The sequence below is a fragment of the Argiope bruennichi genome, chromosome 11, assembly GCF_947563725.1.
Source record: "Argiope bruennichi chromosome 11, qqArgBrue1.1, whole genome shotgun sequence".
NCBI lineage: Eukaryota > Metazoa > Arthropoda > Arachnida > Araneae > Araneidae > Argiope > Argiope bruennichi.
Genome location: NC_079161.1, coordinates 1,137,568 through 1,209,656, shown reverse-complemented (window position 1 = coordinate 1,209,656; position 72,089 = coordinate 1,137,568).

Here is a 72,089-nt window from a genome sequence, read left to right as displayed (position 1 = left end):
TAATGGAAAAATAAAGATAAAATTTATTTAAAAAAAAGAAAAATTATAAATTGTTTGTCGATCTCGAGATTCGAACAGAAAACAGCAAAATATAATGACACACCCTGCCCATATAGCCACCAAGACTCGTAACTGGAGAGCTTCTCAATGGTCAACGACTCTTATTACGACTCGGCAATAAGTTTTAAGTATTCTGTAAATCTGGTTTTAAAAGAACAATGCTAAGAGAATTAATAGATTCTGCGCATGTGCGCGAACTTGACTCTTAAAATTCCGATAAAATATAGAAATATTTTAAATTTATAATATTGTTTTGAAATATATGATTTGGAATGATTCATAGTAACTCTATGAATAATGGAGAAATAAACATAAAATTTATTTTAAAAAAAAGAAAAAATATAAAATCTTTGTCGTTCTCGAGATTCGAACAGAAGACAAGCAAAATACAATGACACACCCTGCCGATCTAGCCACCAAGACTCGTACCTCGAGAGCTTCTGAAGAGTGAAAGATTCTCATTACGACTCGGCAATAAGTTTTAAGTATTGTGGAAATCTGGTTTTAAAAGCACAATGCTAAGAATATTAGTAGATTCTGCGCATGTGCGGGAACTTGACTCTTAAAATTCCGATAAAATATAGAAATATTTTAAATTTATAATATTGTTTTGAAATATATGATTTGGAATGATTCATAGTAACTCTATGAATAATGGAAAAATAAAGATAAAATTTATTTAAAAAAAAGAAAAATTATAAATTATTTGTCGATTTCGAGATTCGAACAGAAGACCAGCAAAATACAATGACATACCCTGCCGATCTAGCCACGAAGACTCGTACCTCGAGAGCTTCTGAATTGTCAAAGATTCTCATTACGACTCGGCAATAAGTTTTAAGTATTGTGTAAATCTGGGTTTAAAATCACAATGCTAAGAATATTAATAGATTCTGCGCATGTGCGGGAACTTGACTCTTAAAATTCCGATAAAATATAGAAATATTTTAAATTTATAATATTGTTTTGAAATATATGATTTGGAATGATATTTTAAATTTATAATATTGTTTTGAAATATATGATTTGGAATGATTCATAGTAACTCTATGAATAATGGAAAAATAAAGATAAAATTTATTTAAAAAAAAGAAAAATTATAAATTATTTTTCGATCTCGAGATTCGAACAGAAGACGGCAAAATACAATGACTCACCCTGCCCATATAGCCACCAAGACTCGTACCTGGAGAGCTTCTGAAGGGTCAACGACTCTTATTACGACTCGGCAATAAGTTTTAAGTATTGTGTAAATCTGGTTTTAAAAGCACAATGCTAAGAATATTAATAGATTCTGCGCATGTGCGGGAACATGACTCTTAAAATTCCGATAAAATATAGAAATATTTTAAATTTATAATATTGTTTTGAAATATATGATTTGTACTGATTCATAGTAACTCTTTGAATAATGGAGAAATAAAGATAAAATTTATTTTAAAAAAAGAAAAATTATATATTATTTGTCGATCTCGAGATTCGAACAGAAGAAAAGCAAAATACAATAACACACCCTGCCGATCTAGCCACCAAGACTCGTACCTCGAGAGCTTCTGAAGGGTCAAAGATTCTCATTACGACTCGGCAATAAGTTTTAAGTATTGTGTAAATCTGGTTTTAAAAGCACAATTCAAAGAATATTAATAGATTCTGCGCATGTGCGGGAACTTGACTCTTAAAATTCCGATAAAATATAGAAATATTTTAAATTTATAATATTGTTTTGAAATATATGATTTGGAATGATTCATAGTAACTCTATGAATAATGGAGAAATAAAGATAAAATTTATTTTAAAAAAAAGAAAAATTATAAATTATTTGTTGATCTCGAGATTCAAACAGAAGACCAGCAAAATACAATGACATACCCTGCCGATCTAGCCACGAAGACTCGTACCTCGAGAGCTTCTGAATTGTCAAAGATTCTCATTACGACTCGGCAATAAGTTTTAAGTATTGTGTAAATCTGGTTTTAAAATGACAATGCTAAGAATATTAATAGATTCTGCGCATGTGCGGGAACTTGACTCTTAAAATTCCGATAAAATATAGAAATATTTTAAATTTATAATATTGTTTTGAAATATATGATTTGGAATGATATTTTAAATTTATAATATTGTTTTGAAATATATGATTTGGAATGATTCATAGTAACTCTATGAATAATGGAAAAATAAAGATAAAATTTATTTAAAAAAAAGAAAAATTATAAATTATTTTTCGATCTCGAGATTCGAACAGAAGACGGCAAAATACAATGACTCACCCTGCCCATATAGCCACCAAGACTCGTACCTGGAGAGCTTCTGAAGGGTCAACGACTCTTATTACGACTCGGCAATAATTTTTAAGTATTGTGTAAATCTGGTTTTAAAAGCACAATGCTAAGAATATTAATAGATTCTGCGCATGTGCGGGAACATGACTCTTAAAATTCCGATAAAATATAGAAATATTTTAAATTTATAATATTGTTTTGAAATATATGATTTGTACTGATTCATAGTAACTCTTTGAATAATGGAGAAATAAAGATAAAATTTATTTTAAAAAAAGAAAAATTATATATTATTTGTCGATCTCGAGATTCGAACAGAAGAAAAGCAAAATACAATAACACACCCATCCGATCTAGCCACCAAGACTCGTACCTTGAGAGCTTCTGAAGGGTCAAAGATTCTCATTACGACTCGGCAATAAGTTTTAAGTATTGTGTAAATCTGGTTTTAAAAGCACAATTCAAAGAATATTAATAGATTCTGCGCATGTGCGGGAACTTGACTCTTAAAATTCCGATAAAATATAGAAATATTTTAAATTTATAATATTGTTTTGAAATATATGATTTGGAATGATTCATAGTAACTCTATGAATAATGGAAAAATAAAGATAAAATTTATTTTTAAAAAAGAAAAATTATAAATTATTTGTCGATTTCGAGATTCGAACAGAAGACAGCAAAATACAATGACACACCCTGCCCATATAGCCACCAAGACTCGTACCTGGAGAGCTTCTGAATGGTCAACGACTCTTATTACGACTCGGCAATAAGTTTGAAGTATTGTGTAAATCTGGTTTTAAAAGCACAATGCTAAGAATATTAATTGATTCTGCGCATGTGCGGGAACTTGACTCTTAAAATTCCGATAAAATATAGAAATACTTTAAATTTATAATATTGTTTTGAAATATATGATTTGGAATGATTCATAGTAACTCTATGAATAATGGAAAAATAAAGATAAAATTTATTTAAAAAAAAGAAAAATTATAAATTATTTGTCGATCTCGAGATTCGAACAGAAGACAGCAAAATACAATGACACACCCTGCCGATCTAGCCACGAAGACTCGTACCTCGAGAGCTTCTGAAGGGTCAAAGATTCTCATTACGACTCGGCATTAAGTTTTAAGTATTGTGTAAATCTGGTTTTAAAAGCTCAATGCTAAGAATATTAATAGATTCTGCGCATGTGCGGGAACTTGACTCTTAAAATTCCGATAAAAAATAGAAATATTTTAAATTTATAAAATTGTTTTAAAATATATGATTTGGAATGATTCATAGTAACTCTATGAATAATGGAAAAATAAAGATAAAATTTATTTAAAAAAAAGAAAAATTATAAATTGTTTGTCGATCTCGAGATTCGAACAGAAGATAGCAAAATATAATGACACACCCTGCCCATATAGCCATCAAGAGTGGTACCTGGAGAGCTTCTGAATGGTCAACGACTCTTATTACGACTCGGCAATAAGTTTGAAGTATTGTGTAAATCTGGTTTTAAAAGCACAATGCTAAGAATATTAATAGATTCTGCGCATGTGCGGGAACTTGACTCTTAAAATTCCGATAAAATATAGAAATACTTTAAATTTATAATATTGTTTTGAAATATATGATTTGAAATGATTCATAGTAACTCTATGAATAATGGAAAAATAAAGATAAAATTTATTTAAAAAAAAGAAAAATTATAAATTATTTGTCGATCTCGAGATTCGAACAGAAGACAGCAAAATACAATGACACACCCTGCCGATCTAGCCACCAAGACTCGTACCTCGAGATCTTCTGAAGGGTCAAAGATTCTCATTACGACTCGGCAATAAGTTTTAAGTATTGTGTAAATCTGGTTTTAAAAGCACAGTGCTAAGAATATTAATAGATTCTGCGCATATGCGGGAACTTGACTCTTAAAATTCCGATAAAAAATAGAAATATTTTAAATTTATGATATTGTTTTAAAATATATGATTTGGAATGATTCATAGTAACTCTATGAATAATGGAAAAATAAAGATAAAATTTATTTAAAAAAAAGAAAAATTATAAATTGTTTGTCGATCTCGAGATTCGAACAGAAAACAGCAAAATATAATGACACACCCTGCCCATATAGCCACCAAGACTCGTACCTGGAGAGCTTCTCAATGGTCAACGACTCTTATTACGACTCGGCAATAAGTTTTAAGTATTCTGTAAATCTGGTTTTAAAAGAACAATGCTAAGAATATTAATAGATTCTGCGCATGTGCGCGAACTTGACTCTTAAAATTCCGATAAAATATAGAAATATTTTAAATTTATAATATTGTTTTGAAATATATGATTTGGAATGATTCATAGTAACTCTATGAATAATGGAGAAATAAACATAAAATTTATTTTAAAAAAAAGAAAAAATATAAAATCTTTGTCGTTCTCGAGATTCGAACAGAAGACAAGCAAAATACAATGACACACCCTGCCGATCTAGCCACCAAGACTCGTACCTCGAGAGCTTCTGAAGAGTGAAAGATTCTCATTACGACTCGGCAATAAGTTTTAAGTATTGTGGAAATCTGGTTTTAAAAGCACAATGCTAAGAATATTAGTAGATTCTGCGCATGTGCGGGAACTTGACTCTTAAAATTCCGATAAAATATAGAAATATTTTAAATTTATAATATTGTTTTGAAATATATGATTTTGAATGATTCATAGTAACTCTATGAATAATGGAAAAATAAAGATAAAATTTATTTAAAAAAAAGAAAAATTATAAATTATTTGTCGATTTCGAGATTCGAACAGAAGACCAGCAAAATACAATGACATACCCTGCCGATCTAGCCACGAAGACTCGTACCTCGAGAGCTTCTGAATTGTCAAAGATTCTCATTACGACTCGGCAATAAGTTTTAAGTATTGTGTAAATCTGGGTTTAAAATCACAATGCTAAGAATATTAATAGATTCTGCGCATGTGCGGGAACTTGACTCTTAAAATTCCGATAAAATATAGAAATATTTTAAATTTATAATATTGTTTTGAAATATATGATTTGGAATGATATTTTAAATTTATAATATTGTTTTGAAATATATGATTTGGAATGATTCATAGTAACTCTATGAATAATGGAAAAATAAAGATAAAATTTATTTAAAAAAAAGAAAAATTATAAATTATTTTTCGATCTCGAGATTCGAACAGAAGACGGCAAAATACAATGACTCACCCTGCCCATATAGCCACCAAGACTCGTACCTGGAGAGCTTCTGAAGGGTCAACGACTCTTATTACGACTCGGCAATAAGTTTTAAGTATTGTGTAAATCTGGTTTTAAAAGCACAATGCTAAGAATATTAATAGATTCTGCGCATGTGCGGGAACATGACTCTTAAAATTCCGATAAAATATAGAAATATTTTAAATTTATAATATTGTTTTGAAATATATGATTTGTACTGATTCATAGTAACTCTTTGAATAATGGAGAAATAAAGATAAAATTTATTTTAAAAAAAGAAAAATTATATATTATTTGTCGATCTCGAGATTCGAACAGAAGAAAAGCAAAATACAATAACACACCCTGCCGATCTAGCCACCAAGACTCGTACCTCGAGAGCTTCTGAAGGGTCAAAGATTCTCATTACGACTCGGCAATAAGTTTTAAGTATTGTGTAAATCTGGTTTTAAAAGCACAATTCAAAGAATATTAATAGATTCTGCGCATGTGCGGGAACTTGACTCTTAAAATTCCGATAAAATATAGAAATATTTTAAATTTATAATATTGTTTTGAAATATATGATTTGGAATGATTCATAGTAACTCTATGAATAATGGAGAAATAAAGATAAAATTTATTTTAAAAAAAAGAAAAATTATAAATTATTTGTTGATCTCGAGATTCAAACAGAAGACCAGCAAAATACAATGACATACCCTGCCGATCTAGCCACGAAGACTCGTACCTCGAGAGCTTCTGAATTGTCAAAGATTCTCATTACGACTCGGCAATAAGTTTTAAGTATTGTGTAAATCTGGTTTTAAAATGACAATGCTAAGAATATTAATAGATTCTGCGCATGTGCGGGAACTTGACTCTTAAAATTCCGATAAAATATAGAAATATTTTAAATTTATAATATTGTTTTGAAATATATGATTTGGAATGATATTTTAAATTTATAATATTGTTTTGAAATATATGATTTGGAATGATTCATAGTAACTCTATGAATAATGGAAAAATAAAGATAAAATTTATTTAAAAAAAAGAAAAATTATAAATTATTTTTCGATCTCGAGATTCGAATAGAAGACGGCAAAATACAATGACTCACCCTGCCCATATAGCCACCAAGACTCGTACCTGGAGAGCTTCTGAAGGGTCAACGACTCTTATTACGACTCGGCAATAATTTTTAAGTATTGTGTAAATCTGGTTTTAAAAGCACAATGCTAAGAATATTAATAGATTCTGCGCATGTGCGGGAACATGACTCTTAAAATTCCGATAAAATATAGAAATATTTTAAATTTATAATATTGTTTTGAAATATATGATTTGTACTGATTCATAGTAACTCTTTGAATAATGGAGAAATAAAGATAAAATTTATTTTAAAAAAAGAAAAATTATATATTATTTGTCGATCTCGAGATTCGAACAGAAGAAAAGCAAAATACAATAACACACCCTGCCGATCTAGCCACCAAGACTCGTACCTTGAGAGCTTCTGAAGGGTCAAAGATTCTCATTACGACTCGGCAATAAGTTTTAAGTATTGTGTAAATCTGGTTTTAAAAGCACAATTCAAAGAATATTAATAGATTCTGCGCATGTGCGGGAACTTGACTCTTAAAATTCCGATAAAATATAGAAATATTTTAAATTTATAATATTGTTTTGAAATATATGATTTGGAATGATTCATAGTAACTCTATGAATAATGGAGAAATAAAGATAAAATTTATTTTAAAAAAAAGAAAAATTATAAATTATTTGTTGATCTCGAGATTCAAACAGAAGACCAGCAAAATACAACGACACACCCTGCCAATCTAGCCACCAAGACTCGTACCTCGAGAGCTTCTGAAGGGTCAAAGATTCTCATTACGACTCGGCAATTAAGTTTTAAATATTGTGTAAATCTGGTTTTAAAAGCACAATGCTAAGAATATTAATAGATTCTGCGCATGTGCGGGAACTTGACTCTTAAAATTCCGATAAAATATAGAAATATTTTAAATTTATAATATTGTTTTGAAATATATGATTTGGAATGATTCATAGTAACTCTTTGAATAATGGAGAAATAAAGATAAAATTTATTTAAAAAAAAGAAAAATTATAAATTATTTGCCGGTCTCGAGATTCGAACAGAAGACCAGCAAAATACAATGACACACCCTGCCCATACAGCCACCAAGACGCGTACCTCGAGAGCTTCTGAAGGGTCAAAGATTCTCATTACGACTCGGCAATAAGTTTTAAGTATTGTGTAAATCTGGTTTTAAAAGCACAGTGCTAAGAATATTAATAGATTCTGCGCATGTGCGGGAACTTGATTCTTAAAATTCCGATAAAATATAGAAATACTTTAAATTTATAATATTGTTTTGAAATATATGATTTGGAATGATTCATAGTAACTCTATGAATAATGGAAAAATAAAGATAAAATTTATTTAAAAAAAAGAAAAATTATAAATTATTTGTCGATCTCGAGATTCGAACAGAAAACAGCAAAATACAATGACACACTCTGCCCATATAGCCACCAAGACGCGTACCTGGAGAGCTTCTGAATGGTCAACGACTCTTATTACGACTCGGCAATAAGTTTTAAGTATTGTGTAAATCTGGTTTTAAAAGCACAATGCTAAGAATATTAATAGATTCTGCGCATGTGCGGGAACTTGACTCTTAAAATTCCGATAAAATATAGAAATACTTTAAATTTATAATATTGTTTTGAAATATATGATTTGGAATGATTCATAGTAACTCTATGAATAATGGAAAAATAAAGATAAAATTTATTTAAAAAAAAGTAAAATTATAAATTATTTTTCGATCTCGAGATTCGAACAGAAGACGGCAAAATACAATGACTCACCCTGCCCATATAGCCACCAAGACTCGTACCTGGAGAGCTTCTGAAGGGTCAACGACTCTTATTACGACTCGGCAATAAGTTTTAAGTATTGTGTAAATCTGGTTTTAAAAGCACAATGCTAAGAATATTAATAGATTCTGCGCATGTGCGGGAACATGACTCTTAAAATTCCGATAAAATATAGAAATATTTTAAATTTATAATATTGTTTTGAAATATATGATTTGTACTGATTCATAGTAACTCTTTGAATAATGGAGAAATAAAGATAAAATTTATTTTAAAAAAAGAAAAATTATATATTATTTGTCGATCTCGAGATTCGAACAGAAGAAAAGCAAAATACAATGACACACCCTGCCGATCTAGCCACCAAGACTCGTACCTCGAGAGCTTCTGAAGGGTCAAAGATTCTCATTACGACTCGGCAATAAGTTTTAAGTATTGTGTAAATCTGGTTTTAAAAGCACAATTCAAAGAATATTAATAGATTCTGCGCATGTGCGGGAACTTTACTCTTAAAATTCCGATAAAATATAGAAATATTTTAAATTTATAATATTGTTTTGAAATATATGATTTGGAATGATATTTTAAATTTATAATATTGTTTTGAAATATATGATTTGGAATGATTCATAGTAACTCTATGAATAATGGAAAAATAAAGATAAAATTTATTTTAAAAAAAGAAAAATTATAAATTATTTGTCGATCTCGAGATTCGAACAGAAAACAGCAAAATACAATGACACACTCTGCCCATATAGCCACCAAGACGCGTACCTGGAGAGCTTCTGAATGGTCAACGACTCTTATTACGACTCGGCAATAAGTTTTAAGTATTGTGTAAATCTGGTTTTAAAAGCACAATGCTAAGAATATTAATAGATTCTGCGCATGTGTGGGAACTTGACTCTTAAAATTCCGATAAAATATAGAAATACTTTAAATTTATAATATTGTTTTGAAATATATGATTTGGAATGATTCATAGTAACTCTATGAATAATGGAAAAATAAAGATAAAATTTATTTAAAAAAAAGTAAAATTATAAATTATTTTTCGATCTCGAGATTCGAACAGAAGACGGCAAAATACAATGACTCACCCTGCCCATATAGCCACCAAGACTCGTACCTGGAGAGCTTCTGAAGGGTCAACGACTCTTATTACGACTCGGCAATAAGTTTTAAGTATTGTGTAAATCTGGTTTTAAAAGCACAATGCTAAGAATATTAATAGATTCTGCGCATGTGCGGGAACATGACTCTTAAAATTCCGATAAAATATAGAAATATTTTAAATTTATAATATTGTTTTGAAATATATGATTTGTACTGATTCATAGTAACTCTTTGAATAATGGAGAAATAAAGATAAAATTTATTTTAAAAAAAGAAAAATTATATATTATTTGTCGATCTCGAGATTCGAACAGAAGAAAAGCAAAATACAATAACACACCCTGCCGATCTAGCCACCAAGACTCGTACCTCGAGAGCTTCTGAAGGGTCAACGACTCTTATTACGACTCGGCAATAAGTTTTAAGTATTGTGTAAATCTGGTTTTAAAAGCACAATGCTAAGAATATTAATAGATTCTGCGCATGTGCGGGAACATGACTCTTAAAATTCCGATAAAATATAGAAATATTTTAAATTTATAATATTGTTTTGAAATATATGATTTGTACTGATTCATAGTAACTCTTTGAATAATGGAGAAATAAAGATAAAATTTATTTTAAAAAAAGAAAAATTATATATTATTTGTCAATCTCGAGATTCGAACAGAAGAAAAGCAAAATACAATAACACACCATGCCGATCTAGCCACCAAGACTCGTACCTCGAGAGCTTCTGAAGGGTCAAAGATTCTCATTACGACTCGGCAATAAGTTTTAAATATTGTGTAAATCTGGTTTTAAAAGCACAATGCTAAGAATATTAATAGATTCTGCGCATGTGCGGGAACTTGACTCTTAAAATTCCGATAAAATATAGAAATATTTTAAATTTATAATATTGTTTTGAAATATATGATTTGGAATGATTCATAGTAACTCTTTGAATAATGGAGAAAAAAAGATAAAATTTATTTAAAAAAAAGAAAAATTATAAATTATTTTTCGATCTCGAGATTCGAACAGAAGACCAGCAAAATACAATGACACACCCAGCCCATATAGCCACCAAGACTCGTACCTGGAGAGCTTCTGAATGGTCAACGACTCTTATTACGACTCGGCAATAAGTTTTAAATATTGTGTAAATCTGGTTTTAAAAGCACAATGCTAAGAATATTAATAGATTCTGCGCATGTGCGCGAACTTGACTCTTAAAATTCCGATAAAATATAGAAATATTTTAAATTTATAATATTGTTTTGAAATATATGATTTGGAATGATTCATAGTAACTCTATGAATAATGGAGAAATAAACATAAAATTTATTTAAAAAAAAGAAAAATTATAAATTATTTGTCGATCTCGAGATTCGAACATAAGACCAGCAAAATACAATGACACACCCTGCCGATCTAGCCACCAAGACTCGTACCTCGAGAGCTTCTGAAGGGTCAAAGATTCTTATTACGACTCGGCAATAACTTTTAAGTATTGTGTAAATCTGGTTTTAAAAGCACAATGCTAACAATATTAATAGATTCTGCGCATGTGCGTTAACTTGACTCTTAAAATTCCGATAAAATATAGAAATATTTTAAATTTATAATATTGTTTTGAAATATATGATTTGTACTGATTCATAGTAACTCTTTGAATAATGGAGAAATAAAGATAAAATTTATTTTAAAAAAAGAAAAATTATATATTATTTGTCGATCTCGAGATTCGAACAGAAGAAAAGCAAAATACAATAACACACCCTGCCGATCTAGCCACCAAGACTCGTACCTCGAGAGCTTCTGAAGGGTCAAAGATTCTCATTACGACTCGGCAATAAGTTTTAAGTATTGTGTAAATCTGGTTTTAAAAGCACAATTCAAAGAATATTAATAGATTCTGCGCATGTGCGGGAACTTGACTCTTAAAATTCCGATAAAATATAGAAATATTTTAAATTTATAATATTGTTTTGAAATATATGATTTGGAATGATTCATAGTAACTCTATGAATAATGGAGAAATAAAGATAAAATTTATTTTAAAAAAAAGAAAAATTATAAATTATTTGTTGATCTCGAGATTCAAACAGAAGACCAGCAAAATACAACGACACACCCTGCCGATCTAGCCACCAAGACTCGTACCTCGAGAGCTTCTGAAGGGTCAAAGATTCTCATTACGACTCGGCAATAAGTTTTAAATATTGTGTAAATCTGGTTTTAAAAGCACAATGCTAAGAATATTAATAGATTCTGCGCATGTGCGGGAACTTGACTCTTAAAATTCCGATAAAATATAGAAATATTTTAAATTTATAATATTGTTTTGAAATATATGATTTGGAATGATTCATAGTAACTCTTTGAATAATGGAGAAATAAAGATAAAATTTATTTAAAAAAAAGAAAAATTATAAATTATTTGCCGGTCTCGAGATTCGAACAGAAGACCAGCAAAATACAATGACACACCCTGCCCATACAGCCACCAAGACGCGTACCTCGAGAGCTTCTGAAGGGTCAAAGATTCTCATTACGACTCGGCAATAAGTTTTAAGTATTGTGTAAATCTGGTTTTAAAAGCACAGTGCTAAGAATATTAATAGATTCTGCGCATGTGCGGGAACTTGATTCTTAAAATTCCGATAAAATATAGAAATACTTTAAATTTATAATATTGTTTTGAAATATATGATTTGGAATGATTCATAGTAACTCTATGAATAGTGGAAAAATAAAGATAAAATTTATTTAAAAAAAAGAAAAATTATAAATTATTTGTCGATCTCGAGATTCGAACAGAAGACGGCAAAATACAATGACTCACCCTGCCCATATAGCCACCAAGACTCGTACCTAGAGAGCTTCTGAATGGTCAACGACTCTTATTACGACTCGGCAATAAGTTTTAAGTATTGTGTAAATCTGGTTTTAAAAGCACAATGCTAAGAATATTAATTGATTCTGCGCATGTGCGCGAACTTGACTCTTAAAATTCCAATAAAATATAGCAATATTTTAAATTTATAATATTGTTTTGAAATATATGATTTGGAATGATTCATAGTAACTCTATGAATAATGGAGAAATAAAGATAAAATTTATTTTAAAAAAAAGAAAAATTATAAATTATTTGTTGATCTCGAGATTCAAACAGAAGACCAGCAAAATACAACGACACACCCTGCCGATCTAGCCACCAAGACTCGTACCTCGAGAGCTTCTGAAGGGTCAAAGATTCTCATTACGACTCGGCAATAAGTTTTAAGTGTTGTGTAAATCTGGTTTTAAAAGCACAATGCTAAGAATATTAATAGATTCTGTGCATAAGCGGGAACTTGACTCTTAAAATTCCGATAAAATATAGAAATATTTTAAATTTTTAATATTGTTTTGAAATATATGATTTGGAATGATTCATAGTAACTCTTTGAATAATGGAGAAATAAAGATAAAATTTATTTAAAAAAAAGAAAAATTATAAATTATTTTTCGATCTCGAGATTCGAACAGAAGACTAGCAAAATACAATGACACACCCTGCGCATATAGCCACCAAAACGCGTACCTCGAGAGCTTCTGAAGGGTCAAAGATTCTTATTACGACTCGGCAATAGGTTTTAAGTATTGTGTAAATCTGGTTTTAGAAGCACAATGCTAAGAATATTAATAGATTCTGCGCATGTGCGGGAACTTGACTCTTAAAATTCCGATAAAAAATAGAAATATTTTAAATTTATAATATTGTTTTGAAATATATGATTTGGAATGATTCATAGTAACTCTATGAATAATGGAGAAATAAAGATAAAATTTATTTAAAAAAAAAGAAAAATTATAAATTATTTGTTGATCTCGAGATTCAAACAGAAGACCAGCAAAATACAACGACACACCCTGCCGATCTAGCCACCAAGACTCGTACCTCGAGAGCTTCTGAAGGGTCAAAGATTCTCATTACGACTCGGCAATAAGTTTTAAGTATTGTGTAAATCTGGTTTTAAAAGCACAATGCTAAGAATATTAATAGATTCTGCGCATGTGCGGGAACTTGACTCTTAAAATTCCGATAAAATATAGAAATATTTTAAATTTATAATATTGTTTTGAAATATATGATTTGGAATGATTCATAGTAACTCTATGAATAATGGAGAAATAAAGATAAAATTTATTTTAAAAAAAAGAAAAATTATAAATTATTTGTTGATCTCGAGATTCAAACAGAAGACCAGCAAAATACAACGACACACCCTGCCGATCTAGCCACCAAGACTCGTACCTCGAGAGCTTCTGAAGGGTCAAAGATTCTCATTACGACTCGGCAATAAGTTTTAAGTATTGTGTAAATCTGGTTTTAAAAGCACAATGCTAAGAATATTAATAGATTCTGCGCATGTGCGGGAACTTGACTCTTAAAATTCCGATAAAATATAGAAATATTTTAAATTTATAATATTGTTTTGAAATATATGATTTGGAATGATTCATAGTAACTCTTTGAATAATGGAGAAATAAAGATAAAATTTATTTTAAAAAAAAGAAAAATTATAAATTATTTGTTGATCTCGAGATTCAAACAGAAGACCAGCAAAATACAACGACACACCCTGCCGATCTAGCCACCAAGACTCGTACCTCGAGAGCTTCTGAAGGGTCAAAGATTCTCATTACGACTCGGCAATAAGTTTTAAGTGTTGTGTAAATCTGGTTTTAAAAGCACAATGCTAAGAATATTAATAGATTCTGTGCATAAGCGGGAACTTGACTCTTAAAATTCCGATAAAATATAGAAATATTTTAAATTTTTAATATTGTTTTGAAATATATGATTTGGAATGATTCATAGTAACTCTTTGAATAATGGAGAAATAAAGATAAAATTTATTTAAAAAAAAGAAAAATTATAAATTATTTTTCGATCTCGAGATTCGAACAGAAGACTAGCAAAATACAATGACACACCCTGCGCATATAGCCACCAAAACGCGTACCTCGAGAGCTTCTGAAGGGTCAAAGATTCTTATTACGACTCGGCAATAGGTTTTAAGTATTGTGTAAATCTGGTTTTAGAAGCACAATGCTAAGAATATTAATAGATTCTGCGCATGTGCGGGAACTTGACTCTTAAAATTCCGATAAAAAATAGAAATATTTTAAATTTATAATATTGTTTTGAAATATATGATTTGGAATGATTCATAGTAACTCTATGAATAATGGAGAAATAAAGATAAAATTTATTTAAAAAAAAAGAAAAATTATAAATTATTTGTTGATCTCGAGATTCAAACAGAAGACCAGCAAAATACAACGACACACCCTGCCGATCTAGCCACCAAGACTCGTACCTCGAGAGCTTCTGAAGGGTCAAAGATTCTCATTACGACTCGGCAATAAGTTTTAAGTATTGTGTAAATCTGGTTTTAAAAGCACAATGCTAAGAATATTAATAGATTCTGCGCATGTGCGGGAACTTGACTCTTAAAATTCCGATAAAATATAGAAATATTTTAAATTTATAATATTGTTTTGAAATATATGATTTGGAATGATTCATAGTAACTCTATGAATAATGGAGAAATAAAGATAAAATTTATTTTAAAAAAAAGAAAAATTATAAATTATTTGTTGATCTCGAGATTCAAACAGAAGACCAGCAAAATACAACGACACACCCTGCCGATCTAGCCACCAAGACTCGTACCTCGAGAGCTTCTGAAGGGTCAAAGATTCTCATTACGACTCGGCAATAAGTTTTAAGTATTGTGTAAATCTGGTTTTAAAAGCACAATGCTAAGAATATTAATAGATTCTGCGCATGTGCGGGAACTTGACTCTTAAAATTCCGATAAAATATAGAAATATTTTAAATTTATAATATTGTTTTGAAATATATGATTTGGAATGATTCATAGTAACTCTTTGAATAATGGAGAAATAAAAATAAAATTTATTTAAAAAAAAGAAAAATTATAAATTATTTGCCGGTCTCGAGATTCGAACAGAAGACCAGCAAAATACAATGACACACCCTGCCCATACAGCCACCAAGACGCGTACCTCGAGAGCTTCTGAAGGGTCAAAGATTCTCATTACGACTCGGCAATAAGTTTTAAGTGTTGTGTAAATCTGGTTTTAAAAGCACAATGCTAAGAATATTAATAGATTCTGCGCATGTGCGGGAACATGACTCTTAAAATTCCGATAAAAAATAGAAATATTTTAAATTTATAATATTGTTTTAAAATATATGATTTGGAATGATTCATAGTAACTCTATGAATAATGGAAAAATAAAGATAAAATTTATTTAAAAAAAGAAAAATTATAAATTGTTTGTCGATCTCGAGATTCGAACAGAAGACAGCAAAATATAATGACACACCCTGCCCATATAGCCACCAAGACTCGTACCTGGAGAGCTTCTGAATGGTCAACGACTCTTATTACGACTCGGCAATAACTTTGAAGTATTGTGTAAATCTGGTTTTAAAAGCACAATGCTAAGAATATTAATAGATTCTGAGCATGTGCGGGAAATTGACTCTTATAATTCCGATAAAATATAGAAATACTTTAAATTTATAATATTGTTTTGAAATATATGATTTGGAATGATTCATAGTAACTCTATGAATAATGGAAAAATAAAGATAAAATTTATTTAAAAAAAAGAAAAATTATAAATTATTTGTCGATCTCGAGATTCGAACAGAAGACAGCAAAATACAATGACACACCCTGCCGATCTAGCTACCAAGACTCTTACCTCGAGAGCTTCTGAAGGGTCAAAGATTCTCATTACGACTCGGCAATAAGTTTTAAGTGTTGTGTAAATCTGGTTTTAAAAGCACAATGCTAAGAATATTAATAGATTCTGTGCATAAGCGGGAACTTGACTCTTAAAATTCCGATAAAATATAGAAATATTTTAAATTTTTAATATTGTTTTGAAATATATGATTTGGAATGATTCATAGTAACTCTTTGAATAATGGAGAAATAAAGATAAAATTTATTTAAAAAAAAGAAAAATTATAAATTATTTTTCGATCTCGAGATTCGAACAGAAGACTAGCAAAATACAATGACACACCCTGCGCATATAGCCACCAAAACGCGTACCTCGAGAGCTTCTGAAGGGTCAAAGATTCTTATTACGACTCGGCAATAGGTTTTAAGTATTGTGTAAATCTGGTTTTAGAAGCACAATGCTAAGAATATTAATAGATTCTGCGCATGTGCGGGAACTTGACTCTTAAAATTCCGATAAAAAATAGAAATATTTTAAATTTATAATATTGTTTTGAAATATATGATTTGGAATGATTCATAGTAACTCTATGAATAGTGGAAAAATAAAGATAAAATTTATTTAAAAAAAAGAAAAATTATAAATTATTTGTCGATCTCGAGATTCGAACAGAAGACGGCAAAATACAATGACTCACCCTGCCCATATAGCCACCAAGACTCGTACCTGGAGAGCTTCTGAATGGTCAACGACTCTTATTACGACTCGGCAATAAGTTTTAAGTATTGTGTAAATCTGGCTTTAAAAGCACAATGCTAAGAATATTAATTGATTCTGCGCATGTGCGCGAACTTAACTCTTAAAATTCCGATAAAAAATAGAAAAATTTTAAATTTATAATATTGTTTTAAAATATATGATTTGGAATGATTCATAGTAACTCTATGAATAATGGAAAAATAAAGATAAAATTTATTTAAAAAAAAGAAAAATTATAAATTGTTTGTCGATCTCGAGATTCGAACAGAAGACAGCAAAATATAATGACACACCCTGCCCATATAGCCACCAAGACTCGTACGTGGAGAGCTTCTGAATGGTCGACGACTCTTATTACGACTCGGCAATAAGTTTGAAGTATTGTGTAAATCTGGTTTTAAAAGCACAATGCTAAGAATATTAATAGATTCTGCGCATGTGCGGGAACTTAACTCTTAAAAATTAGATAAAATATAGAAATATTTTAAATTTATAATATTGTTTTGAAATATATGATTTGGAATGATTCATAGTAACTCTTTGAATAATGGAGAAATAAAGATAAAATTTATTTAAAAAAAAGAAAAATTATAAATTATTTTTCGGTCTCGAGATTCGAACAGAAGACCAGCAAAATACAATGACACACCCTGCCCATATAGCTACCAAGCCTCGTACCTGGAGAGCTTCTGAATGGTCAACGACTCTTATTACGACTCGGCAATAAGTTTTAAATATTGTGTAAATCTGGTTTTAAAAGCACAATGCTAAGAATATTAATAGATTCTGCGCATGTGCGCGAACTTGACTCTTAAAATTCCGATAAAATATAGAAATATTTTAAATTTATAGTATTGTTTTGAAATATATGATTTGGAATGATTCATAGTAACTCTATGAATAATGGAGAAATAAACATAAAATTTATTTAAAAAAAAGAAAAATTATAAAATCTTTGTCGATCTCGAGATTCGAACAGAAGACCAGCAAAATACAATGACACACCCTGCCCATATAGCCACCAAGACGCGTACCTCGAGAGCTTCTGAAGGGTCAAAGATTCTCATTACGACTCGGCAATAAGTTTTAAGTGTTGTGTAAATCTGGTTTTAAAAGCACAATGCTATGACTATTAATAGATTCTGCGCATGTGCGGGAACTTGACTCTTAAAATTCCGATAAAATATAGAAATATTTTAAATTTATAATATTGTTTTGAAATATATGATTTGGAATGATTCATAGTAACTCTATGAATAATGGAGAAATAAACATAAAATTTATTAAAAAAAAAGAAAAATTATAAATTATTTGTCGATCTCGAGATTCGAACATAAGACCAGCAAAATACAATGACACACCCTGCCGATCTAGCCACCAAGACTCGTACCTCGAGAGCTTCTGAAGGGTCAAAGATTCTCATTACGACTCTGCAATAATTTTTAAGTATTGTGTAATTCTGGTTTTAAAAGCACAATACTAAGAATATTAATAGATTCTGCGCATGTGCGGGAACTTGACTCTTAAAATTCCGATAAAATATAGAAATATTTTAAATTTATAATATTGTTTTGAAATATATGATTTGGAATGATTCATAGTAACTCTTTGAATAATGGAGAAAAAAAGATAAAATTTATTTAAAAAAAAGAAAAATTATAAATTATTTTTCGATCTCGAGATTCGAACAGAAGACCAGCAAAATACAATGACACACCCAGCCCATATAGCCACCAAGACTCGTACCTGGAGAGCTTCTGAATGGTCAACGACTCTTATTACGACTCGGCAATAAGTTTTAAATATTGTGTAAATCTGGTTTTAAAAGCACAATGCTAAGAATATTAATAGATTCTGCGCATGTGCGCGAACTTGACTCTTAAAATTCCGATAAAATATAGAAATATTTTAAATTTATAATATTGTTTTGAAATATATGATTTGGAATGATTCATAGTAACTCTATGAATAATGGAGAAATAAACATAAAATTTATTTAAAAAAAAGAAAAATTATAAATTATTTGTCGATCTCGAGATTCGAACATAAGACCAGCAAAATACAATGACACACCCTGCCGATCTAGCCACCAAGACTCGTACCTCGAGAGCTTCTGAAGGGTCAAAGATTCTTATTACGACTCGGCAATAACTTTTAAGTATTGTGTAAATCTGGTTTTAAAAGCACAATGCTAACAATATTAATAGATTCTGCGCATGTGCGTTAACTTGACTCTTAAAATTCCGATAAAATATAGAAATATTTTAAATTTATAATATTGTTTTGAAATATATGATTTGTACTGATTCATAGTAACTCTTTGAATAATGGAGAAATAAAGATAAAATTTATTTTAAAAAAAGAAAAATTATATATTATTTGTCGATCTCGAGATTCGAACAGAAGACCAGCAAAATACATTAACACACCCTGCCGATCTAGCCACCAAGACTCGTACCTCGAGAGCTTCTGAAGGGTCAAAGATTCTCATTACGACTCGGCAATAAGTTTTAAGTATTGTGTAAATCTGGTTTTAAAAGCACAATGCTAAGAATATTAATAGATTCTGCGCATGTGCGCGAACTTGACTCTTAAAAATTAGATAAAATATAGAAATATTTTAAATTTATAACATTATTTTGAAATATATGATTTGGAATGATTCATAGTAACTCTTTGAATAATGGAGAAATAAAGATAAAATTTATTTAAAAAAAAGAAAAATTATAAATTATTTTTCGGTCTCGAGATTCGAACAGAAGACCAGCAAAATACAATGACACACCCTGCCCATATAGCTACCAAGACTCGTACCTGGAGAGCTTCTGAATGGTCAACGACTCTTATTACGACTCGGCAATAAGTTTTAAATATTGTGTAAATCTGGTTTTAAAAGCACAATGCTAAGAATATTAATAGATTCTGCGCATGTGCGCGAACTTGACTCTTAAAATTCCGATAAAATATAGAAATATTTTAAATTTATAGTATTGTTTTGAAATATATGATTTGGAATGATTCATAGTAACTCTATGAATAATGGAGAAATAAACATAAAATTTATTTAAAAAAAAGAAAAATTATAAATTATTTGTCGATCTCGAGATTCGAACATAAGACCAGCAAAATACAATGACACACCCTGCCGATCTAGCCACCAAGACTCGTACCTCGAGAGCTTCTGAAGGGTCAAAGATTCTCATTACGACTCTGCAATAAGTTTTAAGTATTGTGTAAATCTGGTTTTAAAAGCACAATGCTAAGAATATTAATAGATTCTGCGCATGTGCGGGAACTTGACTCTTAAAATTCCGATAAAATATAGAAATATTTTAAATTTATAATATTGTTTTGAAATATATGATTTGAAATGATTCATAATAAGTCTTTGAATAATGGAGAAATAAAGATAAAATTTATTTAAAAAAAAGAAAAATTGTAAATTATTTTTCGATCTCGAGATTCGAACAGAAGACCAGCAAAATACAATGACACACCCTGCACATATAGATACCAAAACGCGTAGATCGAGAGCTTCTGAAGGGTCAAAGATTCTTATTACGACTCGGCAATAACTTTTAAGTATTGTGTAAATCTGGTTTTAGAAGCACAATGCTAAGAATATTAATAGATTCTGCGCATGTGCGGGAACTTGACTCTTAAAATTCCGATAAAATATAGTAGAAATATTTTAAATTTATAATATTGTTTTGAAATATATGATTTGGAATGATTCATAGTAACTCTATGAATGATGGAAAAATAAAGATAAAATTTATTTAAAAAAAAGAAAAATTATAATCATTTGTCGATCTGGATATTCGAACAGAAGACCAGCAAAATACAATGACACAGCCTGCCCATATAGCCACCAAGACTCGTACGTGGAGAGCTTCTGAATGGTCAACGACTCTTATTACGACTCGGCAATAAGTTTGAAGTATTGTGTAAATCTGGTTTTAAAAGCACAATGCTAAGAATATTAATAGATTCTGCGCATGTGCGGGAACTTGACTCTTAAAATTCCGATAAAATATAGAAATATTTTAAATTTATAATATTGTTTTGAAATATATGATTTGGAATGATTCATAATAACTCTTTGAATAATGGAGAAATAAAGATAAAATTTATTTAAAAAAAAGAAAAATTGTAAATTATTTTTCGATCTCGAGATTCGAACATAAGACCAGCAAAATACAATGACACACCCTGCGCATATAGCCACCAAAACGCGTACCTCGAGAGCTTCTGAAGGGTCAAAGATTCTTATTACGACTCGGCAATAACTTTTAAGTATTGTGTAAATCTGGTTTTAGAAGCACAATGCTAAGAATATTAATAGATTCTGCGCATGTGCGGGAACTTGACTCTTAAAATTCCGATAAAAAATAGAAATATTTTAAATTTATAATATTGTTTTAAAATATATGATTTGGAATGATTCATAGTAACTCTATGAATAATGGAAAAATAAAGATAAAATTTATTTAAAAAAAAAAAAAATTATAAATTGTTTGTCGATCTCGAGATTCGAACAGAAGACAGCAAAATATAATGACACACCCTGCCCATATAGCCACCAAGACTCGTACGTGGAGAGCTTCTGAATGGTCAACGACTCTTATTACGACTCGGCAATAAGTTTGAAGTATTGTGTAAATCTGGTTTTAGAAGCACAATGCTAAGAATATTAATAGATTCTGCGCATGTGGGGGAACTTGACTCTTAAAATTCCGATAAAATATAGAAATATTTTAAATTTATAATATTGTTTTGAAATATATGATTTGTACTGATTCATAGTAACTCTTTGAATAATGGAGAAATAAAGATAAAATTTATTTTAAAAAAAGAAAAATTATATATTATTTGTCGATCTCGAGATTCGAACAGAAGACCAGCAAAATACAATAACACACCCTGCCGATCTAGCCACCAAGACTCGTACCTCGAGAGCTTCTGAAGGGTCAAAGATTCTCATTACGACTCGGCAATAAGTTTTAAGTATTGTTTAAATCTGGTTTTAAAAGCACAATGCTAAGAATATTAATAGATTATGCGCATGTGCGGGAACTTGACTCTTAAAATTTCGATAAAATATAGAAATATTTTAAATTTATAATATTGTTTTGAAATATATGATTTGGAATGATTCATAGTAACTCTATGAATAATGGAGAAATAAAGATAAAATTTATTTTAAAAAAAAGAAAAATTATAAATTATTTGTCGATCTCGAGATTCGAACATAAGACCAGCAAAATACAATGACACACCCTGCCGATCTAGCCACCAAGACTCGTACCTCGAGAGCTTCTGAAGGGTCAAAGATTCTCATTACGACTCGGCAATAAGTTTTAAGTATTGTGTAAATCTGGTTTTAAAAGCACAATGCTAAGTATATTAATAGATTCTGCTCATGTGCGGGAACTTGACTCTTAAAATTCCGATAAAATATAGAAATATTTTAAATTTATAATATTGTTTTGAAATATATGATTTGGAATGATTCATAGTAACTCTTTGAATAATGGAGAAATAAAGATAAAATTTATTTAAAAAAAAGAAAAATTATAAATTATTTTTCGATCTCGAGATTCGAACAGAAGATCAGCAAAATACAATGACACACCCTGCCCATATAGCCACCAAAACGCGCACCTCGAGATCTTCTGAAGGGTCACAGATTCTCATTACGACTCGGCAATAAGTTTTAAGTATTGTGTAAATCTGGTTTTAGAAGCACAATGCTAAGAATATTAATAGATTCTGCGCATGTGCGGGAACTTGACTCTTAAAATTCCGATAAAAAATAGAAATATTTTAAATTTATAATATTGTTTTAAAATATATGATTTGGAATGATTCATAGTAACTCTATGAATAATGGAAAAATAAAGATAAAATTTATTTAAAAAAAAAGAAAAATTATAAATTATTTGTCGATCTCGAGATTCGAACAGAAGACAGCAAAATACAATGACACACCCTGCCGATCTAGCCACCAAGACTCGTACCTCGAGAGCTTCTGAAGGGTCAAAGATTCTCATTACGACTCGGCAATAAGTTTTAAGTATTGTGTAAATCTGGTTTTAAAAGCACAATGCTAAGAATATTAATAGATTCTGCGCATGTGCGGGAACTTGACTCTTAAAATTCCGATAAAATATAGAAATATTTTAAATTTATAATATTGTTTTGAAATATATGATTTGGAATGATTCATAGTAACTCTTTGAATAATGGAGAAATAAAGATAAAATTTATTTAAAAAAAAGAAAAATTGTAAATTATTTTTCGATCTCGAGATTCGAACAGAAGACCAGCAAAATACAATGACACACCCTGCGCATATAGCCACCAAAACGCGTACCTCGAGAGCTTCTGAAGGGTCAAAGATTCTTATTACGACTCGGCAATAACTTTTAAGTATTGTGTAAATCTGGTTTTAGAAGCACAATGCTAAGAATATTAATAGATTCTGCGCTTGTGCGGGAACTTGACTCTTAAAATTCCGATAAAAAATAGAAATATTTTAAATTTATAATATTTTTTTTAAATATATGATTTGGAATGATTCACAGTAACTCTATGAATAATGGAAAAATAAAGATAAAATTTATTTAAAAAAAAAATTATAAATTGTTTGTCGATCTCGAGATTCGAACAGAAGACAGCAAAATATAATGACACACCCTGCCCATATAGCCACCAAGACTCGTACGTGGAGAGCTTCTGAATGGTCAACGACTCTTATTACGACTCGGCAATAAGTTTGAAGTATTGTGTAAATCTGGTTTTAAAAGCTCAGTGCTAAGAATATTAATAGATTCTGCGCATGTGCGGGAACTTGACTCTTAAAATTCCGATAAAATATAGAAATATTTTAAATTTATAATATTGTTTTGAAATATATGATTTGTACTGATTCATAGTAACTCTTTGAATAATGGAGAAATAAAGATAAAATTTATTTTAAAAAAAGAAAAATTATATATTATTTGTCGATCTCGAGATTCGAACAGAAGACCAGCAAAATACAATAACACACCCTGCCGATCTAGCCACCAAGACTAGTACCTCGAGAGCTTCTGAAGGGTCAAAGATTCTCATTACGACTCGGCAATTAGTTTTAAGTATTGTGTAAATCTGGTTTTAAAAGCACAATGCTAAGAATATTAATAGATTCTGCGCATGTGCGGGAACTTGACTCTTAAAATTCCGATAAAATATAGAAATATTTTAAATTTATAATATTGTTTTGAAATATATATGATTTGGAATGATTCATAGTAACTCTATGAATAATGGAGAAATAAAGATAAAATTTATTTTAAAAAAAAAAGAAAAATTATAAATTATTTGTTGATCTCGAGATTCAAACAGAAGACCAGCAAAATACAACGACACACCCTGCCGATCTAGCCACCAAGACTCGTACCTCGAGAGCTTCTGAAGAATCAAAGATTCTCATTACGACTCGGCAATAAGTTTTAAGTATTGTGTAAATCTGGTTTTAAAAGCACAATGCTAAGAATATTAATAGATTCTGCGCATGTGCGGGAACTTGACTCTTAAAATTCCGATAAAATATAGTAGAAATATTTTAAATTTATAATATTGTTTTGAAATATATGATTTGGAATGATTCATAGTAACTCTATGAATAATGGAAAAATAAAGATAAAATTTATTTAAAAAAAAGAAAAATTATAATCATTTGTCGATCTGGAGATTCGAACAGAAGACCAGCAAAATACAATGACACACCCTGCCCATATAGCCACCAAGACGCGTACCTCGAGAGCTTCTGAAGGGTCAAAGATTCTCATTACGACTCGGCAATAAGTTTTAAGTATTGTGTAAAGCTGGTTTTAAAAGCACAATGCTAAGAATATTAATAGATTCTGCGCATGTGCGGGAACTTGACTCTTAAAATTCCGATAAAATATAGAAATATTTTAAATTTATAATATTGTTTTGAAATATATGATTTGGAATGATTCATAGTAACTCTATGAATAATGGAGAAATAAAGATAAAATTTATTTTTAAAGAAAGAAAAATTATAAATTATTTGTCGATCTCGAGATTCGAACATAAGACCAGCAAAATACAATGACACACCCTGCCGATCTAGCCACCAAGACTCGTACCTCGAGAGCTTCTGAAGGGTCAAAGATTCTCATTACGACTCGGCAATTAGTTTTAAGTATTGTGTAAATCTGGTTTTAAAAGCACAATGCTAAGAATATTAATAGATTCTGCGCATGTGCGCGAACTTGACTCTTAAAATTCCGATAAAATATAGAAATATTTTAAATTTATAATATTGTTTTGAAATATATGATTTGGAATGATTCATAGTAACTCTATGAATAATGGAGAAATAAAGATAAAATTTATTTTTAAAGAAAGAAAAATTATAAATTATTTGTCGATCTCGAGATTCGAACATAAGACCAGCAAAATACAATGACACACCCTGCCGATCTAGCCACCAAGACTCGTACCTCGAGAGCTTCTGAAGGGTCAAAGATTCTCATTACGACTCTGCAATTAGTTTTAAGTATTGTGTAAATCTGGTTTTAAAAGCACAATGCTAAGAATATTAATAGATTCTGCGCATGTGCGCGAACTTGACTCTTAAAATTCCGATAAAATATAGAAATATTTTAAATTTATAATATTGTTTTGAAATATATGATTTGGAATGATTCATAGTAACTCTATGAATAATGGAGAAATAAAGATAAAATTTATTTTAAAAAAAGAAAAATTATATATTATTTGTCGATCTCGAGATTCGAACAGAAGACCAGCAAAATACAATAACACACCCTGCCGATCTAGCCACCAAGACTAGTACCTCGAGAGCTTCTGAAGGGTCAAAGATTCTCATTACGACTCGGCAATTAGTTTTAAGTATTGTGTAAATCTGGTTTTAAAAGCACAATGCTAAGAATATTAATAGATTCTGCGCATGTGCGGGAACTTGACTCTTAAAATTCCGATAAAATATAGAAATATTTTAAATTTATAATATTGTTTTGAAATATATATGATTTGGAATGATTCATAGTAACTCTATGAATAATGGAGAAATAAAGATAAAATTTATTTTAAAAAAAAAAGAAAAATTATAAATTATTTGTTGATCTCGAGATTCAAACAGAAGACCAGCAAAATACAACGACACACCCTGCCGATCTAGCCACCAAGACTCGTACCTCGAGAGCTTCTGAAGGGTCAAAGATTCTCATTACGACTCGGCAATAAGTTTTAAGTGTTGTGTAAATCTGGTTTTAAAAGCACATTGCTAAGAATATTAATAGATTCTGCGCATGTGCGGGAACTTGACTCTTAAAATTCCGATAAAAAATAGAAATATTTTAAATTTATAATATTGTTTTAAAATATATGATTTCGAATGATTCATAGTAACTCTATGAATAATGGAAAAATAAAGATAAAATTTATTTAAAAAAAAGAAAAATTATAAATTATTTGTCGATCTCGAGATTCGAACAGAAGACAGCAAAATACAATGACACACCCTGCCGATCTAGCCACCAAGACTCGTACCTCGAGAGCTTCTGAAGAATCAAAGATTCTCATTACGACTCGGCAATAAGTTTTAAGTATTGTGTAAATCTGGTTTTAAAAGCACAATGCTAAGAATATTAATAGATTCTGCGCATGTGCGGGAACTTGACTCTTAAAATTCCGATAAAATATAGTAGAAATATTTTAAATTTATAATATTGTTTTGAAATATATGATTTGGAATGATTCATAGTAACTCTATGAATAATGGAAAAATAAAGATAAAATTTATTTAAAAAAAAGAAAAATTATAATCATTTGTCGATCTGGAGATTCGAACAGAAGACCAGCAAAATACAATGACACACCCTGCCCATATAGCCACCAAGACGCGTACCTCGAGAGCTTCTGAAGGGTCAAAGATTCTCATTACGACTCGGCAATAAGTTTTAAGTATTGTGTAAAGCTGGTTTTAAAAGCACAATGCTAAGAATATTAATAGATTCTGCGCATGTGCGGGAACTTGACTCTTAAAATTCCGATAAAATATAGAAATATTTTAAATTTATAATATTGTTTTGAAATATATGATTTGGAATGATTCATAGTAACTCTATGAATAATGGAGAAATAAAGATAAAATTTATTTTTAAAGAAAGAAAAATTATAAATTATTTGTCGATCTCGAGATTCGAACATAAGACCAGCAAAATACAATGACACACCCTGCCGATCTAGCCACCAAGACTCGTACCTCGAGAGCTTCTGAAGGGTCAAAGATTCTCATTACGACTCGGCAATTAGTTTTAAGTATTGTGTAAATCTGGTTTTAAAAGCACAATGCTAAGAATATTAATAGATTCTGCGCATGTGCGCGAACTTGACTCTTAAAATTCCGATAAAATATAGAAATATTTTAAATTTATAATATTGTTTTGAAATATATGATTTGGAATGATTCATAGTAACTCTATGAATAATGGAGAAATAAAGATAAAATTTATTTTTAAAGAAAGAAAAATTATAAATTATTTGTCGAATTCGAGATTCGAACATAAGACCAGCAAAATACAATGACACACCCTGCCGATCTAGCCACCAAGACTCGTACCTCGAGAGCTTCTGAAGGGTCAAAGATTCTCATTACGACTCTGCAATAAGTTTTAAGTATTGTGTAAATCTGGTTTTAAAAGCACAATGCTAAGAATATTAATAGATTCTGCGCATGTGCGCGAACTTGACTCTTAAAATTCCGATAAAATATAGAAATATTTTAAATTTATAATATTGTTTTGAAATATATGATTTGGAATGATTCATAGTAACTCTTTGAATAATGGAGAAATAAAGATAAAATTTATTTAAAAAAAGAAAAATTATAAATTATTTTTCGATCTCGGGATTCGAACAGAAGATCAGCAAAATACAATGACACACCCTGCCGATCTAGCCACCAAGACTCGTACCTCGAGAGCTTCTGAAGAATCAAAGATTCTCATTACGACTCGGCAATAAGTTTTAAGTATTGTGTAAATCTGGTTTTAAAAGCACAATGCTAAGAATATTAATAGATTCTGCGCATGTGCGGGAACTTGACTCTTAAAATTCCGATAAAATATAGTAGAAATATTTTAAATTTATAATATTGTTTTGAAATATATGATTTGGAATGATTCATAGTAACTCTATGAATAATGGAAAAATAAAGATAAAATTTATTTAAAAAAAAGAAAAATTATAATCATTTGTCGATCTGGAGATTCGAACAGAAGACCAGCAAAATACAATGACACACCCTGCCCATATAGCCACCAAGACGCGTACCTCGAGAGCTTCTGAAGGGTCAAAGATTCTCATTACGACTCGGCAATAAGTTTTAAGTATTGTGTAAAGCTGGTTTTAAAAGCACAATGCTAAGAATATTAATAGATTCTGCGCATGTGCGGGAACTTGACTCTTAAAATTCCGATAAAATATAGAAATATTTTAAATTTATAATATTGTTTTGAAATATATGATTTGGAATGATTCATAGTAACTCTATGAATAATGGAGAAATAAAGATAAAATTTATTTTTAAAGAAAGAAAAATTATAAATTATTTGTCGATCTCGAGATTCGAACATAAGACCAGCAAAATACAATGACACACCCTGCCGATCTAGCCACCAAGACTCGTACCTCGAGAGCTTCTGAAGGGTCAAAGATTCTCATTACGACTCTGCAATAAGTTTTAAGTATTGTGTAAATCTGGTTTTAAAAGCACAATGCTAAGAATATTAATAGATTCTGCGCATGTGCGCGAACTTGACTCTTAAAATTCCGATAAAATATAGAAATATTTTAAATTTATAATATTGTTTTGAAATATATGATTTGGAATGATTCATAGTAACTCTTTGAATAATGGAGAAATAAAGATAAAATTTATTTAAAAAAAGAAAAATTATAAATTATTTTTCGATCTCGAGATTCGAACAGAAGATCAGCAAAATACAATGACACACCCAGCCGATCTAGCCACCAAGACTCGTACCTCGAGACCTTCTGAAGGGTCAAAGATTCTCATTACGACTCGGCAATAAGTTTTAAGTATTGTGTAAATCTGGTTTTAAAAGCACAATGCTAAGAATATTAATAGATTCTGCGCATGTGCGGGAACTTGACTCTTAAAATTCCGATAAAATATAGAAATATTTTAAATTTATAATATTGTTTTGAAATATATGATTTGGAATGATTCATAGTAACTCTATGAATAATGGAGAAATAAAGATAAAATTTATTTTAAAAAAAAGAAAAATTATAAATTATTTGTCGATCTCGAGATTCGAACATAAGACCAGCAAAATACAATGACACACCCTGCCGATCTAGCCACCAAGACTCGTACCTCGAGAGCTTCTGAAGGGTCAAAGATTCTCATTACGACTCTGCAATAAGTTTTAAGTATTGTGTAAATCTGGTTTTAAAAGCACAATGCTAAGAATATTAATAGATTCTGCGCATGTGCGGGAACTTGACTCTTAAAATTCCGATAAAATATAGAAATATTTTAAATTTATAATATTGTTTTGAAATATATGATTTGGAATGATTCATAGTAACTCTTTGAATAATGGAGAAATAAAGATAAAATTTATTTAAAAAAAAAGAAAAATTGTAAATTATTTTTCGATCTCGAGATTCGAACAGAAGACCAGCAAAATACAATGACACACCCTGCGCATATAGCCACCAAAACGCGTACCTCGAGAGCTTCTGAAGGGTCAAAGATTCTTATTACGACTCGGCAATAAGTTTTAAGTATTGTGTAAATCTGGTTTTAGAAGCACAATGCTAAGAATATTAATAGATTCTGCGCATGTGCGGGAACTTGACTCTTAAAATTCCGATAAAAAATAGAAATATTTTAAATTTATAATATTGTTTTAAAATATATGATTTGGAATGATTCATAGTAACTCTATGAATAATGGAAAAATAAAGATAAAATTTATTTAAAAAAAAGAAAAATTATAATCATTTGTCGATCTCGAGATTCGAACAGAAGACCAGCAAAATACAATGACACACCCTGCCCATATAGCCACCAAGACGCGTACCTCGAGAGCTTCTGAAGGGTCAAAGATTCTCATTACGACTCTGCAATAAGTTTTAAGTATTGTGTAAATCTGGTTTTAAAAGCACAATGCTAAGAATATTAATAGATTCTGCGCATGTGCGGGAACTTGACTCTTAAAATTCCGATAAAATATAGAAATATTTTAAATTTATAATATTGTTTTGAAATATATGATTTGGAATGATTCATAATAACTCTGTGAATAATGGAGAAATAAAGATAAAATTTATTTTAAAAAAAAGAAAAATTATAAATTATTTGTCGATCTCGAGATTCGAACATAAGACCAGCAAAATACAATGACATACCCTGCCGATCTAGCCACCAAGACTCGTACCTCGAGAGCTTCTGAAGGGTCAAAGATTCTCATTACGACTCGGCAATAAGTTTTAAGTATTGTGTAAATCTGGTTTTAAAAGCACAATGCTAAGTATATTAATAGATTCTGCGCATGTGCGGGAACTTGACTCTAAAAATTCCGATAAAATATAGAAATATTTTAAATTTATAATATTGTTTTGAAATATATGATTTGTACTGATTCATAGTAACTCTTTGAATAATGGAGAAATAAAGATAAAATTTATTTAAAAAAAAGAAAAATTATATATTATTTGTCGATCTCGAGATTCGAACAGAAGACCAGCAAAATACAATAACACACCCTGCCGATCTAGCCACCAAGACTCGTACCTCGAGAGCTTCTGAAGGGTCAAAGATTCTCATTACGACTCGGCAATAAGTTTTAAGTATTGTGTAAATCTGGTTTTAAAAGCACAATGCTAAGAATATTAATAGATTCTGCGCATGTGCGGGAACTTGACTCTTAAAATTCCGATAAAATATAGTAGAAATATTTTAAATTTATAATATTGTTTTGAAATATATGATTTGGAATGATTCATAGTAACTCTATGAATAATGGAAAAATAAAGATAAAATTTATTTAAAAAAAAGAAAAATTATAATCATTTGTCGATCTGGAGATTCGAACAGAAGACCAGCAAAATACGATGACACACCCTGCCCATATAGCCACCAAGACGCGTACCTCGAGAGCTTCTGAAGGGTCAAAGATTCTCATTACGACTCTGCAATAAGTTTTAAGTATTGTGTAAATCTGGTTTTAAAAGCACAATGCTAAGAATATTAATAGATTCTGCGCGTGTGCGGGAACTTGACTCTTAAAATTCCGATAAAATATAGAAATATTTTAAATTTATAATATTGTTTTGAAATATATGATTTGTACTGATTCATAGTAACTCTTTGAATAATGGAGAAATAAAGATAAAATTTATTTAAAAAAAAGAAAAATTGTAAATTATTTTTCGATCTCGAGATTCGAACAGAAGACCAGCAAAATACAATGACACACCCTGCGCATATAGCCACCAAAACGCGTACCTCGAGAGCTTCTGAAGGGTCAAAGATTCTTATTACGACTCGGCAATAAGTTTTAAGTATTGTGTAAATCTGGTTTTAAAAGCACAATGCTAAGAATATTAATAGATTCTGCGCATGTGCGGGAACTTGACTCTTAAAATTCCGACAAAATATAGAAATATTTTAAATTTATAATATTGTTTTGAAATATATGATTTGTACTGATTCATAGTAACTCTTTGAATAATGGAGAAATAAAGATAAAATTTATTTAAAAAAAAGAAAAATTGTAAATTATTTTTCGATCTCGAGATTCGAACAGAAGACCAGCAAAATACAATGACACACCCTGCGCATATAGCCACCAAAACGCGTACCTCGAGAGCTTCTGAAGGGTCAAAGATTCTTATTACGACTCGGCAATAAGTTTTAAGTATTGTGTAAATCTGGTTTTAGAAGCACAATGCTAAGAATATTAATAGATTCTGCGCATGTGCGGGAACTTGACTCTTAAAATTCCGATAAAATATAGAAATATTTTAAATTTATAATATTGTTTTGAAATATATGATTTGGAATGATTCATAGTAACTCTTTGAATAATGGAGAAATAAAGATAAAATTTATTTTAAAAAAAAGAAAAATTATAAATTATTTTCGATCTCGAGATTCGAACAGAAGATCAGCAAAATACAATGACACACCCTGCCCATATAGCCACCAAAACGCGCACCTCGAGAGCTTCTGAAGGGTCAAAGATTCTCATTACGACTCGGCAATAAGTTTTAAGTATTGTGTAAATCTGGTTTTAGAAGCACAATGCTAAGAATATTAATAGATTCTGCGCATGTGCGGGAACTTGACTCTTAAAAACCGATAAAAAATAGATATATTTTAAATTTATAATATTGTTTTAAAATATATGATTTGGAATGATTCATAGTAACTCTATGAATAATGGAAAAATAAAGATAAAATTTATTTAAAAAAAAGAAAAATTATAAATTATTTGTCGATCTCGAGATTCGAACAGAAGACAGCAAAATACAATGACACACCCTGCCGATCTAGCCACCAAGACTCGTACCTCGAGAGCTTCTGAAGGGTCAAAGATTCTCATTACGACTCGGCAATAAGTTTTAAGTATTGTGTAAATCTGGTTTTAAAAGCACAATGCTAAGAATATTAATAGATTCTGCGCATGTGCGGGAACTTGACTCTAAAAATTCCGATAAAATATAGTAGAAATATTTTAAATTTATAATATTGTTTTGAAATATATGATTTGGAATGATTCATAGTAACTCTATGAATAATGGAAAAATAAAGATGAAATTTAAATAAAAAAAGAAAAATTATAATCATTTGTCGATCTGGAGATTTGAACAGAAGACCAGCAAAATACAATGACACACCCTGCCCATATAGCCACCAAGACGCGTACCTCGAGAGCTTCTGAAGGGTCAAAGATTCTCATTACGACTCGGCAATAAGTTTTAAGTATTGTGTAAATCTGGTTTTAAAAGCACAATGCTAAGAATATTAATAGATTCTGCGCATGTGCGGGAACTTGACTCTTAAAATTCCGATAAAATATAGAAATATTTTAAATTTATAATATTGTTTTGAAATATATGATTTGTACTGATTCATAGTAACTCTTTGAATAATGGAGAAATAAAGATAAAATTTATTTAAAAAAAAGAAAAATTATAAATTATTTGTCGATCTCGAGATTCGAACATAAAACCAGCAAAATACAATGACACACCCTGCCGATCTAGCCACCAAGACTCGTACCTCGAGAGCTTCTGAAGGGTCAAAGATTCTCATTACGACTCTGCAATAAGTTTTAAGTATTGTGTAAATCTGGTTTTAAAAGCACAATGCTAAGAATATTAATAGATTCTGCGCATGTGCGGGAACTTGACTCTTAAAATTCCGATAAAATATAGAAATATTTTAAATTTATAATATTGTTTTGAAATATATGATTTGGAATGATTCATAGTAACTCTTTGAATAATGGAGAAATAAAGATAAAATTTATTTAAAAAAAAGAAAAATTGTAAATTATTTTTCGATCTCGAGATTCGAACAGAAGACCAGCAAAATACAATGACACACCCTGCGCATATAGCCACCAAAACGCGTACCTCGAGAGCTTCTGAAGGGTCAAAGATTCTTATTACGACTCGGCAATAAGTTTTAAGTATTGTGTAAATCTGGTTTTAGAAGCACAATGCTAAGAATATTAATAGATTCTGCGCATGTGCGGGAACTTGACTCTTAAAATTCCGATAAAAAATAGAAATATTTTAAATTTATAATATTGTTTTAAAATATATGATTTGGAATGATTCATAGTAACTCTATGAATAATGGAAAAATAAAGATAAAATTTATTTAAAAAAAAGAAAAATTATAAATTGTTTGTCGATCTCGAGATTCGAACAGAAGACAGCAAAATATAATGACACACCCTGCCCATATAGCCACCAAGACTCGTACGTGGAGAGCTTCTGAATGGTCAACGACTCTTATTACGACTCGGCAATAAGTTTTAAGTATTGTGTAAATCTGGTTTTAGAAGCACAATGCTAAGAATATTAATAGATTCTGCGCATGTGCGGGAACTTGACTCTTAAAAACCGATAAAAAATAGATATATTTTAAATTTATAATATTGTTTTAAAATATATGATTTGGAATGATTCATAGTAACTCTATGAATAATGGAAAAATAAAGATAAAATTTATTTAAAAAAAAGAAAAATTATAAATTATTTGTCGATCTCGAGATTCGAACAGAAGACAGCAAAATACAATGACACACCCTGCCGATCTAGCCACCAAGACTCGTACCTCGAGAGCTTCTGAAGGGTCAAAGATTCTCATTACGACTCGGCAATAAGTTTTAAGTATTGTGTAAATCTGGTTTTAAAAGCACAATGCTAAGAATATTAATAGATTCTGCGCATGTGCGGGAACTTGACTCTTAAAATTCCGATAAAATATAGTAGAAATATTTTAAATTTATAATATTGTTTTGAAATATATGATTTGGAATGATTCATAGTAACTCTATGAATAATGGAAAAATAAAGATGAAATTTAAATAAAAAAAGAAAAATTATAATCATTTGTCGATCTGGAGATTTGAACAGAAGACCAGCAAAATACAATGACACACCCTGCCCATATAGCCACCAAGACGCGTACCTCGAGAGCTTCTGAAGGGTCAAAGATTCTCATTACGACTCGGCAATAAGTTTTAAGTATTGTGTAAATCTGGTTTTAAAAGCACAATGCTAAGAATATTAATAGATTCTGCGCATGTGCGGGAACTTGACTCTTAAAATTCCGATAAAATATAGAAATATTTTAAATTTATAATATTGTTTTGAAATATATGATTTGTACTGATTCATAGTAACTCTTTGAATAATGGAGAAATAAAGATAAAATTTATTTAAAAAAAAGAAAAATTATATATTATTTGTCGATCTCGAGATTCGAACAGAAGACCAGCAAAATACAATAACACACCCTGCCGATCTAGCCACCAAGACGCGTACCTCGAGAGCTTCTGAAGGGTCAAAGATTCTCATTACGACTCGGCAATAAGTTTTAAGTATTGTGTAAATCTGGTTTTAAAAGCACAATGCTAAGAATATTAATAGATTCTGCGCATGTGCGGGAACTTGACTCTTAAAATTCCGATAAAATATAGAAATATTTTAAATTTATAATATTGTTTTGAAATATATGATTTGGAATGATTCATAGTAACTCTATGAATAATGGAGAAATAAAGATAAAATTTATTTAAAAAAAAAGAAAAATTATAAATTATTTGTTGATCTCGAGATTCAAACAGAAGACCAGCAAAATACAACGACACACCTCGCCGATCTAGCCACCAAGACTCGTACCTCGAGAGCTTCTGAAGGGTCAAAGATTCTCATTACGACTCGGCAATAAGTTTTAGGTATTGTGTAAATCTGGTTTTAAAAGCACAATGCTAAGAATATTAATAGATTCTGCGCATGTGCGGGAACTTGACTCTTAAAATTCCGATAAAATATAGAAATATTTTAAATTTATAATATTGTTTTGAAATATATGATTTGGAATGATTCATAGTAACTCTTTGAATAATGGAGAAATAAAGATAAAATTTATTTAAAAAAAAGAAAAATTATAAATTGTTTGTCGATCTCGAGATTCGAACAGAAGACAGCAAAATATAATGACACACCCTGCCCATATAGCCACCAAGACTCGTACCTCGAGAGCTTCTGAATGGTCAAAAACTCTTATTACGACTCGGCAATAAGTTTTAAGTATTGTGTAAATCTGGTTTTAAAAGCACAATGCTAAGAATATTAATTGATTCTGCGCATTTGCGCGAACTTGACTCTTAAAATTTCGATAAAATATAGAAATATTTTAAATTTATAATATAGTTTTGAAATATATGATTTGGAATGATTCATAGTAACTCTTTGAATAATGGAGAAATGAAGATAAAATTTATTTAAAGAAAAGAAAAATTATAAATTATTTGTCGATCTCGAGATTCGAACAGAAGACCAGCAAAATACAATGACACACCCTGCCGATCTAGCCACCAAGACTCGTACCTCGAGAGCTTCTGAAGGGTCAAAGATTTCATTACGACTCGGCAATAAGTTTTAAGTATTGTGTAAATCTGGTTTTAGAAGCACAATGCTAAGAATATTAATAGATTCTGCGCATGTGCGGGAACTTGACTCTTAAAATTCCGATAAAATATAGAAATATTTTAAATTTATAATATTGTTTTGAAATATATGATTTGGAATGATTCATAGTAACTCTTTGAATAATGGAGAAATAAAGATAAAATTTATTTTAAAAAAAAGAAAAATTATAAATTATTTTCGATCTCGAGATTCGAACAGAAGATCAGCAAAATACAATGACACACCCTGCCCATATAGCCACCAAAACGCGCACCTCGAGAGCTTCTGAAGGGTCAAAGATTCTCATTACGACTCGGCAATAAGTTTTAAGTATTGTGTAAATCTGGTTTTAGAAGCACAATGCTAAGAATATTAATAGATTCTGCGCATGTGCGGGAACTTGACTCTTAAAATTCCGATAAAAAATAGATATATTTTAAATTTATAATATTGTTTTAAAATATATGATTTGGAATGATTCATAGTAAACTCTATGAATAATGGAAAAATAAAGATAAAATTTATTTTAAAAAAAGAAAAATTATAAATTATTTGTCGATCTCGAGATTCGAACAGAAGACAGCAAAATACAATGACACACCCTGCCGATCTAGCCACCAAGACTCGTACCTCGAGAGCTTCTGAAGGGTCAAAGATTCTCATTACGACTCGGCAATAAGTTTTAAGTATTGTGTAAATCTGGTTTTAAAAGCACAATGCTAAGAATATTAATAGATTCTGCGCATGTGCGGGAACTTGACTCTTAAAATTCCGATAAAATATAGTAGAAATATTTTAAATTTATAATATTGTTTTGAAATATATGATTTGGAATGATTCATAGTAACTCTATGAATAATGGAAAAATAAAGATGAAATTTAAATAAAAAAAGAAAAATTATAATCATTTGTCGATCTGGAGATTTGAACAGAAGACCAGCAAAATACAATGACACACCCTGCCCATATAGCCACCAAGACGCGTACCTCGAGAGCTTCTGAAGGGTCAAAGATTCTCATTACGACTCGGCAATAAGTTTTAAGTATTGTGTAAATCTGGTTTTAAAAGCACAATGCTAAGAATATTAATAGATTCTGCGCATGTGCGGGAACTTGACTCTTAAAATTCCGATAAAATATAGAAATATTTTAAATTTATAATATTGTTTTGAAATATATGATTTGTACTGATTCATAGTAACTCTTTGAATAATGGAGAAATAAAGATAAAATTTATTTAAAAAAAAAGAAAAATTATAAATTATTTGTTGATCTCGAGATTCAAACAGAAGACCAGCAAAATACAACGACACACCTCACCGATCTAGCCACCAAGACTCGTACCTCGAGAGCTTCTGAAGGGTCAAAGATTCTCATTACGACTCGGCAATAAGTTTTAGGTATTGTGTAAATCTGGTTTTAAAAGCACAATGCTAAGAATATTAATAGATTCTGCGCATGTGCGGGAACTTGACTCTTAAAATTCCGATAAAATATAGAAATATTTTAAATTTATAATATTGTTTTGAAATATATGATTTGGAATGATTCATAGTAACTCTTTGAATAATGGAGAAATAAAGATAAAATTTATTTAAAAAAAAGAAAAATTATAAATTGTTTGTCGATCTCGAGATTCGAACAGAAGACAGCAAAATATAATGACACACCCTGCCCATATAGCCACCAAGACTCGTACCTCGAGAGCTTCTGAATGGTCAAAAACTCTTATTACGACTCGGCAATAAGTTTTAAGTATTGTGTAAATCTGGTTTTAAAAGCACAATGCTAAGAATATTAATTGATTCTGCGCATTTGCGCGAACTTGACTCTTAAAATTTCGATAAAATATAGAAATATTTTAAATGTATAATATAGTTTTGAAATATATGATTTGGAATGATTCATAGTAACTCTTTGAATAATGGAGAAATGAAGATAAAATTTATTTAAAGAAAAGAAAAATTATAAATTATTTGTCGATCTCGAGATTCGAACAGAAGACCAGCAAAATACAATGACACACCCTGCCGATCTAGCCACCAAGACTCGTACCTCGAGAGCTTCTGAAGGGTCAAAGATTCTCATTACGACTCGGCAATAAGTTTTAACACCGTATTTAAAATTTTAATGGACAGTCGTAATGAGAACCTTAGACACTTCAGAAGCTCTTGGGTTACGACGCTAGGTGGCTATATTGGCAGAGTGTGGAACTTAGTTTTCAAGGTCTTCCGTTCGATGCTCGAAACCGACGAATATTTTTATATATTTTTCGTCTTTTTTTTATATTTATTTTAGTCAGTTTCATCTTTCATTACTAGAGTTAAAATGAATAATTCCAAATCATATACGCAAAAAAGAATTTAATTTCAAAATATTTCTATATTGATTCAAAATTTTACGAGTGAAGTTCGCGCACATGCGCAGAACTCAATCGTATTCTTAGCCTTGTGCTTTTAGTCCAGATTGACAATGTATTTAAAATTTTAATGGAGGGTTGTAATGAGAATCTTAGACCCTTCAGAAGCTCTCATTTTACGAAACTATTTGGTTGGATAGGCAGAGTGTGGAACTTAGTTTTGCAGGTCTTCAGTTCGAGGCTTGGAGCCGTCAAATGTTCTGATATATTTTTCTTTTTTTTTAAATTTACTTTAGTCAGTTTCATCTTTCATTACTAGAGTTGAAATGAATTATTCTAAATCATATACGTCGAAAATAGAATTGAATTTCAAAATAATTCTATATTTATTCGAAATTTTACGAGTCAAATTCACGGATATGCGCAGAATTCATTCGTATTCTTAGCATTGTGCATTTAGACCAGATTGACACAGTATTTAAAATTTTACTGGACAGTCGTAATGAGAATCTTAGACCCTTCAGAAGCTCTCGGATTACGAAGCTTGTGGCTGGATCGGCGGAGTGTGGAACTTAGTTTTCAAGGTCTTCAGTTCGAAGTCGTCAAATGTTTTTATATATTCTTCTTTTTTAAAGAAATTATTTTTCAGTTTCATCTTTCCTTACTAGAGTTAAAATGAATTATTCCAAATCATATACGTCAAAAAAAGAATTTAATTTCAAAATATTTCTATATTTATTCGACATTTTAAGAGTCAAGTTCAAGCACATCCGCAGAATTCATTCGTATTCTTAGCATTGTGCATTTAGACCAGATTGACACAGTATTTAAAATTTTACTGGACAGTCGTAAAGAGAATCTTAGACCCTTCAGAAGCTCTCGGATTACGAAGCTTGTGGCTGGATCGGAAGAGTGTGGAACTTAGTTTTGCAGGTCTTCAGTTGGAGGCTCGGAGAAGTCAAATGTTTTAATATATTTTTATTTTTTTTTAAATTTATTTTAGTCAGTTTCATCTTTCATTACTAGAGTTAAAATGAATTATTCCAAATCATATACGTCAAAAAAAAAAAGAGTTGAATTTCAAAATATTTCTTTATTTATTCGAAATTTTAAGAGTCAAGTTCACGCACATGCGCAGAATTCATTCGTATTCTTAGCATTGTGCTTTTAGATCAGATTGACACCGTATTTAAAATTTTACTGGACAGTTGTAATGAGAATATTAGACCCTTCAGAAGCTCTCGGGTTGCGGAGCTTGGTGGCTGCATCGGAAGTGTTTGGAACTTAGTTTTGCAGATCGTCAGTTCGAGGCTCGGAGCCGTCAAATTTTTTTATATATTTTTCTTTTTTAAAAAATTTATTTTAGTCAGTTTCATCTTTCATTACGAGAGTTAAAATGAATTATTCCAAATGATATACGTCGAAAATAGAATTTAATTTCAAAATATTTCTATTTTTATTCGAAATTTTACGAGTCAAGTTCACGCACATGCGCAGAATACATTGTTATTCTTAGCATTGTGCATTTAGACAAGATTGACACCGTATTTCAAATTTTACTGGACAGTCGTAATGAGAATCTTAGACACTTCAGAAGCTCTCGGGTTAAGACGCTAGGTGGCTGTATTGTCAGAGTGTGGAACTTAGTTTTGCACATCTTCAGTTCGAATCTCGTAGCCGTCAAATGTTTTTATATGTTTTTCTTTTTTTTTTTAAATTTAGTTTAATCAGTTTCATCTTTCATTACTAGAGTTAAAATGAATAATTCCAAATCATATACGTCAAAAATGAATTAAATTTCAAAATATTTCTATATTGATTCAAAATTTTATGAGTGAAGTTCACGCACATGCGCAGAATTCATTCGTATTCTTAGCATTGTGCTTTTAGACCAGATTGACACCGTATTTAAAATTTTACTGGACAGTCGTAATGAGAATGTTAGACACTTCAGAAGCTCTCGGGCTACGTCACTAGGTGGCTGTATCGGCAGAGTGTGGAACTTAGTTTTGCAGGTCTTCAGTTCGAGGCTAGTAGCCGTCAAATGTTTTTATATATTTTTCTTTTTTTTTAAATTTAGTTTAGTTAGTTTCATCTTTCATTACTAGAGTTAAAATGAATTATTCCAAATCATATACGTCGAAAATAGAATTTCAATTCAAAATATTTCTATGTTTATTCGAAATTTTACGAGTCACGTTCAAGCACATGCGCAGAATTCATTCGTATTCTTAGCATTGTGCTTTTAGATCAGATTGAGACCGTATTTAAAATTTTACTGGACAGTTGTAATGAGAATCTTAGACCCTTCAGAAGCTCTCGGGTTACGAAGCTTGGTGGCTGGATCGGAAGAGTGTGGAACTTAGTTTTGCAGGTCTTCAGTTGGAGGCTCGGAGAAGTCAAATGTTTTAATATATTTTTCTTTTTTTTTTTAATTTAGTTTAGTCAGATTCATCTTTCATTACTAGAGTTAAAATGAATTATTCCAAAGCATATACGTCGAAAATAGAATTGAATTTCAAAATAATTCTATATTTATTCTAAATTTTACGAGTGAAGTTCACGCACATGCGCAGAATTTATTCGTATTCTAGAACATTGTGCTTTTAGGTCAGATTGACACCGTATTTAAAATTTTACTGGACAATTGTAATGAGAATCTGAGACCCTTCAGAAGCTCTCGGGTTACGAAGCTTTTTTGGCTGGATCGGAAGAGTGTGGAACTTAGTTTTGCATGTCTTCAGTTGGAGGCTCGGAGCCGTCAAATGTTTTAATATATTTTTCTTTTTTTTTTTAAATTTAGTTTAGTTAGTTTCATCTTTCATTACTAGAGTTAAAATGAATAATTCCAAATCATATACGTCAAAAAAAAAAAGAGTTCAAGCACATGTGCAGAATTCATTCGTATTTTTAGCATTGTGCTTTTAGACCAGATTGACACCGTATTTAAAATTTTACTGGACAGTCGTAATGAGAATCTTAGACACTTCAGAAGCTCTCGGGTTACGTCACTAGGTGGCTGTATCGGCAGAGTGTGGAACTTAGTTTTGCAGGTCTTCAGTTGGAGGCTCGGAGAAGTCATATGTTTTAATATATTTATATTTTTTTAAAAATTTATTTTAGTCAGTTTCATCTTTTATTACTAGAGTTAAAATGAATTATTCCAAATCATATACGTCAAAAAAAAAGAATTGAATTTCAAAATATTTCTTTATTTATTCGAAATTTTAAGAGTCAAGTTCACGCACATGCGCAGAATTCATTCGTATTCTCAGCATTGTGCTTTTAGATCAGATTGACACCGCATTTAAAATTTTACTGGACAGTTGTAATGAGAATATTAGACCCTTCAGAAGCTCTCGGGTTACGAAGCTTGGTGGCTGGATAAGAAGAGTGTGGAACTTAGTTTTGCAGGTCCTCAGTTCGAGGCTCGTAGCCGTCAAATGTTTTTATATATTTTTCTTTTTTTTTAAATTTAGTATAGTCAGTTTCATCTTTCATTACAGTGTTAAAATGAATAATTCCAAATCATATACGTCAAAAAAAAGAATTCAATTTCAAAATATTTCTATATTTATTTGAAATTTTACGAGTAAAGTTCACGCACATGCGCAGAATTCATTCGTATTCTTGGCATTGTGTTTTTAGACCAGATTGACACCGTATTTAAAATTTTACTGGACAGTCGTAATGAGAATCTTAGACACTTCAGAAGCTCTCGGGTTAAGACGCTAGGTGGCTGTATTGTCAGAGTGTGGAACTTAGTTTTGCACATCTTCAGTTCGAATCTCGTAGCCGTCAAATGTTTTTATATGTTTTTCTTTTTTTTTAAATTTAGTTTAGTCAGTTTCATCTTTCATTACTAGAGTTAAAATGAATAATTCTAAATCATATACGTCAAAAATGAATTAAATTTCAAAATATTTCTATATTGATTCAAAATTTTATGAGTGTAGTTCACGCACATGCGCAGAATTCATTCGTATTCTTGGCATTGTGTTTTTAGACCAGATTGACACCGTATTTAAAATTTTACTGGACAGTCGTAATGAGAATCTTAGACACTTCAGAAGCTCTCGGGTTAAGACGCTAGGTGGCTGTATTGTCAGAGTGTGGAACTTAGTTTTGCACATCTTCAGTTCGAATCTCGTAGCCGTCAAATGTTTTTATATGTTTTTCTTTTTTTTTAAATTTAGTTTAGTCAGTTTCATCTTTCATTACTAGAGTTAAAATGAATAATTCTAAATCATATACGTCAAAAATGAATTAAATTTCAAAATATTTCTATATTGATTCAAAATTTTATGAGTGTAGTTCACGCACATGCGCAGAATTCATTCGTATTCTTAGCATTGTGCTTTTAGATTAGATTGACACCGTATTTGAAATTTTACTGGACAGTCGTAATGAGAATCTTAGACACTTCAGAAGATCTCGGGTTAAGTCACTAGGTGTCTGTATCTGCAGAGTGTGGAACTTAGTTTTGCAGGACTTCAGTTCGAGGCTAGTAGCCGTCAAATGTTTTTATATATTTTTCTTTTTTTTTAAATTTAGTTTAGTTAGTTTCATTTTTCATTACTAGAGTTAAAATGAATTATTCCAAATCATATACGTCAAAAAAAAAAAAAGAGTTCAAGCACATGCGCAGAATTCATTCGTATTCTTAGCATTGTGCTTTTAGATCAGATTGACACCGTGTTTAAAATTTTACTGGACAGTTGTAATGAGAATCTTAGACCCTTCAGAAGCTCTCGGGTTACGAAGCTTGGTGGCTGGATCGGAAGAGTGTGGAACTTAGTTTTGCAGGTCTTCAGTTGGAGGCTCGGAGAAGTCAAATGTTTTAATATATTTTTATTTTTTTAAAAATTTATTTTAGTCAGTTTCATCTTTCATTTCTAGAGTTAAAATGAATAATTCCAAATCATATACGTCAAAAAAAAAAGAATTGAATTTCAAAATATTTCTATATTTATTCGCAATTTTAAGAGTGAAGTTCACGCACATGCGCTGAATTCATTCGTATTCTTAGCATTGTGCATTTAGACCAGATTCACAACGTATTTAAAATTTTACTGGACAGTGGTAATGAGAATCTTAGACCCTTCAGAAGCTCTCGGTTTACGAAGCTTGGTGGCTGGATCGGCCGTGTGTGGCATATAGTTTCGCTGGTCTTCGGTTCGAGGCTCGAAGCCGTCAAATGTTTTTATATATTTTTCTCCTTTTAAAAATTTAGTTTTGTCAGTTTAATCTTTCATTTCTAGAGTTAAAATAAATAATTCCAAATCAAATACGTCAAAAAAAAATAGAATTGAATTTCAAAATATTTCTATATTTATTCGAAATTTTACGAGTCAAGTTCACGCACATGCGCAGAATTCATTCGTATTCTTAGCATTGTGCTTTTAGACCAGATTGACACCGTATTTAAAATTTTACTCTACAGTCGTAATGAGAATCTTAGACCCTTCAGAAGCTCTCGGTTTACGAAGCTTGGTGGCTGGATCGGCCGAGTGTGGCATATAGTTTCGCTAGTCTTCAGTTCGAGGCTCGGAGCCGACAAATATTTTTATATATTTTGCTTCTTTTTTTTTAAATTTATTTTAGTCAGTTTCATCTTTCATTTCTAGAGTTAAAATGAATTATTCCAAATCATATACGTCGAAAATAGAATTGAATTTAAAACTATTTCTATGTTTATTCGAAATTTTACGAGTCACGTTCACGCACATGCGCTGGAGTCATTCGTATTCTTAGCATTGTGCATTTAGACCAGATTGACAACGTATTTAAAATTTTACTGGACAGTGGTAATGAGAATCTTAAACCCTTCAGAAGCTCTCGCGTGACGAAGCTTGGTGGCTGGATCGGCGGAGTGTGGAACTTAGTTTTTGAGATCTTCAGTTCGAGGCTCAGAGCCGTCAAATGTTTTTATATATTTTTCTTTTTTAAAAAAATTATTTTAGTCAGTTTCATCTTTCATTACTAGAGTTAAAATTAATTATTCCAAATCATTTGCGTCAAAAAAAAGAATTGAATTTCAAAATATTTCTATATTTTTTCGGAATTTTAAGAGTCAAGTTCACGCACATGCGCAAAATTCATTCGTATTCTTAGCATTGTGCATTTAGACCACATTGACACCGTATTTAAAATTTTACTGGACAGTCGTAATGAGAATCTTAGACCCTTCAGAAGCTCTCGGGTTACGAAGCTAGATGGCTGGATCGGCAGAGTGTGGAATTTAGTTTTCAAGGTTTTGAGTTCGAGTCTCGAAGCCGACAAATATTTTTATATATTTTTCGTCTTCTTTTTTTTAAATTTATTTTAGTCAGTTTCATCTTTCATTCCTAGAGTTAAAATGAATAATTCCAAATCATATACGTCAAAAAAAAAGAATTGAATTTCAAAATATTTCTATATTTATTCGAAATTTTAAGAGTCAAGTTCACGCACATGCGCTGAATTCATTCGTTTTCTTAGCATTGTGCATTTAGACCAGATTGACACCGAATTTAAAATTTTACTGGACAGTCGTAATGAGAATCTTAGACCCTTCAGAAGCTCTCGGTTTACGAAGCTTTGTGGCTGGATCGGCAGAGTGTGGAACTTAGTTTTGCAGGTCTTCAGTTCGATGCTCGGAGCCGTCAAATATTCTTATATATTTTTCTTTTTTTTTAAATTTAGTTTATTCAGTTTCATCTTTCATTTCTAGAGTTAAAATGAATAATTCCAAATCATATACGTCAAAAAAAAAGAATTGAATTTAAAATATTTCTATATTTATTCGGAATTTTAAGAGTCAAGTTCACGCACATGCGCAGAATACATTGTTATTCTTAGCATTGTGCATTTAGACCAGATTGACACAGTATTTCAAATTTTACTGGACAGTCGTAATGAGAATCTTAGACCCTTCAGAAGCTCTCGTGTTACGAAGCTTGGTGGCTGGATCGGCGGAGTGTGGAACTTAGTTTTGTAGATCTTCATTTCGAGGCTCGGAGCCGACAAATATTTTTTTATATATTTTTCTTTTTTTTAAAATTTAGTTTTGTCAGTTTAATCTTTCATTACTAGAGTTAAAATGAATAATTCCAAATCATATACGTCGAAAATAGAATTGAATTTCAAAATATTTCTATATTTATTCGAAGTTTTACGAGTCAAGTTCACGCACATGCGCAGAATTCATTCGTATTCTTAGCATTGTGCATTTAGACCAGATTGACACTGTATTTAAAATTTTACTGGACAGTCGTAATGAGAATCTTAGACCCTTCAGAATTTCTCGGGTTGCGAAGCTAGGTGGCTGGATCGGCAGAGTGTGGAACTTAGTTTTGCAGGTCTTCAGTTCGAGGCTCGGAGCCGTCAAATGTTTTTATATATTTTTCTTTTTTTTAAAATTTAGTTTATTCAGGTTCATCTTTCATTTCTAGAGTTAAAATGAATAATTCCAAATCATATACGTCAAAAAAAAGAATTGAATTTCAAAATATTTCTATATTTATTCGCAATTTTAAGAGTGAAGTTCACGCACATGCGCTGAATTCATTCGTATTCTTAGCATTGTGCATTTAGACCAGATTCACAACGTATTTAAAATTTTACTGGACAGTCGTAATGAGAATCTTAGACACTTCAGAAGCTCTCGGGTTAAGACGCTAGGTGGCTGTATTGTCAGAGTGTGGAACTTAGTTTTGCACATCTTCAGTTCGAATCTCGTAGCCGTCAAATGTTTTTATATGTTTTTCTTTTTTTTTAAATTTAGTTTAGTCAGTTTCATCTTTCATTACTAGAGTTAAAATGAATAATTCTAAATCATATACGTCAAAAATGAATTAAATTTCAAAATATTTCTATATTGATTCAAACTTTTATGAGTGTAGTTCACGCACATGCGCAGAATTCATTCGTATTCTTAGCATTGTGCTTTTAGATCAGATTGACACCGTATTTGAAATTTTACTGGACAGTCGTAATGAGAATCTTAGACACTTCAGAAGATCTCGGGTTAAGTCACTAGGTGTCTGTATCTGCAGAGTGTGGAACTTAGTTTTGCAGGACTTCAGTTCGAGGCTAGTAGCCGTCAAATGTTTTTATATATTTTTCTTTTTTTTTAAATTTAGTTTAGTTAGTTTCATTTTTCATTACTAGAGTTAAAATGAATTATTCCAAATCATATACGTCAAAAAAAAAAAAAGAGTTCAAGCACATGCGCAGAATTCATTCGTATTCTTAGCATTGTGCTTTTAGATCAGATTGACACCGTGTTTAAAATTTTACTGGACAGTTGTAATGAGAATCTTAGACCCTTCAGAAGCTCTCGGGTTACGAAGCTTGGTGGCTGGATCGGAAGAGTGTGGAACTTAGTTTTGCAGGTCTTCAGTTGGAGGCTCGGAGAAGTCAAATGTTTTAATATATTTTTATTTTTTTAAAAATTTATTTTAGTCAGTTTCATCTTTCATTTCTAGAGTTAAAATGAATAATTCCAAATCATATACGTCAAAAAAAAAAGAATTGAATTTCAAAATATTTCTATATTTATTCGCAATTTTAAGAGTGAAGTTCACGCACATGCGCTGAATTCATTCGTATTCTTAGCATTGTGCATTTAGACCAGATTCACAACGTATTTAAAATTTTACTGGACAGTGGTAATGAGAATCTTAGACCCTTCAGAAGCTCTCGGTTTACGAAGCTTGGTGGCTGGATCGGCCGTGTGTGGCATATAGTTTCGCTGGTCTTCGGTTCGAGGCTCGAAGCCGTCAAATGTTTTTATATATTTTTCTCCTTTTAAAAATTTAGTTTTGTCAGTTTAATCTTTCATTTCTAGAGTTAAAATAAATAATTCCAAATCAAATACGTCAAAAAAAAATAGAATTGAATTTCAAAATATTTCTATATTTATTCGAAATTTTACGAGTCAAGTTCACGCACATGCGCAGAATTCATTCGTATTCTTAGCATTGTGCTTTTAGACCAGATTGACACCGTATTTAAAATTTTACTCTACAGTCGTAATGAGAATCTTAGACCCTTCAGAAGCTCTCGGTTTACGAAGCTTGGTGGCTGGATCGGCCGAGTGTGGCATATAGTTTCGCTAGTCTTCAGTTCGAGGCTCGGAGCCGACAAATATTTTTATATATTTTGCTTCTTTTTTTTTAAATTTATTTTAGTCAGTTTCATCTTTCATTTCTAGAGTTAAAATGAATTATTCCAAATCATATACGTCGAAAATAGAATTGAATTTAAAACTATTTCTATGTTTATTCGAAATTTTACGAGTCACGTTCACGCACATGCGCTGGAGTCATTCGTATTCTTAGCATTGTGCATTTAGACCAGATTGACAACGTATTTAAAATTTTACTGGACAGTGGTAATGAGAATCTTAAACACTTCAGAAGCTCTCGCGTGACGAAGCTTGGTGGCTGGATCGGCGGAGTGTGGAACTTAGTTTTTGAGATCTTCAGTTCGAGGCTCAGAGCCGTCAAATGTTTTTATATATTTTTCTTTTTTAAAAAAATTATTTTAGTCAGTTTCATCTTTCATTACTAGAGTTAAAATTAATTATTCCAAATCATTTGCGTCAAAAAAAAGAATTGAATTTCAAAATATTTCTATATTTTTTCGGAATTTTAAGAGTCAAGTTCACGCACATGCGCAAAATTCATTCGTATTCTTAGCATTGTGCATTTAGACCACATTGACACCGTATTTAAAATTTTACTGGACAGTCGTAATGAGAATCTTAGACCCTTCAGAAGCTCTCGGGTTACGAAGCTAGATGGCTGGATCGGCAGAGTGTGGAATTTAGTTTTCAAGGTTTTGAGTTCGAGTCTCGAAGCCGACAAATATTTTTATATATTTTTCGTCTTCTTTTTTTTAAATTTATTTTAGTCAGTTTCATCTTTCATTCCTAGAGTTAAAATGAATAATTCCAAATCATATACGTCAAAAAAAAAGAATTGAATTTCAAAATATTTCTATATTTATTCGAAATTTTAAGAGTCAAGTTCACGCACATGCGCTGAATTCATTCGTTTTCTTAGCATTGTGCATTTAGACCAGATTGACACCGAATTTAAAATTTTACTGGACAGTCGTAATGAGAATCTTAGACCCTTCAGAAGCTCTCGGTTTACGAAGCTTTGTGGCTGGATCGGCAGAGTGTGGAACTTAGTTTTGCAGGTCTTCAGTTCGATGCTCGGAGCCGTCAAATATTCTTATATATTTTTCTTTTTTTTTAAATTTAGTTTATTCAGTTTCATCTTTCATTTCTAGAGTTAAAATGAATAATTCCAAATCATATACGTCAAAAAAAAAGAATTGAATTTAAAATATTTCTATATTTATTCGGAATTTTAAGAGTCAAGTTCACGCACATGCGCAGAATACATTGTTATTCTTAGCATTGTGCATTTAGACCAGATTGACACAGTATTTCAAATTTTACTGGACAGTCGTAATGAGAATCTTAGACCCTTCAGAAGCTCTCGTGTTACGAAGCTTGGTGGCTGGATCGGCGGAGTGTGGAACTTAGTTTTGTAGATCTTCATTTCGAGGCTCGGAGCCGACAAATATTTTTTTATATATTTTTCTTTTTTTTAAAATTTAGTTTTGTCAGTTTAATCTTTCATTACTAGAGTTAAAATGAATAATTCCAAATCATATACGTCGAAAATAGAATTGAATTTCAAAATATTTCTATATTTATTCGAAGTTTTACGAGTCAAGTTCACGCACATGCGCAGAATTCATTCGTATTCTTAGCATTGTGCATTTAGACCAGATTGACACTGTATTTAAAATTTTACTGGACAGTCGTAATGAGAATCTTAGACCCTTCAGAATTTCTCGGGTTGCGAAGCTAGGTGGCTGGATCGGCAGAGTGTGGAACTTAGTTTTGCAGGTCTTCAGTTCGAGGCTCGGAGCCGTCAAATGTTTTTATATATTTTTCTTTTTTTTAAAATTTAGTTTATTCAGGTTCATCTTTCATTTCTAGAGTTAAAATGAATAATTCCAAATCATATACGTCAAAAAAAAGAATTGAATTTCAAAATATTTCTATATTTATTCGCAATTTTAAGAGTGAAGTTCACGCACATGCGCTGAATTCATTCGTATTCTTAGCATTGTGCATTTAGACCAGATTCACAACGTATTTAAAATTTTACTGGACAGTGGTAATGAGAATCTTAGACCCTTCAGAAGCTCTCGGTTTACGAAGCTTGGTGGCTGGATCGGCCGTGTGTGGCATATAGTTTCGCTGGTCTTCGGTTCGAGGCTCGAAGCCGTCAAATGTTTTTATATATTTTTCTCCTTTTAAAAATTTAGTTTTGTCAGTTTAATCTTTCATTTCTAGAGTTAAAATAAATAATTCCAAATCAAATACGTCAAAAAAAAATAGAATTGAATTTCAAAATATTTCTATATTTATTCGAAATTTTACGAGTCAAGTTCACGCACATGCGCAGAATTCATTCGTATTCTTAGCATTGTGCTTTTAGACCAGATTGACACCGTATTTAAAATTTTACTCTACAGTCGTAATGAGAATCTTAGACCCTTCAGAAGCTCTCGGTTTACGAAGCTTGGTGGCTGGATCGGCCGAGTGTGGCATATAGTTTCGCTAGTCTTCAGTTCGAGGCTCGGAGCCGACAAATATTTTTATATATTTTGCTTCTTCTTTTTTAAATTTATTTTAGTCAGTTTCATCTTTCATTTCTAGAGTTAAAATGAATTATTCCAAATCATATACGTCGAAAATAGAATTGAATTTAAAACTATTTCTATGTTTATTCGAAATTTTACGAGTCACGTTCACGCACATGCGCTGGAGTCATTCGTATTCTTAGCATTGTGCATTTAGACCAGATTGACAACGTATTTAAAATTTTACTGGACAGTGGTAATGAGAATCTTAAACCCTTCAGAAGCTCTCGCGTGACGAAGCTTGATGGCTGGATCGGCGGAGTGTGGAACTTAGTTTTTGAGATCTTCAGTTCGAGGCTCAGAGCCGTCAAATGTTTTTATATATTTTTCTTTTTTAAAAAAATTATTTTAGTCAGTTTCATCTTTCATTACTAGAGTTAAAATTAATTATTCCAAATCATTTGCGTCAAAAAAAAGAATTGAATTTCAAAATATTTCTATATTTTTTCGGAATTTTAAGAGTCAAGTTCACGCACATGCGCAAAATTCATTCGTATTCTTAGCATTGTGCATTTAGACCACATTGACACCGTATTTAAAATTTTACTGGACAGTCGTAATGAGAATCTTAGACCCTTCAGAAGCTCTCGGGTTACGAAGCTAGATGGCTGGATCGGCAGAGTGTGGAATTTAGTTTTCAAGGTTTTGAGTTCGAGTCTCGAAGCCGACAAATATTTTTATATATTTTTCGTCTTCTTTTTTTTAAATTTATTTTAGTCAGTTTCATCTTTCATTCCTAGAGTTAAAATGAATAATTCCAAATCATATACGTCAAAAAAAAAGAATTGAATTTCAAAATATTTCTATATTTATTCGAAATTTTAAGAGTCAAGTTCACGCACATGCGCTGAATTCATTCGTTTTCTTAGCATTGTGCATTTAGACCAGATTGACACCGAATTTAAAATTTTACTGGACAGTCGTAATGAGAATCTTAGACCCTTCAGAAGCTCTCGGTTTACGAAGCTTTGTGGCTGGATCGGCAGAGTGTGGAACTTAGTTTTGCAGGTCTTCAGTTCGATGCTCGGAGCCGTCAAATATTCTTATATATTTTTCTTTTTTTTTAAATTTAGTTTATTCAGTTTCATCTTTCATTTCTAGAGTTAAAATGAATAATTCCAAATCATATACGTCAAAAAAAAAGAATTGAATTTAAAATATTTCTATATTTATTCGGAATTTTAAGAGTCAAGTTCACGCACATGCGCAGAATACATTGTTATTCTTAGCATTGTGCATTTAGACCAGATTGACACCGTATTTCAAATTTTACTGGACAGTCGTAATGAGAATCTTAGACCCTTCAGAAGCTCTCGTGTTACGAAGCTTGGTGGCTGGATCGGCGGAGTGTGGAACTTAGTTTTGTAGATCTTCATTTCGAGGCTCGGAGCCGACAAATATTTTTTTATATATTTTTCTTTTTTTTAAAATTTAGTTTTGTCAGTTTAATCTTTCATTACTAGAGTTAAAATGAATAATTCCAAATCATATACGTCGAAAATAGAATTGAATTTCAAAATATTTCTATATTTATTCGAAGTTTTACGAGTCAAGTTCACGCACATGCGCAGAATTCATTCGTATTCTTAGCATTGTGCATTTAGACCAGATTGACACTGTATTTAAAATTTTACTGGACAGTCGTAATGAGAATCTTAGACCCTTCAGAATTTCTCGGGTTGCGAAGCTAGGTGGCTGGATCGGCAGAGTGTGGAACTTAGTTTTGCAGGTCTTCAGTTCGAGGCTCGGAGCCGTCAAATGTTTTTATATATTTTTCTTTTTTTTAAAATTTAGTTTATTCAGGTTCATCTTTCATTTCTAGAGTTAAAATGAATAATTCCAAATCATATACGTCAAAAAAAAGAATTGAATTTAAAATATTTCTATATTTATTCGGAATTTTAAGAGTCAAGTTCACGCACATGCGCAGAATACATTGTTATTCTTAGCATTGTGCATTTAGACAAGATTGACACCGTATTTCATATTTTACTGGACAGTCGTAATGAGAATCTTAGACCCTTCAGAAGCTCTCGTGTTACGAAGCTTGGTGGCTGGATCGGCGGAGTGTGGAACTTAGTTTTGTAGATCTTCATTTCGAGGCTCGGAGCCGACAAATATTTTTTTATATATTTTTCTTTTTTTTAAAATTTAGTTTTGTCAGTTTAATCTTTCATTACTAGAGTTAAAATGAATAATTCCAAATCATATACGTCGAAAATAGAATTGAATTTCAAAATATTTCTATATTTATCCGAAGTTTTACGAGTCAAGTTCACGCACATGCGCAGAATTCATTCGTATTCTTAGCATTGTGCATTTAGACCAGATTGACACTGTATTTAAAATTTTACTGGACAGTCGTAATGAGAATCTTAGACCCTTCAGAATTTCTCGGGTTGCGAAGCTAGGTGGCTGGATCGGCAGAGTGTGGAACTTAGTTTTGCAGGTCTTCAGTTCGAGGCTCGGAGCCGTCAAATGTTTTTATATATTTTTCTTTTTTTTAAAATTTAGTTTATTCAGTTTCATCTTTCATTTCTAGAGCTAAATTAATAATTCCAAATCATATAAGTCAAAAAAAAGAATTGATTTTTAAATATTTCTATATTTATTCGGAATTTTAAGAGTCAAGTTCACGCACATGCGCAGAATTCATTCGTATTCTTAGCATTGTGCATTTAGACCAGATTGACACTGTATTTAAAATTTTACTGGACAGTCGTAATGAGAATCTTAGACCCTTCAGAATTTCTCGGGTTACGAAGCTAGGTGGCTGGATCGGCAGAGTGTGGAACTTAGTTTTGCAGGTCTTCAGTTCGAGGCTCGGAGCCGTCAAATGTTTTTATATATTTTTCTTTTTTTTTAAATTTAGTTTATTCAGTTTCATCTTTCATTTCTAGAGCTAAATTAATAATTCCAAATCATATAAGTCAAAAAAAAAAGAATTGAATTTTAAATATTTCTATATTTATTCGGAATTTTAAGAGTCAAGTTCACGCAAATGCGCAGAATTCATTCGTATTCTTAGCATTGTGCATTTAGACCAGATTGACACCCAATTTAAAATTTTACTGGACAGTCGTAATGAGAATCTTAGACCCTTCAGAAGCTCTCGGTTTACGAAGCTTGGTGGCTGGATCGGCCGAGTGTGGCATATAGTTTCGCTTATCTTCAGTTCGAGGCTCGAAGCCGTCAAAGGTTTTTATATATATTTCTTTTTTTAAAAATTTAGTTTTGTCAGTTTCATCTTTCATTACTAGAGTTAAAATGAATTATTCCAAAACATATACGTCAAAAATAGAATTTAATTTCAAAATATTTCTATATTTATTCGAAATTTTACGAGTCAAAATCACGCACATGCGCAGAATTCATTCGTATTCTTAGCGTTGTGCTTTTAGACCAGATTGACACCGTATTTAAAATTTGATTGGACAGTCTTAATGAGAGTCTTAGACCCTTCAGAAGCTCTCGGGTTACGAAGCTTGGTGGCTGGATTAGCAGAATGTGAACCTTAGTTTTGGAGGTCTTCAGTTCGAGGCTCGGATCCGACAAATATTTTTATATATTTTTCTTTTTTTTAAAATTTATTTTAGCCAGATTTCTTCTTCTTTCCTAGAGTTGAAATGAATTATTCCAAATCATATACGTCAAAAAAAGAATTTAATTTCAAAATATTTCTATATTTATTCGAAATTTTACTACTCAGGTTCACGCACATGCGCTGAATTCATTCGTATTCTTAGCGTTGTGCTTCACACCGTATTTAAAATTTTACTGGACAGTCGTAATGAGAACTTTGAACCTTCAGAAGCTCTCTGGATACGAAGCTTGGTGGCTGGATCGGCATAGTGTGGCACTTAGTTTTGCAGGTCTTCAGTTCGAGGATCGGAGCCGTCAAATGTTTTTATATATTTTTCTTCTTTTTTAACTCTTTAACATCCAAGCACTTTTCAAGTGGCACTCCCTTTAACATCCAGACTTTTTCAGCGTGTCTCTGAAAGACATGGACTCTTCCTAGCTGAGGGACAGTTACCCCCCGCAGTCTGAAGTACTAAAACTGTCGACGCTCTACCTTGAATTATTGCCTTGCGGTTTTCGACAACGAGATTCATTTTCCATCAGCTTAAGAGTTTTAAGAGTCTAATGTATTTATATTTTTTAGTGTGAAGTGTTTCGCTCATCATCTTTGTAGGGTATTTTTTTTTACAAAAAATTTCAAATTTATTCTATAATTTAGAAAATAGGTTTTTTTTTTTTTTTTTGTAAGTTTTATTTTAGGTTTCCAAACCATTTAAATAAAAACTGGCTTTACTTTACTAGCAATTTCAAAAACATCTTTATGTTTCATTTAATTCTCAATAGGCTTTTACATTTTTTTGTTGCCAAAATTAAATAATATGTCATATATTACGATTTAAAAAATTTTTACATAGTAATTTAAAACATACATTATACATATATCAATGCAATTGGTACATTTTTTTACATAGTATAGATGTCAATGCTTTTCAGTGATAAACAAGATAACGTTTTAAATCTTCATTTAATACCGAAATAATAACAATAGTTGGATAAAAAAAAAAAGGTTATTGCTTTTTTGACAGTTTTTTCGAAAATAATCTGTTCTTTCAACACTCAGCCTAGATTTTTTTTTATTGTCTTTAGCAATTTTTTTTTGAGTATAAACGATTATCTTTATTGAATTTTTAAATATAAAATATTATTTTGTATTTTCGATAGTGATACTAAGAGAAAAATTTTAGAACTTTAATTAAATTTTTAAAGAAGTTTTCACATTTTTTCCCCAAAAACCTTACGCATTCTTGCTTTTACATTAAATAATTGAAAAAGAATGTAGGGTAAATATAAATTCCAAAAATATCTTTATTTTGCCACTCATTTTTACTAATCTTTTAAAATATAACTATTAAAAAATTTTTCTTACCAAGGGAATATATTACGTCAAACGTTATATATCTCATCTATTGAATTGTTTCGATATATGAGATAACATATTTTTAAAACTTCATTTAATAATGAAATACAAAAATTTATGAAATAAAATTCGGGGGAAAAATTATTCAGCGAAATATATTTCGAAAATACATTCCTTCAGTTTTCAGCCTGAACATTTTTCTAAAACATTACATTCTTCATAAACTAAATATGAAGATTTAACACATTTAAAATTACATTAATCATAAATATTACTTTTTTAGTATGAACTGTCATGTTGTATTTTTCAAGCTGAATTTCTGATTTTAAAATGTTATGTGAAGTTTTCTATAGTATTGCTAAGACAAGATAAATTTTTGAACGAAAGCTTCATATTAAATTTCCACAAATTTCCACACGAGGGAATCATTTGCAAATTTTTGATAATATGTACATTATATAACATTTTTTGACTCCTCATCTCTATCTCTCTCGTTCATCTCCTGCTTCTTTGCTTAGAATAAATGAGAGATCAGCTAAAGTATCATTTTTTGGCCAACCATCATCTTCGCTGATAGATCACTGTCACTTTCATCAGAATCAAGTGAAATTGCTTTAATTTCTTCTTCAGTGTGTTCACGATTTCTTTTACTCATAATGAAGAAATAATAAGCGTTTCAATAGAAAAATTACTATGATAATCCAAACACCCGATTCACAGTACATAAAATAAAGAGTAGAAATTCTCAACTGAAGAGAAATTTTCAGAATGGCATTCTATAAAGGAACTCAGTATTTATATAACTTATCTCACTCTTTGAAGAGAGCGATAAAGAATACTCCCAATCTTTATTTTTTTTTTTTTTTTTTGTCTTTTAATTCTATTTTAAAAGCGGTAGTTTGTACACGGCCTCAGAATTTCCAACAGTCCTTTGATGAAAGAATAAGATGCTTGGAGTGTAAAACGACTTCCTTCCATAGTAACAAGTGTCGCTACCCATTTTGTGAGAAAACTGCGATGTGAATAAGCCGCATTCACAATGCAATGGTTTGTCTTTATATCATTACAATAATCTTACTACTGAAAAGGGCTTCTGATGTTTGTCCGAAAAATAAACAACATGTCGGTATTCTTATCGTTACCAGAGAACTTCAGTGGAAAATTTCTTTTATAAATGGCCATAAAATCTTTCCAATTTTGATCTAACAACACGTGAAAATAGAAACTAAAACCCTTTCAAAAAACTAAATGTACGCCAACAACATATTTAGTGAATTCCTCCTCAACCCCTACCGCCCTAAGGCACAGGGGAAACTACTGTGAAAAAGCCGCGATTGTCGAAGAAAACGAGGACCTCCTGGAGTTTTCAGTAGAATAGCCTCTTTTAATACCCATCTCCAATAAGTGGTGGGTATGGTGGCTTTATCGGCAGAGTGTGGAACTTAGTTTTGCAGGTCTTCAGTTCGAGGCTCGAAGACAACAAATATTTTTATATATTTTTCTTTTTTTTTTAAATTTATTTTAGTCAGTTTCATCTTTCATTACTAGAGTTAAAATGAATTACTCCAAATCCTATACGTAAAAAATAGAATTGAATTTCAAAATATTTTTATATTTATTCGAAATTTTACGAGTCAAGTTCACGCACATGCGCAGAATTCATTCGTATTCTTAGCATTGTGCTTTTAGACCAGACTGACACCGTATTTAAAATTTTACTGGACAGTCGTAATAAGAATCTTAGACCCTTCAGAAGCTCTCTGGTTACGAAGCCTGGTGGCTGGATCGGCAGAGTGTTGAACTTAGTTTTGCAGATCTTCAGTTCGAGGTTCGAAGCCGACAAATATTTTTATATATTTTTCTTTTTTTTAAAAATTATTTTAGCCAGATTTCTCCTTCATTTCTAGATTGAAAATGAATAATTCCGAATCATATACGTCAAAAATAGAATTTAATTTCAATTTATTTCTTAATATATTCGAAATTTCACGAGTCAAGTTCGTGCACATGCGCAGAATTCATTCGTATTCTTACCATTGTGGTTTTAGACCAGATTGACAACGTATTTAAAATTTTACTGTACACTCTTAATCTGACTCTTAGACCCTTCAGAAGCGCTCGGGTTACCAGGCTTGGTATCTGTATCGGTAGAGTGTGGAGCTTACTTTTGCAGGTCTTTAGTTCGAGTCTCGAAGCCGACAAATATTTTTATACATTTTTCTTTTTTCTAAATTTATTTTAGCCAGATATCTCCATCATTCCTAGAGATAAATTGAATAATTCCAAATCATATACGTCAAAAACAGAGTTTAATCTCAAAATATTTCTAAATTTATTCGAAACTTTACGAGTCTAGTTCACGCACATGCGCAGAATTAATTCGTATTCTTAGCATTGTGCATTTAGACCCGATTGACACCGTATTTAAAATTTTACTGGACACTCGTAATGAGACTCTTGGACCCTTTAGGAGCTCTCGGGTTACGAGGCGTCATGGCTGGATCGGCAGAGTGTGGCGGTTAGTTTTGAAGGTCTTCAGTTGAAGGCGCAAAGCCGACAAATATTTGTATATAGTTTTCTTTATTTTTAAATTTATTTTAGCCAGATTTCTTCATCGTTCCTAAAGATAAATTGAATAATTCCAAATTATATACGGCAAAAATTGAATTTAATTTCAAAATATTTCTATATTTATTCGAAATTTACGTGCCAATTTCACGCACATGCGCAGAATTCATTCGTATTCTTAGCATTGTGCTTTTAGACCAGATTGACACCGTATTTAAATTTTTTCCGTATTTAGATTTAAGTTTTTTCTTCAAAATATCATGAAATTTAAGGACATTTTAAGTTTCAAGATCTTGCACATGCGCAGAAAACAGTCGAACGTTAAGCGTTGGGCTTTTTTACCAGATTGCAATTATGCTTGAAAAATGGAATTCTTTAAAACAAAGAATTTTAGAAACGAGGGAGTTTCAGGGGTGTGGTACCTGGTGGATAAAACTGCATTCTCTTTCGCTGCTTTTTGCTGGTATTCGAGTCACTAAACACAGGAATTGTTTTATAATTTTTTTTTACTCTTTTTTAAAATTATTTTGAATATTATTTCCATAAGAGTTTAACATTCATTATAAATATTTCCAGTTCTAATACATCAGACTTATAATTTTACTTCAAAATATCAATAAATTTTAAGAAATTTTAAGTTTCAAGATATTGCATATGCGCAGAAAACAGTCGAAAGTTTAGCGTTGTACATTTGCATTTGAATCATAAAGAATCTTAGTATTGAGCGGAGTTCCAGAAATGTGTGGCTTGGTGGATGGAAATGCTGGTTCTTTCACTACTTTTTGCTGGTGTTCGGTTACAAAAATATAAAGAAAAGAACTTCTGATGGCTCGTATCTATGTTTTTTCAACTTATTATTTAATTTTTTTATAGAAATACAAAATAATATTACTAACCCTTTATTAAATAATTTGTTTGTAGAGAAAAATAATACTGATTTTGATTCGCATGACTATCCTTGTAAAATAGTTGAAATTTATTTGGGACCCAATCACGAATGTAAAGTATATTTAACCAAATATTCTGAATTTGTTCAAGAGGTATCATTTTTAAATCTTTTTAGAAATAAGAATATAACAATTTATCAATATAATTAATTTATAATATTATTAAACAATAGGTAAAGATTAAAATCAATTTTTCAGAATTTTTTTAATTAATTTTTATTTTTTAGAAGAACTTTTCTATGTTTCTTAATAAAATTGGAAAACCGGCCAAAAATTTCTATTAAATGTTCGATAATTAAATGTTTTCTATTAAATGTTTAATTTTTATCTCTAATCTGGCGTATAGATGGCAGCACGATACCCATTTTTCTGTAATTTCAGAAATCAAACCGACTTAGTAAAATTTATAATGTTTCATTTTAAAATAATTATTTCTGAACCTAATATAATTTTAATTTCTTAACATTTTTTATCGGTAATTCTCTTCTTTCGATATATTTTTGTCAGTTATATAATTTCGCATTTTATCAGCACTGTTAGTTTCAAAATAGCAACAATGAAAGATTAAAATTATAACTGTTAAAAGAATTCTAAGAAAAATGTTTTATTGATTTTTCATTTTAGGTAATCTAAAAAGTACAATTCTAATATTTATCTTTTTATGCTGGAAAGGGTCGCAGCGAAAAGAACTTAAAAAATGAAACTTTTTTTCTGAAATTCCTGTTGGAAAAATTGTTGTCAAGGAAATGAAAAAATATTTTTTTACAAGTTTAAAATAAATAATTTCGTAAATTAAAACTTTTAATAGCTTAAGAATATTTTTTGTCTATAATTTTAATTGTATAAAAAACAACAAATGTAAATGTTGTGTTTCATTCCCTTTGCATTCTCTTCTAGTTTTTCGATTTCTAATTAAAAAAATTCTTACTTCCAAAGCAAAACCACCAGTATTAGGCTTTTTAAAAAATGACCTCTCCTTTTAAACAAAATTATAAATGAATTTTCATTTCGCTAGTTTCATAGCTTTTTCCTATCTAATTATGAAACCCTTTACATCTGTTTCATTACGCTGCATCTCACCAAGAAGAAATTATTCAAGAATCGCTTCATTGAGTATATTTTTTAATTTTTCTGTGGTAAAGATTCCCTTTCCTCTTTCTCACTATTGTCGTTGGCGCATTTTCAGAAAATTTATGCTAAAAGACTTTCCATTTAAGTTTATTAAGTTAAAAAGAAACTATTTTTATATGATTAAATCGGAGGAGTTTTAAAGCTTTCTTGCACTCGTATATTAAATAATTATCCTCTCCAGTAAGTAAATATTTTTTGCATTTCAATAAAGAATAAAAATAAAATTTCACTTGAAAACATTCATAAATTTGATAGAAAATTTAAGGTTGAATATCGTGCACATGCGCATAAACATTCCTATTCTTAGCATTATGTGTTTAGACCAGATACCTAATGTGTTTGAATTTAGTAAGGGTTAAACATATTAAGAATCTTAAAAATGTGCGGCGTTTTAGGTATGTGTGGTTGGTGGATAGAGCTACAGGTTCTTTCTTTGCTTTTTCGCTGGTCATCAGTTCGTCTCGAAGCCGAGGAATTGTTTTATATATTTTTCTTCTTCTTTTTCTTTTTTTAAATATAATTTTCCTTACTAGTTTAGCAGTTATTATGAATTTTTGTAATTCTTATACATGAAAAATAAAATTTAATTCTGAAATATATGCAAATTTAAGTTTAAGAGTGAAGATCTTGCCCATGATTGACTGATGACGGTCAGTCTTAAAAAGCTGATCGGAATCTTTATATATTTCATTCTGTAGTTCTGTAGTTTCTCTTGCCAAGCTGTATTTATGATTCAAAACGGTTTCTGCGAAATTCTTTCACTTACATGCATTATATTATATATTGAAGGTTAATTATTTTAATTCATACAGATAGTTCGAGTACCGCATTTAATCATGAAATATCATTTAACTTCTTTTATTTATTTATTTTTAGTTCCGAATGATGAAGTTTCAAAATTCATTTTAGCTTCATTAATACATTTTATAATCAGTATAAAAAAGGTATAGTTATAATACAACCATCTTCAATAGAACAATAAGATAATAAAATGAGTATAAAATTCCGAACAAGTGATAACTTCCGCCTGTGCATGGTCTGGTCTGAAGGCTGGTGTTTCTGACATCCTTATTGCTTTCATCGCTCAAATGCCGTTTTTGATTTTGTGAATTTTCTAACGAAAAATTTCGATATTCATTATTTTCGACAATTCAAATTTAATATACAAATTCAAATTTAATAACAGTTATCGATATTAATCTAACGTTAATTAAAATAAAAATTAATTAATTAATAAAAACGATGCATAGATCGAACGAAGGTGTCCGTGATCGGAAACTGACACTGCGCGCTCGGCATGGATCGTCATCTCTCCACTTGTTGTTTCCTTTATTTAACATTGTATTTTGTGTTTGTTTCTGGTGAGAAATGTCGATGCATAGATCGAACGGGGTGTCCTTGCTCGGTAACTGCGCGCTGCATGGGTCGACATTTCTCCTCTTGTTGTTCAATTAAATTAAAATTTATTTTTAACTATTTAAAGTAATAAGAATTGATATAATTGCACATAAATGCTCGCTTTAATTAGTTAAAGAAATTGTTTTTTGTTTATGAAGGAAAAATTTTGGAAAATAATTTTCTTAATTCGATTGATACTTTAAATACATTTTTATATTTCTGATTATTTTAAATGCACTGAAATATGATTTAAATTTGTGATCCAAATATTACGTATGAAGTGTTCTATACAAAAATATAAAGTTAAGGACTTCTGATGGTTCGTATCTAAGTTTTTACAACGAAGTATTGATAATTTTTATAAAAATGCAAAATGATAACCTTTATTATGTACCTTGTTTATAGAAAAAAATAATAATAATGGACATTAGATTTTGATTCGCATGAAAATCCTTTTAACATACCTGAAATTTATCTGAGACTTAATGAGGAATGGAAAATATATTAAACGAAATATTCGGAATTTGTTCAAGAGGTATTATTTTTAAATCTTTTTAGAAATAAGAATATAATCTAATTTATCAACATAATTAATTTATAATATAATTAAACAATAGGTAAAGACTAAAATCAACTTTTCAGAATTTTTAAAATTAATTTTAATTTTTTAGAAGAATTTTTCTGTTTCTAAATAAAATTGGGAAAAACCGGCCTAAAATTTCTATTAAATGAGTTAGATACTAGATGGCGACACGAAAACAAAAATCAATTTTTGTTTTTTATTTGGCACATAGATGGCAGCACTATTGAGGAATTTAACTTTTCTCTTTTATGTTTCTTCATAGATGGCAGCACAAATTGATGAAAAACTTTTATTTTCTCTTTTGTTTCATAGATGGCACTGCCAACGACAGAAAAATTTCTATTTTATTCTCCAGATGGCAGCACTAATGAATAAATAAACTTTTATTTTCTCTTTTGCTCCAAAGATAGCAACACGAATGCAGAATTTTTCTGCCAAAAACGACTTTTGTCAGTTCTCGTCTCTCACTACAAATATATTTCCGCTGCAAATAAATGAATGATTCGTATTATTTGTTTGCTTTCAGGATTTAATGACATCGATGCATTGATGAATTAATAATAGAATTTCTTATTAATTAATTTACCAATTATTTAATAAGAAAAAGTGTATCTAATTGATCGTTTGAAAAAATTTAATTTTTTCTAATAGTATAAAGACAAAAATTCTGATTGCTTATATTTTCACAATATAAGATAAAAAAAGTTTTTATATTTTATTTTTGTTTTCCCTTTTCCAAATTTTTATGAAAGAAAGAATATTAAAACAATGTTAATTATTAAATTTATCTATACACAGAATTTTTCTTTAGATATTCTATTGCAGATGAAAAGGACAGAAATTCTAAATAGTTGGAGTAAAAAAAAATGCAGAATTGCGCTAACATAGCATTTAAAGTGGCGCAGTTGCAAAAAAACATACCGATTATATTGCATTCGAATGAAAAAAAACACGTATAAAAATTATGGCAATAATATCATATTGCCGTCATATTAATATTCTTCATTATAATATTTTTCATTATTTTTAATTCAGCACCTAGCTTCTTTTTTGTTTTTGCTTAAGAAAATGAATATATAGTGCAAAAATATTTTCAATAAAATTATTTTAGCAAAATATTCCTATGCAGAGTTAATTTTTCTGCTTAAAAAATATTGCAGATGTCTATATTTAAGTATGGGTAATTTAAGTATTTCGAGTTTTTAACGCGTAAGAACTAGAAATGAATTAGGTAAGTTTTGTAAGTAAGAACAGAGTTCATATTTCTTATCTCTCCATGTTGTGTATCCTTTTTTTTTTCTGAAAGCATCGTACTTCATGTGCAAGAGAAAAGTAATCACAATAAAATTAAAGATGGCCGCATGCTATTATCGCTAGCAGAAAAAAAAAATTCATAGTAGTAATGCATAGATAGTAATTGTTTTATTTTAAAAAATACATTTATTGCAGTAATGTAAAAATTAAATATCCAGTTTCCTGTAATATCTGAAATCACTCTGACTTGGGAAAATTTATAATGTTTGCCTTTAAAACAATTAGTCTTATGTAATTTTAATTTCTTAACGTTTTTTGTCGGTAATTCTCTTTTTTCCATATATTTTTTTCAATTATATAATTTCACATTTTATCAGCACTGTTAGTTCAAAATAGCAACAATGACAGATTGAAATTTAATTGTTGAAACAATCGTAAGAAAAAAGTTTTATTGATTTTTCATTTTAGATAATCTAAAAAGTACATTTCTAATATTTATCATTTTATGTTGGAGAGGGTCGCAGCGAAAGGAACTTAAAAAAATGAAACTTTTTCTGAAATTCCTGTTCAAAAATTGTTGCCAAGGAAATGAAAAAATATTTTTTACAAGTTTAAAATAAATAATTTCGTAAATAAAAACTTTTAATAGCTTTAGAATATATTTTTTGTTTATAATTTTAATTGTATAGAAAACCAAAAATTTGTTTAATTCGCTTTGCATTCTCTTCAAGTTTTTGCGTTTTTAATTTAAAAAAATTCTTAATTCCAAAGCAAAACCACCTAAATTAGGCTTTTTTTAAAAAAAATTCATCTCTTCTTTAAAACAAAATTATAAATGAATTTTCATTTCGCTAGTTTCATAGCTTTTTCCTATCTAATTATGTAACTTTTGCAACTGTTTCATTTCTGTGCACATTTGCATTACGCTGCATCTCGCCAAGAAAACATTATTCAAGAATCGCTTCATTGAGTATATTTTTTAGTTTTTCTGCGGTAAAGATTCCCTTTCCTCTTTCTCATTAATGTCGTTGGCGCATTTTCAGAACATTTCTGCTAGGAGAATTTCCATTTAAGTTAAAAAAACTATTTTCACATGATTAAATCAGAGGAGTTTTAAAGCTGTCTTGCACTCGTTTATTAAATAATTATCTTTTCCAGTAAATGAATATTTTTTGCATTTCAGTAAACAATGAAAATAAAATTTTACTTCAAAGATTCAAGATCTTAATCACATGCACATATACCATTCCTATTCTTAGCAAAATGCGTTTAGACCAGATTCCCAATGTGTTTGAATTTAATAAGGGTTAAACATATTAAGAATCTTAGAAATTGATCAGGGATGTGAGGCTTGGTAGATATAACAATAGGTTCTTTCTAGGGATTGCAATACCGGACCAAAATTCCAATACCGGTATTCGGTATTTCTTAAATCTCAATACCGGGATACCGATTTTAATACCGGTATTAGAAATTTTAGAAAAAGAAAGAAAACATAGGTGTTTCTTTGTTTTATTTGCCAGTTTTGTTAGAGAGTGTAAATATCACAAAAAATAACTTGTAATTTATAAATTATAACAGTATATAATCACAAAAAAGTAAAGAAATATCTTTAAATCACAAAAGAAGTGTAAATATCACTATTCAGTCTGTAATTCTATTACAAATTTTTGAAATGTGATCTTACAAAACATAATCATCAATTGTACTGTCATTAAACCTGAAAAGTAATTTTGTGTAAAAATTACCAGCTATCGAAAACTCTCTTTAGGCATCTACGCTAGTTGGGGGTAAAGTTAGCAATGCGTGATATACTTTTTCCAAGTATTTACCTCTAAATCCCTTATCTTCTAACAAATCGATTTTTCGTCGGATGGTTTTGGATATAGTTGATTTCTGTATTGTATTTTGGTTCGTTGAAATTTTTTTATTTATCGCTAATTCTAATTTTTGTTCAAGAGACAATTCCTTTTCAATATCGACAGTAATGACATCATAATCTTCGATAATTGAACCGAATTCTTCTGAATGTGGATAGGTTTGTGTGTAAAAAGTTTTATGAAAATTTACTCTAAACTTAATCAGATTTGAATTGGTCCTTTTCTTTTCCATTTTCATTTTTAAAATCACTATAATTATGTAAATACCATAAGACATTTTCTATTTCGGTATGCCTTTCTTCTGTGCGGTTTTTCAATGTAATATATAATTCTTCAGATAGTGATGTTCTTTCAGTGACTGCAACATGAAATTTATTGTTGCATTAGCTGTTAATAAATTAGAATGTCATCGACATAATGTCTCAATAGTCAGTTTTATTGGAAGTAGAGCTGATGCAGTTCTGGATATTAAGTCGAATTCACTATCTGAAAAATTAATTTACAGGTTTAAGTCGATTATTACTTTTTGGATTGGATTTCTCAGTTTCAAAAATCGTTCCATCATTAGGAGTAAACTGTTGCAACGTGTTTTAGAAACTAATATTAACATATATTCTGTTTTATTTTCAGTTAGTACATATTTTAGTAATATATATTTTTTATTGGGGAATGTTTAAATATCTTAACAATTTTTCGAACTTTATAAATTATAGTAAGCAATTCTTGATGGGCTAATATTTCATCCTCATTAGCAATATCTTCTTCAACAATTGCATTATCATTATCTTCATTGTCAATATCACTCACACTCTCTTCAAAGTTGGAATCCGAAATTTCTATATTTGGATTCTTCTGTTCTTTATTTTTTTGGTATAATACATCTATTACTCCTAATAGAATTCCATGTGCATAGCACAACTGCTGATTTGCACCAATAAACTTTCCAACTTTTTTCATAATTGTTGCCTGTCCCATCAGTCGTTATAGATACAATATTTTCTTTCAGAGATAATTCATGTTTCGCTAATTTAGATTTAAGCCATTAATTGGCTAATAAATTTCGCCCGTTAGGGAGACATAAAAACAAAAACGTATACTATTTTGCTATGTTCGCGATACCTGAACATATAGTGGAGACAATTTTAAAAATTTCTAGTAAATACCGAAAAACCGGTATTTAAACTTGTGAATACCGGTATTACAAAATTGAACAAATGGCTCAGAATACCGGTATTCGGTATTGCAATCCCTAGTTCTTTCACTGGTTTTTGCTTTTCTTCAGTTCGAGTCTAGAAACCGAGGAATGGTTTGTGTATTTTTCTTTGTCTTTTTATTTATTTTGAATATTATTTTCCAGATAAGTTTAGTTACTATGAAATTTTTCCAACTCTTACACCTCAGAATTAAAATTTTACTCCAAAATATCAATAAATTTTAAGCTTCAAAATCTTACACAGTTGCAGAAATCATTCCTATTATTAGCTTAGTGCTTTTAGAACAGATTCCCATTTTGTTTGAAACTAGGAATGGTTAAACACATTAAGAATCCTAGAAACGTGCTGTGTTTCAGGGATATGCGGATTTTTGGCTAGAACTATACTTTTAGTATTTCCTTTAGAAGTTTTCCCTTATGCTATTCAAACAATTATTTTAATTATGCGTTAATGTGAGGCATAAAGAGGATGAATTCCCTTAATAGTACAATTTACATTAGGAAAATGAGAGTATGCAACAGAAGTATCAGTTAGGTATGTTCGTTGCCCTCAGATCGACATGATGACGGTCAGTCTTAAAAAGCTGATCGGAATTTTTATAAATTTCATTCTATAGTTCTGCAGTGTCTCTTGCTAAGCTTTATTTATGATTCAAAACGGTTCCTGCGAAATTCTTTCATTATAAAGGATGGCGATAGAGCCTGGAGGTAGAGATTCGTGCTCGAAGCTGTAAAAGAACTGGAAAGATGATCAAGAAATTAAACGATGTTGCTTACAGAGTTCAGACGTCACCCAACTCCAAGACAAAAATTATTATATTATCAATATTCATCTCTTTTATTCAACTTCTTTTAATTAATAACAACATATGCTGATAATTTTCAATGCTTTGAGCAGATTATTCACTTAGTTAGGGCAAATAAATATGCAAGTATCGACAAAAGTTTTCCATGAGAGAAAAAAAAAAAAAGAGCTTCTAATAATTTAGAAAAATGGACTAGCTCCTTCAATTCATCATAATATTTGATATGAATTATTTATTCATTATATAACAATCATTATATTAATTTCCTATAATTAAACCGATAAGAAAAGTCGCGGTTCGGACCATAATTGTTCTCCAATTTATCAAAAGCTTACACAAAGCAAGAAACATTATGTTTATGCCTACATCAATGACAATTCATCTATTACTGCTGCAGTATCCACTTAGCTTATTTTCAAAAGTAATTTTTTTTTAATCGAATTCTTTATTTTATCTAGAGTGTTGGATGTTCTTTGCTTATTCTGTCAGCCCTGATAGACTGGTGATCAACGAAAGCAATAAAAAAAAAGTAAAAATAAGGTGGGGAATGAACAAGAAAGAAAAATGCAGATCGGCGCAGTTCATGCAAGTGCCTTGTGTGAAAAATCGATTGATTTAAATAAACAAGTGACCCTTTTCATCGTCTGAATTTAGAGGCGATGCCCCTACAATCAGAAGCGGCGTGGATGGCTCGTCATTTCCCCCCCCCCCTTCTCATTCGCCTTTGTTATTGGTTTTTATCTCGTCAGATATTAATAAATTGCTTTCGATTCTCAATGCCTCGATAGAAACACGTCTGCTTTATTGGTCATTCATATTCTTTTGCCAGAAATTGATTTTTGAAAAAAGTATGAGGTTTTTAAAAGTGTTCTTCAGATACACATTTCTGTGAGCGATCCATAAATATTAACCCTTTGCACTCGGAAAAGTAATTCGTTACAAAATTATTCACCCAATACGAGTCTTGTTTATCATTCCGAAAAATAAACATATATATGTGTTTCAAGTTGAATTTTTTCTAAAAGTTAATTCACATCTCTTTATCATTCTATAGGAATTTTTAAAAATCGAAAAACAAATAAAACGTTCAAATGATGCAACGTCTTGAATGGTGATTATGAGTCACCTTTTGAGTACAAAGACTTAATCAGTAGATTAAAAAAACATTAACGCTGCGGATAATTGAATGCATATCTTATGCCATATTCATTTTTGAAGAAAATTAGCTGACTAGAATAAGGACTATGAGGGAATGAAGACCCATCCTTTTATCTGCTGAATTATTACACAACTTTCTGTTGCGAAAAATTTTAAAGAATTTTTATACCGATCATTGAATAAGTTTAAAATGCAAGAAATCTCATCTGTGGATTTAAAAGTTTTAGGCTACTTATGGGTAGAGCAGTTCTTTTTTTTTAATGCAAATACTTTGATAAATATATTTTGCAGTACTGCTAGTTTCTGAACTGACAAGCTATCACTAACATGTATTCTGAAATTATGACAATATTAGCCATAAACAAAAACCAACACACATTTGTAAACCTCTGAAAACTTGCTCCTAATTTACACGTAAACACTAGAAGATTTATTTTTTAACTTTAAAAATCCAGTTTTTTCACAGTAGGTCATTAATATATGTTTAAACTGATTTCAGTGAGGAAAAAACCATGTTGCACTAATTATTAATTAATTAAATAATATTTAATGAGCTAATTAGCATATTTTTTGAAACATGATACCTTAAATTCTAATTTGTACAGACACCCATTTCTAGTTGGAAATTATGCCTAATATAAGTCTTCATGCTGTCTGTCTGAATCAAGTTATAAAAATATATATATATTTTTTTAACAATTTTTTCATCAACCATGAATAGAAAAAACGAGATTTTTTCTGTCATTTTAATTTTTAAATAGCTATTAAAAATTTGTTTCTATAAATATAACTTTGATTGAAGCAAAAAACACCAACTGTTTCCTACAGAATATTTTGATATAAAAATAATTGTATTTGGTTAATTTCTTGTTGAGTTATAATTGTTTGAATGAAGCAACAAATGGAAAAATATCATTCTTCAAAAAATGAGTTTAAAAACACCGAAACTAAAGATTTTAGTGAAAGTACCTCAAGAAAAAATAATTAGAACTCGACAAAATATTCCGAATATTGACAACATTTTGGTATCCTTTGAAAGCTATAGAATCAGAGAACATTTTGAAGCAATAAAAAATATTCGATATTTGAACGATTTTCGAAGTTTTAAGTGTGTACGTACACCTTAAGCTGCAAAATAAAAATAGCCGTTTCCGAATTGAAAAATAGCCAACAAACAGAATATTTTTAACCGCAAATCGGACACTTTTAGCTTTCATGCGTTTTTTTTTTTTTTTTAATATTTACTAATCGGCATAGTAAAAAATCAGGGATGAGAACCATCTTCTTAGCGCTGCAACTACTCCCATGCTATAATTCGCGACAAAAACTAATGATCCGGTGTTTCGCGAAAATCCATTCAAAAATAATTTACGTTTTTTAAGTTTCCATTTTTGATCGCAAGCTTGCATCTTTCTAAACTTCATTAGCAAACAAAGAAAATACGAAGCTTTAGATCTATTACAGATAACTTCTGCAAAAATTCCATGCAAATCATCTTATAGGAACAATATCCGCGATTGTTCTTAAATATTAGACTTTTACCAGCAATTTCTCGAACTGATATCATACATTAATGAAATTGAAAATGTAAGGACTCTTAAAAAGTAAAGTAAAAAAAAAAGTAATGATCCTATTGATGAGTAGAATTCTGATGAATAATTTGGCAATTTAATCCTCTTTCACAAGAGGATTAAATTCTTAGAGGGAATCGCATTCCTTGAAATGAGTACAAATTTAAAAATCTGTTAAAAATGAATTCGCTTCTTAAGAAGTATAATTAATCTATAGAGTACAAATTGCAATGTAATTTTTCCTGACTATGAATATATTTATTAAATTTAAAACAAACGCCACCTTTTTCCCCCCATTTATTACAAAGATATTTAATCATTAAGACTAAAATTAAGTTTTAACTTAATACTATAAAAATTAAACCACTGAATTTTTGACAGATTCATTTCCTTCGCCATTCCTCTAAATCCATATTTTAAATTAAATTTTGCAACTATGCGCACACATCTTAAAAAATTGAATGGAAAAAAAATCGAAGTAAAATTTGTAGAAAAAAAAACTTTAAAATCTACAAAATATTGACTTTGTCTACGACTGACTATTGATCAATTCAGGTGCTAGGGAACGCAAACACTACGAAAAGCTACAAGTTAGTATAATAAAATATAGAACATCTGCGCTAGAAAATAGAGATTTTTTTTTGACAAATTCAGTCAGAGTAAAACTTATAACAGCAATAAAACAATCAACTAGAGTTTAGAAAGTCCACTTCCGACACACTTAGAAGTATTACAGGACATACCAAGTCATTTTCTCCAAAACGCAATATAAACTCGCGCCAGATGGACCTCATATAAATGCATTTTAAATAAGCATGTTATATATCATGTTTAAAATAAGTTTTACGCAAATTTGTCTTTTGAATAATTCCACTTACATTCAATAAGGAATCCATTTTAAGTCGTTTATTTCACGTGCGAATCTACAATTTTTGATCAATATGAACAATAATTTCCAATTATTTTAACCCGAAAATACCTATTCTTCTTAATATAAATACACAACAAAAAGTTTCCAAATAAATGGAAGTCGAGACTTGGGATTTTATAAAAACTATACACCACATAGGAATTAATCTAGATTAAGGGAGGGGCTACAGTTCTTGTGAAATATTATCGCTCAGCTGTAGAAAAGAAACAAAACTCTTTCAATCAGAATTACAATATATCAAAACTTGTTGCTCAATATAAATCAGTTCTATTCCAGAAATATGTTTCAACTAATAAAACCATACACATATTGAGAGATTTTAGATACTTCAATAATATACGCCGCCAACAGGCGAATAAAACCGGAATAATCATAATACTCATCCAAGAAAATTGAGAACATGGAATTCCTTCCCAATCGGAATTCAAGCAGCAAATTTGCCAAAATTATCATCAGGGCAGATTTTTATTTCCCCGATACAATAACCCAACCTGCCTCCCTTGAAATGCAATTCACAGTGAGCAAGTAAGTCAATGCATCAACAAAATATTCCATTCAAATTTGCTTCTACTCTAAAAGCGGAAATGATCGAGGTATTATTTCTCGCATTAAAAAAAGAAGCATAATTGGGAAATGCAGCTGACAGTACAAAATTTTCATTAACCGATTTCGTAAATTATGCTCCTTATAAGAATCGAACAAACAATCACATCCATTTAAAAACTAAGCAAAAAGCTAACTTTTCTCGAATGATCTCTTACTTAACAGAAGGCCTGCTTTAAAATTTCCATTTTAACTATCCGTAATGTCCTCAATATAAAAGCATTACTACACAAATTTATATGTCACAATTCTACAGCGAGGATGCGTAATTTTAACCGTTGCGACAGAGCAGAGCGCAATGTTTTATAAACTAATGAACTAGAACTTAATCTGATGTATACTCGGCTAAGCAATTCTGCATCACGATATGGTTTCACAGATATTCCAATATGATGCAACTAAAATGAGAGCACTTATTATTATTATAATAAATAATAATAATAATAATAAAAGCCCTGAACCCATCTTTAAACCCACTACATAGATTTACTACACTTTACATCTATAAAAATTTAATCAGAAACCATTCACATTGCAAATTCTAAAAGCAAAAGTCGATACTAAACATACAACCAAAGCTCATTAAAACTCAGCAATTACATTTACCATATTCGACAAACTGATTAA